A 72089-nucleotide genomic window follows, 5' to 3' on the forward strand; every position below is an offset into this window, starting at 1 on the left:
AGTTTGTTTTTTTAATTCAAAGAATATTGGATATAGATTAAAGAAAAAGTATGAATTTTATTTGATTTGTTAATTGTGAAAAAGCTAGATTTAATAGTTTTTTTTTTGAAAAGAAAAAAAAATTTATAAACGATTATTTTGTTAATATCAAATAAATGTAATTTTAAATTTTCGTAAAAAAAAAAAAAAAAAAAAGATTTAGGCATTAGACACCCCCGAAATCGAAATCCTAGCGTTATCCCAAAGCAACATCCTAATATTCTAGTTGATTGATGACGGCGTTAAACACCCTCTAAGTTGAAATCCTGACTCTATCCCAAAATAGCATCCTTATATTCTTGTTGGTTGATGATGGAAACTAATCACCTTTTCACCCGTAGTTTCTAAGCTCAAACTTTGTAAGATTAAAAAAGAAAAGAAAAGGTTTTTGGGAAGCTAATGATCATTAAACTAGTAATTAAGAGGGGCCAATAAGGGCTAAAAGGCAATGTTATCAGTCAAGTAATGAATTAACGACATATTAATTTATTGTTTGTGATTAAATGATTATACTTACAAAAGTTTAAACCACATATGTTCCGTTAGTGTTTCTCCATACCCTTTCCACCACCTATATATAAAGTCACAAAAGCCATCATTTCTTCATACAATCAAAACAAGGGCTTCTTTCTTTCCATGTGATAAATAAGTGTAATGCTTTGGGCAAGGTGGTTAGAAGATGGATTTTTTGGTGCAACCAGATCAATTGGTCATGTTAATATAGTGAAAGGGTTTGTATGGGAAGGTGACAGAAGAGAGTGAGCACACAAGTTATTTTTCTTGCATGGACTATCTATGCTTGAACTGTGTGTGCTCACCCTCTATCTGTCGCCCACCACTTTCACACTCTCCCTCTCTCTCCCTTTTTCTATTTACACACTTCAGGAACATGTATATTGATATGTAACAGTTTTAAAGTAATTTGTTGAAGGTGACAGAAGAGAGTGAGCACACAAGTTGTTTTTCTTGCATGGATTGCCCATGCTTGAATTGTGTGTGCTCACCCTCTATCTGTCGCCCACCATTCTCTCTCTCTCTCTCTCTCTCTCTCTCTCTCTATTAGTTTTTTTTTGGGTAAACTTGGAATTGATAGAGTTTCTTTCGTAAGAGCACAAAAACACCCAAACACACAACATATGCTTGCATAACAACTCATAGAGTCTAACTTTCCTTTCCATAAGATCCAAGAACACATTAAATTCATGCACTTTTGCACTTGACTGATTCCAACCATGATGCTTGTCGTTCATTGAGTGTTAATAAAAGACATTTTTTTTGGATTCATTTTTAAAAACATACTTTTATTTGGTTACTTGTGAATAACTTCTATCCAATGACTTACTGCAATATTTGCATTTAGTCATGTTTCTCATTAAGTATGTAGATAGTTGAATCCATTCTAGTGTTGCCACTACTTGGTTGGATGCTTGGGGAGGAAGTCCAAATCCAACAAATCCTTGCCAAGCTATACATGGATGGAACAGAGGAGAAGAAGAAGAAGAAGAAGAAGAAGAAGAAGAAGAAGAAGAAGGTTGAAGATGTAGGAGATCAAAATATGTCTACTAATTAGTTACCTATTAGTTCTTCAATTAGTACCATGATTCTATAAAGGTTGGTAGATATCTGAGAAAGATTAGGGTCATGTAGGAGATCGAAATATGTCTACTGATTAGTTACCTATTAGTTCTTCAATTAGTACCATGATTCTATATTAAGTTGTATTCGCTAACCTCTGTCAAAGAAAAAGGAATCACTTCTCCTCCAAATTTGCTTGGTTTAATCCTCTTGGTAGTGTAAATTGGATAACATATGCTCCATAAGGCAAAATGTTTGTCTTATTAGACTCTGGTCTACTTGATTATGTTTTTACAATAAGTTTAGTGAATATTTTTTAAAACTGTTAAAAGTAGCTTATAGTAATTGGAACATAATAAAAATTGTGTCAATAATAGGTTAATGTGAAAGTGATGTTACTTTAATCACAACTTATCACATTCATAAAATATGAAAAAAATTGTAAAAAAGAATGTATCATTTGACATCATTTTGTTTGTTAATTAACATTTTCGTGTCTTTTAATAAGCATGACCTCACAAATTACTATAATCTTGCTCTGCAATAAGAAGGATCTCAGACTTACTAGTACCACTTGTGAGATGCATTATAATTAGTTTCCTTATGTAGAATGATCATGGTTTTAAAAACTAAAACAATTAAGGAATTGAAAAAAGGAACCGGATCCCAGTGTTTACCAGACGGGTTCCATGTTTGGTTTCTAGTTCAATCAGTGGAACCGGCCAGTTCAGTCTGATTTTTAAAATAGTGAGAATGATTAATGATATTGTTATTATTGAATCCAATACATATAATACATTCTTCATCATATGACTTATGAAAAAATTATGTTACTTGCTTATAAGGTTTAATAAATATTATTAAAATAAAGATTTAATAAATGATCAAAATGCATTTTAAAAGTCTTATGAATTACTACGAAATGGATTAGAAAAAAAACTTCCAAATTGATTTAAAAGATCATTTTTTTTTTCTTTTACTGAATGAGAGTATATCATTGAACAAAATCATATAAAATATCATTGGCCAAAGAAATATAAACATTGCTAAGGGGATTTCCTAAAAGGGAAGTTCTAGAAACATTATGATCAAAATTTTTGTAACTCAATTAGTAACTCTTATTGCTTTAATGGAGACATTCATGGTTCAAATCCTCAAATCCTTAACTATCAAATAATCTCCAAAAAAAAAAAAAAAAAAAAAAAATAAAAAAAAAAAACCAAAACACTATGGCATATGGCCCTAATAAAAAAACTTGGATTGGCGACCTTTTCTTTTCACATACCAATTAAAAAAAAAACTTGCAAATACTTTGTAGCCTTTTTTTTTTCTTTTTTTTTCCTTTAAATACAAATAAATGAACAAAGAAAACACTCAAAAATAAAAGTTGAATAATAAATAATAAATATTTATGTCTATAGTTTGAAAATTAATTTTAATAGCCTGCTAGTCTAATAATTCCACATAAAACATGAAATAAAGTTAAATCATCTATAAACTAATGTGCCTTTTCGATTAGCTTTTTACTGGAACCTTATTTGCTTATTTGCTAAAATTTGAAAATAGTATAATGTGCTTTAAAAAATTGAGACCTCTAAAAAGCTAAACATAAGCAATGAGCTTAAAAGCTAAAACAAAAATGTTAATAAAAAATTAATATATACATTTTAAAAAATAAATTGTAGCATGTTAGGCAAAGAAAAATAATTAGGAATATATAAAATCTATAGTGAACTTACAAAACACTTCCCAATATTAGTAATAGATCCGACATTAAAAACATTGCATTTAAGAATTACTCGATCTTTAAGTTGACTAGTAATGTCTTTAATATTTTCATCTACAATACAAAAAAAAAATTAATATAAACTTAGTATAAACATGCACTGAAAATGAGTAAATATAGAGTTAAAAATTTATTATAAAGGCTTGATCAACAGGTCGAGTTGGATACAGGTACGCTTTCCAAAAAAAAAAATCCAAGGACAGTTACCAATTAAGCTAAAGGCCATCAGTAAAACCAATTAAGGCTGACTAATAGTGTTGTGGTCCAAAACTAATTAAGTAGAATAGGCCTTTAATAAGTCAGTACAAGCCTCACCATTGTGGCTTACGTAGGAGGAAACCAAAGCAGGTTAGCTTAATAGCTTTGCTATTGGAGTATGGGACAATACCGAAATAAGGGCAGTGTTTATTAAAGAAGACAGTTTATCTTCTAATTGATTCAAAGCTATGAGTCTACTTCTTGTTGGGATAGTCCCTAAATAGAGAGCCTAATAAAGCTGAGGGAACAATCATTTTCATAACCATGCGTGAAAGCCAGAACTTCATTGAGAGTTATCTCCATTTTGCACATAAAAATGGCCAGCGAAGAAAGCTTCACGTAGCAATATTTCCAGGGCTAGCTTATGGCCACATAATTCCATATCTTGAGCTCTCCAAGTTCTTAGCTCAAAAGGATCATAAAGTTTCCTTCATCTCCACCCCTAAAAACATTTCATCGCCTCCCAAATTTTGTTGCCACTGATAAACTTAGTAGAGCTTCCTTTACCCTACATTGATGGCTTGCCTCAAACTGCCGAGTCCACCTCCGAGTTATGGACTCACCAAGTCACAAACCTCAAAAAAGCCTATGACATGCTTGAGCCCCATCTGACTCAGTTTCTCCAGAACTCGGATGTTAACTACCAATTATTGCACACAAATAGTTTTTAGGAGGGGAGTGGGGAGATGGGTGAACCCACAATATACGAATATTGGATTGGAGAGGGCGGTAGATACCAATTGAATTACAAGTTCCTTGGTAACCGCACAAAAATTGAAATAAATAATCAATATTTGGGATGGATTTATGTTTAGAACAAGGAGGGCTATGGCCCCTCTTAGCCTCAAAATTTTTTTTTTTCTAATATATTTCTAAATGCTTTTATAGTATGTTTTTAAAAAATTATATTATAAAATGAAAATGAACAATTGAACCACAACTATGGCTCCTTCCTTAAAAAAAATAAAGAAATTCAATTTAGTTATTAATAACTAAGTAAGCTAATATTGTCAACTATCTCAAGAAATATTTTCAACTCGTGGAGAGACCACCAATACCTCAAGATTGATGGAACTTGTAATAGAAAAAACGACCTCAAATTATAAATAGATTTAAAAAATTGGTTCCAAAATTACTATATTTGGCCCCCTCAAAAATTTAAAATTGTCCAAGGACTCAAAACAAATAGGTCACCTAGCCTATTCATGTGATTGTGCACAATGAAACCTTGTGTCTATGTGGTGTGTTTATTTTTTAATTTTTGTGAACATCAAAATAGGTTAAACATTTGGGACTATGAAATTTGGGTGCTACCTAGATGTTATCTAGTTACACCAAAATGATTTCTTTGTTTATTTTTTTAATTTCATTTTTAATTTAAAAAAATTGGGAATACAACACTTTAGATTAAAGTAAACTTTTGGCCCATAAAATTTGAGATTGTTTTCATTTTGGCTATTTACATTTTCAAATTTTCATTTTGGCCACTCATATTAGAGTTCGTTACAATATTGGCCACACTGTTCATTTATGCTAGTAATATAACTGTCCAAAATACCTTTTTTTTTGCTTACAATGACAAAATTCCTATATTCCATGGTATTTTAGAACTAGTATTACATGAAATAATTAAATATGAATGACATATAACAATCGGATTACTAACAAAAATGAATGACATGACTAATATAAACATGAAATTAAACATAAAGAGATAAAATAAAATGAACATTAACTCCTTATTCCAATATGAAAACCGGAGAATAAGAGCTGACAACAAAGACTCATATGCATACTTATTAAGGGTTTTTAAAATGTAATGGTAAAAATGAAAATAGCCTCAAATGTTGTTGATGCCTACTTTGGCAAGAAGGCCCAATAACAAGAAAAAGCCCAACAATACGAGAGACACTAAGGGAGAAAAATTAGCAAAATGAGAAGAAAACCATTAACCCTGAGTGGCAGGAATAATGGTCCATGGGCCTATAAGATAGTCAAAAGGCCCCAAAGAAAGCAAGCGGGCCCAAGGGAGCCCAAAGAAAGAAGTAGTAAGCCCATGAGAATTATGAAAAATAAAAAGCAAGTAAAAATGGGCCAAAGGAGCCCAAAGGAAGAAATTAGTAAATGAGGTTGGTAAAGAGGCCAATAAACCCCAAAAGTAAAATATATGGTAATTAGGCCGAGGAAGCCCGAAAGATTTACCAAAAGCCCATGGGAATGAAGGATTAGAATGGGTCGAGGATGCCCAAAGGAATGAAGCAGGCCGACGATACCCAAAGGAATAAAACAGGCCAAGGAAGCCAAAAATAGTATAAGAACAATCCCAGTAGTAGTACTGGGCTACATGAACTAAGTAAAAGGGAAAGTACGCGGCAGGTCCAAAGGAGGCCCAGCGAGCACAAGCCAAAATGCAACATGGCAAAGGCAATGAGGTGGTGTGGCAAAAGTGTTAGCCGACCCATAAAGAAGAAAAGGGCTGGATTGAAGAAGGAAAGGCCCATGCCTAAGCAAAACCCAGCCCGGGGAGAAAGCAAGATACAAAGAACGAGGATCCAGTAACTTATCCACGCCACAGGAGGTTAAGAATGAGTGGCAGAACGGGTAGCAAAGACCAGAGAAACCCCCAGGCCATGACAAACACATGAACGACAGATAAGCCCTGGACTCACATGGAAGTGGAGCATGCACAAGACTCAAGCACCACCCGCTTGTACCCAGCCAATACAAGAACGGTGGGTCGTGGGTCAGAGGTAAGAGAGGGTATGGTTTGGCGGTGGGGAGAAGGGGGAAGTCTATTCTGGAGTTCCCACTCTAGCTCTTTTGGGGGAAATGTCTTGCTAGGATGACATAGCACCCAAAATAGGAAAAGATGAGCTGGAATCACTAGGTGCATGCCATAGGAGTTAGTAAGAGAGAATGCCCAACCCTTATTCGGATAGGAATGCCACGGAGAGCAAGAAAACAAAACAACACTCTTTTGTTTGGGAATGGAACGTGGCACAGCCAGCACAAAGAAGTGGTGATGGTTGGGCAGTTGACAAACTAGTGGCTGGTCTGGGAAGGATACCCACACCCGAACAAAAGTAGTTGAGGGGTAAAACAGTAAAACATCACAGTAGGCAGTATAAAAGGGCCTTGGCTGTGCACAAGAAGGAGTACAAACACAAGAGATAACAAAGAGAAATAAGTAAGAAAGAGTGAGAAAGAAAAGAAGCAAAAAAAAAGAAAAAAAAAGAAAAGAAAAGAAAGATAAGAAAGAAAAAAGGTAACATAGAAATCAAAAAGAAAAAATGGAGAGTGAAGGGAAAAACAGAGAGTGAGAAAACAAGAGGTGTAGTAAAGGCATGCACCAATAGACTACTCCCTTCTCTCCCTCTCAATAGCCTACTCTCTATTAAGAATTTGGAGATAAGCCATCTAGGCCCATTCTTTCAAAGTGAGCAATTTCTGTAACAAGATTTCCCCTGTGAGATTGCCCACATTGAAGGGTGGTTTCCTTCCTAGACTTAAATCTCTTAAGAAACCAAGCATGGTAGACTAACCATTCTTTCTTTTCTTTATCGAGCATTAATATTGTTTCCTTTTCTTTTAACATTGTTATTAATCTATTTCTACTGTACCCATTTCACTATGTTCTTTCTCCCTTTTACTAAGAGAATTGTTTAATTATTTTCTTTGGTTGATAGCAAACATATTCTTTTTATTTTTATCATATTATTATACCCTCCGGCTATAACATTTTTGTGACAACATCTTTTGCCGTGGGCACATGACTAAGGTCCTAGCAAAGGGGTCCTAGTTTGTGCACAAGCTGGCTTAGGGTGAGTTTCAGTCAAGCCACTCTCAACTCTCCTACCCTAAAACTACTGGGCCATAACGCGGTAGGAAGTAGTCCAGCCCAGAATTACAAAAAAGGCCCATCACAAACATTAAGTCAAAAGTGTATTTTAGTGTTATTTTTAATCAAAGAATATTGGATATAGATTACATAATAAGTATGAGTTACTTTTATTTGACTTGTTTATTATGAAAAAGTCAATTATAATATTTGATTAAAAAAAAAATTATTTTTATGAATTAGTTCCACCCGCAGGTTAAAAGCCAAGATTTATCCCAATACAACATCCTTATATTCTTGTTGATTGATGATGGCGTTAGACACTTCCAAAGTCGAAATCTTGGCTCTATCCCAAAACAACATCCTTATATTCTTTCTAATTGATGATGGTAACTGATCACTTTTTTACCTGTAGTTCTAAGCTCAAACTTAGTGGGATTAATTAATTATTTTATTTTTTATTTTTTATGGAAAGCTAATGATCATTAAACTAGTAATTAAGAGGGGAACAATAAAAGCTAAAAGGTAGTGTTATTAGTCGACTAATGAACCAACAACATATTAATTTATTGTTAGTGATTAACTGATTACACTTATAGAGGTTTAAACCATATATGTTCTGTTAGTGTTTCTCTATACCCTTTTCGCCACCTATATATAAAGTCATAGAAACCATCATTTCTATATACAATCAAATCAAGGTTTCTTTCTTTCCATGTGATAAATAATCATAATGCTTTGGGCAAGGTGGTTGGAAGATGGGTTATTTTGGTGCAACAAGATCAATTGGTCGTGTTAATAAATTGAAAGGGTTTGTATGGGAAGGTGATAGAAGAGAGTGAGCACACAAGTTGTTTTTCTTGCATGAATTGCCCACGCTTGAATTGTGTGTGCTCACCCTCTATCTATCGCCCACCTCTCTCTCTCTCCCCCCTTTTATGTTTACACACTTTAGGAAGATGTAGATTGATGTGTAATAGTTTTAAAATAATTTGTTGAAGGGAAGAGAGTGAGCACACAAGTTGTTTTTCTTGCATGGACTGCCCACGCTTGAACTATGTGTGCTCACCTCTATCTATTGCCCACCACTTTCTCTCTCTCTCTCTCTCTCCTTGCGTACACAATGCAGGAACAAGTAGATTGATAAGTGTCACGTACTATTTTAAAGTAAATTTCTTTTAAGATATATAAATACCAATAAGTAGTCAATTTTTGGTTCCTCTAGTTCCTTGTAAGGTAAATCATGCATCCAATTTTTATTAGGTTTTTTTTTTTTTTTTGGGTAAACTTGGAATTGATAGAGTTTGTTTGCTTGTTTTGTTTTTTTTTTTTTTTCTTCGTGAAAAGGTAAAAACACTCAATTCATGCATCCAATTTTTATTAGGTTTTTTTTTTTTTTTTGGGTAAACTTGGAATTGATAGAGTTTGTTTGCTTGTTTTGTTTTTTTTTTTTTTTCTTCGTGAAAAGGTAAAAACACTCAAACACAGGACATATACTTTCATAAAAGCTCATAGAGTCTAACATTCCTCTCCATAAGATCCAAGAACACATTAGATTCATGCACTTTTGCACTTGACTGAAGCATGATGCTTGTTGTTCATTGAGTGTTAATAAAAGATTTTTTTTTTTAATTCATTTTTTTTAAAAGACTTTTTATTTGATTACTTGTGGATAGCTTCTATCCAATGACTGACTATTATATTTGCAATCAGCCCTGTTTTTCATTAAGTATGTAGACAGCTGAGTCCATTCTAGTGCTGCCACTACTTGGTTGGGTGCATGGGGTGGAAGTCCAAGTCCAACAAATCCTTGCCAAGCTATATATGGATGGAACATACTTTGATATATGGATGGAATAGAGAAGAAAGAAGTAAGAAGAAAGAAGAAAGAAGATTGATATGATGAAAAAGGCTACAAAGGTTGGTAGATATTTGAGAGGAAGAAGAAGTTGGTAGATATTTGATGAAAAAGGCTACAAAAGTTGGTAGATATTTGAGAAAGGTTTGGGTCATGGTCATGAAGGAGATTAAATTATGTCTACTAATTAGTTACCTGTCAGTTCTTCTATTAGCATCATGATTCTGTATTAAGTTGTAAACGATTCTCCTAACCTTTGTCAATGAAAAAGGAATTGCTTCTCCTCCAAATTTGCTTGGTTTAATCCTCTTGGTAGTGTAAATTGGATAACATATGCTCCATAAAGCAAAATGTTTTGTCTTATTAGACTGTGGTCGACTTGATTTTTTTTTTCATAAGTTTAGTGATAATATTTTTTAAAACTATAAAAGTGGCTTATAATAATTGCAACATAATAAAGATTGTATCAATAGTAGGTTAATGTAAAACTGATGTTACTCTAATCACTACTTATCACCTTTATAAATTATGAAAAAAATTATAAAAAAAGTATTTATCATTTGACATAATTTTGTTTGTTAATATATTAACATTTTCATGTCTTTTAACAAGCATGACCTCACAATTAATCTTGCTCTACAACAAGATGGACCTTGGACTTACCAGTACCACTTGTGGGATGCATAACAATTAGTTTTCATATGTTGTTATTATTTGAATCCAATACATAAAATGTATTCTAGATCATATGACTTATGTGATAATCATGTTACTTGGTTAAATGAGTTAATAAATTAAATGATCAAAATGCATTTTAAAAGTTTTATGAATTATTATGGAATGGATTGAGAAAATTATTGCATATTGATTTTAAAGATCAAATTTTTATCTTTTACCGAATGAGAGTATATCATTGGACAAAATCATACAAAATATCATTGGCAAAGAAATATGAACATACCTTAAGGAGATTTCCTAAAAGGAAAGTTTTAGAAACATTATGACCAAGAGTCTTGTATCTCAATTAGCACAACATGTTATTTTAGCACCTCATGGGTCAAATTCTCCAACACTCCAACTATCAAATTATCTATTAAAAAAAATTATGGCATAAGGGCCCTTACCTAGTCTTTGATGAGTTGATTTAGATCAACCTAGATTGACTTGTATTTTTTTTTTTTCACATACCAAAAAAAAAAAAAACTTAACATACTTTGTATCCTAATTTTTCATATTTTTTTTTTCAAAACAAATAAATGAAAAAAAGAAGAAGAAAAAACTCAAAAATAAAAGTTAGAATAATACATAAATATTTATATTTATAGTCTGAAAATAAATTCTAATAGTCTACTAGTATAATAATTCCACAAATGAATATATAAAAAAAATAAAAATTGAGTCAACATGTTACACATAAAACATAAAATAAAGTTAAATCATCTATAAACTAAATGTGCTTTTTTGATTAGTTTTTTTATTTTATTGAAATTGTATTTGCTTATTTGCTAAAAGTTGAATAGAGTTAAAAATATAAAACAAAAATGTTAATTAATACATAATCAAATAATTAATATATAAACTTTTAAAAAAAAAAAAAAAAAACTCAATGTTAGCAGTAGATTTAATTACATTAAAAATATTGCATTTAAGAATTACTCGTTAAGACTACTTGTAATGTCATTAATATTTTCATCTACATTACAAAATATTTAATAAAAAAACTTTACAAAAAAAAAAAAAAAATCTTGTGCCCCTGGTTCTTTTAGAGTCGGCTATAAAAATCCTGTTCCAAGCCTACATAAAGGAGATGGTTGTCGCTTCTTTCCATACTACATAATTCAGAGTTTTTAGACACTCCTTTTTTAAAAGGAGTAAGGCTTGGAAGCCAATAGATTGATTATTGTGAACTTTAATAGAGTCTTGCGCATTTTTTGGTTTTAAAGATCAGCTTGAAGGGGCAGCTTCATTGTGATTGTGGGTGGTAGTGGAATGATAGTCACAGCTCACAGGGATGATTCGTGGTTCTTTCTGTTAAATGGTGGGGAGTTACGTTAGTGAATACTGACCAATAATGGTACCATTAATTTATTAGGTTAACTTGCAATGCAAGTGATGACATCAATAAATGTGTATTCATGCTGAGTTGCAAAAACAAGCTACCTGATTCCCTTCTTAGATTATGATTTTCAAGGACTTTTGAGGGACTGTCCAGATTAAATGCTATAATGTACTTATCTTATTTTGGTAATTAACTAGTTAGTATTATTATACTACAAAGGCTTCTTTAAGATAGAACATCAATAAATGTTGGTGAAAGATACTGACTAAATAGGACAGAGAAATGGCAACTTTAATTGTCTTTCTGATAGTTACAGCATAAAATACAAGAAGCTATTGTTGAATATATGCTTGATTGGCTTAATTTCTAATGGGTATGGAATAATTGATATGATTTCCTTGCAGGATGTGGCAGGGATTTCTTGGCTCCACTCTCTCCTCAGCAGACCTTGCATTGTTTGCCTTATATATGTTTGTTATAGCACCAAATGATCTGAGAATGTCCCTTATCAGACATCTTCTTTCTGATCCCACTGGAGCAACCATGATAAGAACATATCTTACAGTATAGTTTGTACTTTGTATCTTTTTTTTTTCCCCTTGTTAGGTCTGTTAAAGAAAACAATTTAGACAACACTAGGAGCCCACCCACTTTTGATAATTACTAGGTATTTGTATATACATACACCTGTGTCTATCCTATCCTACCTCCTCTAGTCTGAGCACGATGATGTGGTTATTGGTTATTTTGCACCCAAATCTCAAGTTGCACATGTTGGATTTTTGTGCTTTTTGTTCATGAAAGTAGAGTTACAATGTCTCTCTCTCTCTCTAGCTTCTGTAATGCTTACCTGCCTAGATGGAGCTTTCGGCTTTCTTATTAAAATAAAAATAAAAATGTGCTCCTATTATTTCAGGAATAGTTTTAGAGATGCCATATGCAATGCAATTAGACGAAAGTGAACTAGTAGATTGTGCGGCTCAGTGGCATTGCTAGTTTCTATCTCCATTAGATTTATTAATTTAACAATATAAATACATTATTCAATTAAACAAGATAAATACTATTGCTACTATAATTAAATTGATTAATTGTACTATTGAAAATCTAATTAATTTCTAAAAAAAAAACTCTAATTAATTAAATATGCATAAGTATAATCAAAATCTAATTGATTATATTTATGTATATTTAATTAATTAAATTCATCGAAAAAGAACATTACCCACATGGAATAATTGTATGCTCACATAACTACCATAATTAAACAATTATCACCAATACGATTTTTTCTTTTAATTAAAATTTCTTAATCTTTTTACAGACCAATTAAAATTGATCTTTGATTATCCTACACATGCCCATCTATGTTAAGATCATGGATCAACCAATCAAATTTAAACAATAACAAATATATATAAAACCTAGTGATCTAAGCATCATTTTATACATTGAAAGAGGCCAATTTTTATAGAAATTACACTTTGACCACTTATGATATGAATTTTATGTTTAAGGTCATTAATAAAAAAATAAAAAATAAAAAAATAAAAAAAAAATCAAACCTAAAACTACCGTTTTACATCTAGATCAATTTTATGTTTTACTCTAATTTTATGTTTTACATCTAGAGGCCATAAAATTTTTTTATGTTTTACTCTAATTAATTAAATATACATAAGCATAATCAAAATATAATTGATTATATTTATGTATATTTAATTAATTAAATTCATCGAAAAAGAACATTACCCACATGGAATAATTGTATGCTCACATAACTACCATAATTAAACAATTATCACCAATACGATTTTTTCTATTAATTAAAATTACTTAATCTTTTTACAGACCAATTAAAATTGATCTTTGATTATCCTACACATGCCCATCTATGTTAAGATCATGGATCAACCAATCAAATTTAAACATTAACAAATATATATAAAACCTAGTATCTGAGCATCATTTTATGCATTGAAAGATGCCAATTTTTCTAGAAATTACACTTTGACTACTTATGATATGAATTTTATGTTTAAGGTCATTAATAAAAAAAAATTTCAAACCTAAAACTAACGTTTTACATCTAGATTTGGAAAAGTGGCGAATGGTGAGATGAAATGTTGCAAAATGGAGTGTTTACAATTAACAATTACTTGTATGATCTTGGGCATAGTTAGGAATTTTGGAGCAAAGAAGTTATTTCTTGGCCCTCTAAAGCTATGCATTATTGTATCAATGGGAAAAGACACTTCAAATAATGGTATGGAAAGGAAAGGCTTATGGAAGAACTTGGAGGTGTTTCAGGCTCAAACACACCATTGCCATGGATATTGATGGTAGATTTTAATGTAAATCTGCTTGTGAAAAAGTAAGTGGGGGAAGTAGGAATTTTATCTTCCTTTGAAATAGATTTTGAGTTGTGCAAATGCAACATTGAGATAGGCCCACCCTTATGTAGGCTGCCTCTATACATGGAGCAATAAAGGGATGCAGAGAAGTTTGTTGCTAAGAAGCTTGATAGTGTCTTAGTCAATATGAACCGGTTGTCTTTTTTTTTTTTTTTTATAAGTAGCATGTGCTGAACTTTCATTAAACAGAAACTAAGTTCATATTTGATACATCACGATGAATTTGATTCTGAATTATGGTAGGAGTATCCTCCACCCATATTGTACAATCATTCACACTTTTGGCATGTCTAGCCAATATATGTGCTGCAAAATTACCACTTTTGCTAATGTGGGTTGCTTCCCACGAGTTGAACAAGTTCAGCCCCTGTTGAATTCCTTCCATCAATTTTTGAATTGACCTAAGTGTCGGGCACTTCCCCTTTATGGCATTCGCCATCGTTTGAGCATCGCTTTCAATGATAATGTCTTTCAGACTAAGGTCCCAAGCTAGAAGAATCCCTTCCTCCACTGCTCTTGCTTCAATCTCCAGGGAACGAGAACGGCAAGTCCACATTCCTGCACATTGCTCCCATTAACTGTCCCCATTCATTTCTGATTACAACCCCAACCCCATAGCTTGCATTTTCTTTGAATACCGCTCCATCCACATTGATTTTATATCATCCTTGTTGAGGGGGGGTCCATGGAGGCTTAGTGATGGGGGCTGGCCTTTCTTGAGTCTGTTTTATCTGTCTAACTTCCTTCAAGTACTCCGCAACTTCTCTGACAATCACCTCAGGCCTATTACACGGCCCTCCATGTTTAACTAAGTTCCTATTGTTCCATAGACTCCAAGTCGTAACCGCGAAGAGGTCCCAATCCACTCCTAGGCAATTCTCCTTTATTTCCCACACATTGTCAAGGATGTTCAAGTGAGGCTTGGGCAGAGAATGGAGTTTGGTTTTTGTTTCACTCCACACCACTGCAGCCACTTTATAGCCCCACAATATGTGTCCTGAGGATTCACATAGCCCACATAGATCACAATTATCTTCCTGCCTAATCCTTGTTGCTTTCAACTGAAGCTTTGTTGGTTTCAACTGAAGTTTTGTTGGCAAAATATTTTTGGCTGCCCTCTACATGAAGTGCTTAATCTTATTAGGACAGTTCAAGTTCCAGATCATTTTCCAAATAACTTTCATCCTCAACCCATCCGAGTATTCCCCTCTCTCCCCTTGTTGGTTTCTCTTTTCTCCATATTTTTGTGCCACTCGATATGCACTTCTCACATTAAATTTACCATTATGTGTCCAGGCCCAAATCAAGGAATCATCAGGGAGGCGGGAGCTGATTGAAATTCCTAAAATAACATCAACTTCATGAGGAAGGAAGATATTCTTTACCATTGCCACATTCCAACCTCTTCTCTTCGTATCTATGAGACTTGAGACCATCTCCACCTCGGTGTGTGAACCCTTTGGACTCACCAATTTAAAGGACTTTGGTGTAGGAAGCCATCTATCCTCCCAAATGTGTACTCGTTTCCCATTTCCAATGGTCCATTTGGAACTCTTCACAATGATATCCTTGGCTGCCATAATACTTCTCCATGCATAGGAGGGTCGGCTGCCCAATTGTGCTTCTTTAAATGGGATGCCCACGAAATACTTCGCTTTAAAAACTCTATGAATCAGGGAGCTTGGATTTTGTTGGATCCTCTACCCTTGCTTCACCAATAGGGCCAAATTGAAGGCTTTTAGATCCCTAAACCCCATACCCCATTTCACCTTTGGAGTACATAGTTTTTCCCATGAAACCCATGCCATTTTTCTCTCTTTTTCCTTCTGCCCCCACCAGAATTTACTCATCATCGAATTCAGCTCCTTGCACAGTGTGTCTAGGAGTTTAAAGCAACTCATCGTGTATATGGGGCGTAGCTTGAGCCACCGCTTTGATAAGAATTTCCTTACCCGCATTGGACAGAAGTTTGCCTTTCCAACCAACTATTTTCCTCCCTACCTAGTCTTTTATCCTATTGAAAGCTTTCCTTTTTCCCTTGCCAACTAGTGGTAGCAACCTGAGGAACTTTCATGGTGCCGGATAATTTGGGCCCCAAAATGTTGCTTCACATGGTTCTACACATCCCTATTGGTGTTTTTGCTGAAAAAAAAGGGAGGTTTTCTCCTTGTTGAACTTTTGGCCTGAATCCCTTTCATAATCCTTAAGAACCTTCATTACCTTGTTACTTTCCTCAACAGTAACCCTACAAAGCACTAAGATGTCATCAGTGAAGAGTAGGTGGGATATTCTTGGCGCTTCTTTACAAACTGAGATCCATTTGATGTGCCCTGTTGCTTTTTCCTTTTTCAGCATAGCTGATAGGCCCTCTGCACATATCAAGAAAAGGTATGGAGAGATTGGGTCCCCTTGTCGGAGGCCCCTAGATGGAGTGATCTTGCCCTTGGTTTTACTGTTGATCAACACTAAATATGACACCGTGGTCACGCACATCATTATAAGAGATATCCACTTGTCATGGAAACCCAAACTTCTCATCATTGCCTCTAAGTAAACCCATTCCACTCTATCGTAGGCCTTGCTCATATCGAGCTTACTGGCCATAAGAGTCTCCTTCCCCTTTTTCCTTTGATTAATGCAATGCATCGTTTCAAACGCCACAAGGACGTTATCAGTAATGAGCCTCCCTGGCACAAATGCACTTTGCGATTCATTTCAGTCTATTAGCTAACACTTTGGAAATGATTTTATATACCACATTGCATAAACTTATGGGTCTGAATTCAGTGATTTTTTGGGGTGATTTGACTTTAGGAATAAGGCAGATAAATGTTTCATTAAGATCACTAAGCATCACACCAAAATTAAGTGCATTTAGTACACATTTAATCACATCTGAGCCTACTCTATCCCAATAATTTTGATAGAATATAGGAGACATATTGTCAGGGTCTGGAGCCTTTGTGGAGTGCATTTGTTTGAGAGCTCTCCATACTTCCTCTACCTTGAAATCAGTCAATAACTCATCGTTCATCTCAGGGATAACTCAGGTATTGATTGCACTCAAACTAGCTTCAAAGTTGGTTGGATGATTTGACTTGAAAATGGCATCAAAATACTCCAAGATTATACCTTCAATCCTTCCCTGGTATTCTTGCCACACCCCCTCCAAATTCTGCATACCCACAATTTTATTTATTCGGCGCCTTTGACTGGTAGTAGCATGAAAAATCTTTGTATTTCAATCCCCCCATTTAATCTAGAGTGTTCTAGACCTCTGGTTCCACATGATTTCATTGATCTCTAGTTTCAGCTTTCAGATCTCCTCAGCATTCTCAAGATCACATTCAGTGGCTTCTAGCAATTGGAGCTTACCTTGCTTCTGTTTGAGCACATTATTTATATTGCCAAAAACCTTCCAATTCCACCTTTTCAAATGTTCCTAACAACTCTTCAATCTGTCCATAATTTTAATCTCTGGGTTACCTCGAAGTGGATCCCAAGCTGACTCCACCACTTCTCTACATCATTCCTCCCTTGTCCACATAGCCTCTAAAAAGAAACGCTTCTTCTACTGAACTCGTGGTTGGCTTCGCTTAAAGGAGAGAGCCAACAGGCAATAGTCTGATATAGACATAGAAAAATGATGAACACAAGCTTTTGGGAATTTCCTCATCCACGCCTTAATCGCTATCATCCTATCCAGCTGGAGCTTTGTCCTTTGATTGCCTAGGCGACCATTACACCATGTAAACTGTTGTCCCACAAAGCCTAAGTCGAACAACCAATACCTACTTAAACAATCTTAAAATCCCTTCATCTGCCTAATATCTCCGTCTGACCCCCCTGACTTTTCACTATTGCACACGATTTCATTGAAATCCCTAAATACAATCCATGAAAGGTCGCACTGAACTTTCAGAGCTTCCAACAGTTGCCACGAAATGTTTCTTTTTTCAATTTTGGGTTAGCCATAGAAGCTCGTCGCATGCCACAGACTTGATATTGGATATTTGCGCACAATCACATTGATATGGGAATTGGAATAGCTTTTGAAACTTACCTCAGTGCCTTTTCTCCACAATAATGCCAAGCCGCTACTCTACCCATCACTTTGCACTACAATGCCTTGTGTATATTCTAATTTGGTCTGAATCCCTTTAGTTTGGTCTGAATCCCTTTAATCCTGCTTGTACCAGCCTTAGTCTCCGCAAGAAAGACCAAGAGTGGGTCTTTTGCTCTCACCTCATCGGTGAGTGTTCGAATCACTAGGGAGGACCCTGAGACCCAGTAGTTCCATGCTATAATACTCATGGGGCTTGGCAGTGCTGCATTGCAGCCATCGCCTCACCACCATCCCTTTCCTTAACTTCCTTTGATGTTGAGTAGGTTTGTTTCATGCCCTTTCTTCTTTTCTGAACACAACCATTCGGGTCCAACTCTTTTAACGGGGTTGGGCCCTCATGTTTCTGGTTAATTGGACCTATCTCATCATGGGTTGGATCCACTTTTGGGCCCCTTGCCAATTGTTTCCAATGCGCGCTTTTAGGGCCCAGCTTTTCGCAGTCCAGCCAAACTTCGGATCAAAACTCATTGCCATTGGGCCTCGCCCACTATCTAATTTGTTTGGGCTTTCATCCTTGTCTTTTAAATTTGGATTTGGCGCCAACACAAACTTGAAATTTGGCTCTTGCACCTGACATGTTTCTTTTTCTCATTGCATGTCTTCTATAGGTTCGGCCTGGATTGTGTGTAGGACTGGTGATTTTTCATTCAAATGGGATACCTGCTATTCTGTATTTCCCCCCGACCCATTGACCTTACCACTTTCATGCAACTTCTTTGTCAGCTATTTTGGAGCACCTAACTTTGATTCCTCCCAGGTAGAGCTACTGCCACCTTGAGAAGTCAGCTTAATCACGTGATCCCTACCTACCTCTATCTTTTCCCTAGACAGGCCGGACAAAACTATTGTCTTCTCCGACCTAACTCCGGCTGCCCAGGCTCTGTCTTCTTGGCTTCCTTCCCAACCATGCTTGAGTGGGTCATTCAAGCTCCTTCTGCTTGGTTCTCCTCTCAACCAAGCCCTATATTGAAGGCAGCCTTCCACCAATTGGGCATTCTCAGATGATTCTAGGCATTTTTTTAGTGCATGGCTAAGCAGTCCACATCAATAACAAAAATTGGGAAGTCTTTCATATTTAAAGTTAACTCACCTGCACTCACCTCCTTCAATAGTGATTCATTTTCCTTGAATAAGTCTTTTTGTGATATCAATATGGACCCTCACTTGAAGGCATTTGCCCCAGTGAACTCCTAATTCGGGCACATCGACCTCCATGACTATCCCTATCGTGGATCCAATTTCCTACCTAGTTTCCCTTGTTCTACTCTTTAGAGGTAGATTGAAAATCTGAATCCAGAAGGGTGACCATTTTAGCTCAATCTCCTTTGAGGTTAACTCTCCTTCAAAGTCTTGGATTAGCATCAGCTGTTTCTCATAGCTCCATGGACACATATCAAGCACTTTCTTCTTATCTTTCCTATCTCCGAACTCGACCAGGAACAAATCCTCTTCTAACTCAAAAATATTAACTCCCTTGTTTGTTTTCCACAGCATCCTCAAATTCTTTCTTAGTGCATCTAGGCTTATGCTTCTATGGGTCACTACCTTCATAATAGCACAGTTTTTTCCTATCTCTTTTGCAACTTTGGTACTACTACTTCCAAGCTCAATTCCTTTGTCCTCCTCCTCCGTGAAGGATAATTTCCCCCATAACTCTTCGTGCTCTTCTGACATTGTATGCTTCCTCCTTTAGCCACCCTAAATGGATGTTACTACCTAAAACCCACCCTCGACCTTACCCAATGAAGGCCACACTAACTCTTGCAAGAGCTGCAAGACTAACACCTGCTTCTACATGCACGAGCACACAAGAGCACCCCCAAACCCTTGAACCAGTTGTCTTAATAGAGCAAACTTTGGCAGAGTTTCTTCCTTTTAGTATTTCTTATCATTTCTTAGCCTTATTCTATAGGAAAAGGAAAGTTTGCATGATCTTAGCCTTTAATCAAACATGTAGATGTAGTTGTGGGTTTTCTGTGAATCCGCACAAAAGTGAAGTGTTCTGTGCAAAGATTGCTCCCAGTTTGAAACATAAAATCCTAAATTTACAATTCAAAGAAGGCTCCTCGCCAATGAGATAGCTGAGGCTTCCTCTCATCTCTCATAAGGTCATTGCTGCTGCTTGCAATGCAAACCTTTAATTGACAAGATTATTGCTACAATATCATCTTGGATAGTCAATAAACTTTCTTTTGTTGGGCTTAGAAGGCTCAAGCTTTTGTGATTTACCCTGCATAGTATTCAACATTATTGCTTCGGCAATATACTCCCCAAAAAAGTTTTTAAAACCAGTGAACAAAAGTTCAATTCATTTCTTTGGAAAGTTTAGGAGGGTAGCAATGGTAACTTTAAGGTGTCATGGAAGAAACTTTGCATCCCTAAAAGGGAAGGTGATTTAGCATTAAAGAGAATAGAAGATTAGAGTAAAGTAGGCGAAGTAGCTGTGTTGAAGCATATTTGGCATCTTTGGGTGATATGGGTGCATTGAAATTTGCTAAAAGATAAAATTTTTTGGACTACCAAAGTTCCATAGACTTGTAGATGGGGATAGAGGAAGCTATTGAGATTAAGGGGTTGTTGCTAGGGAGTTCCTAAGCTTTAAAGTTGGGTACGGCTCCCATATCTTCCTTTATCATGACAGCTGGTGCTCTTTACCAAATGTAGGTTTTTAGAGTCATCTATGATCTTGCTAGTGCTTTGATGCAAAAGTTAATATAGTTAAAACTTTAAAGCAATAGGAGCTGGTCTTGGAGGCTTGCTAGGTTAGAGGATTAATCTCCATTCAAAGTAAACCATTTTTGGTTAAGTTGACAGAAAAGGGACAAGGCAGTGTGGTCAATTGCTGATTTTGGGAACAATTTTGGAAACTGCTATGGTTTCCTCTTTATATCCTTTGACATTTCTTCATAGGATGGTTAGCAATAAAAAACAAGTTAAGTACCAAAAAAAGAATGCTGAAATGGGGCTTTACTAGGGATACTCTTTGCTACTTTTGTCAAGGGGATAGTTATGATAAAAATTATTTTTTCTTTACTTGAAGGATATGGAGTGCTGTTTTGAGGTCTTGCTTAGCGAACTATGTTAAAACTGACTGGGAGGATTTGATGGTATAGGGTATTGATAATCTTTAAGGAAGAGGTTATAGCAGCTTCTTATGTAAACTAACGTGGTTAGCTGCTCTTTATCATATCATATGTGGGCTCAGAAAAATGCAAGAATTTATGGTAGCTAGTGAGATTAAAATAGCAGAAGGTATAGTAAAGGTTGTGAGTAAAGATGTTAAATTTAGATTATGGGACATTATATTGAACAAAATTCTTTGTTCAAATTGGGGAATCCCTCATTCCATTCCCCAGGACTCTGTGACTTGGAATGTTATGGTAGTTGTTAGTTCCGACATCTATTTGATGGGGTGTAGTGTTGTATAAAAAGATGTTGTAGTGTATAATTGGGGAGGGCTGAGATGCCTCCCCTCTCCTCTCAATAGTTAATTTTAGTTAAAAATACAATATACACTTGCTAACTTTGCCTAAAAATCATTTTAGTCATTTTTTTTTTTGGGGGTAAAAATGAACTATTTTTGAGAAAGTGGTAAAGAAGAACCAGATTAAAGAAAAGTAAGCCATTCAAAGTCTAATAATTGGTACAAAATACAGGGAGGGGGATTTGAATACAAAACAAACAAATCACTATTAAGGTTCCATTCCTTGGCCAAAAAATCCATGCAAACGCAATGATTCCATTCGCGGGAATATAATTGATATCAACTTCAAAATTCTGAAGAGGGATTTGCAGTAAAAAAACTAATGCACTACATAAGTGAGAATCATTAATCACGGGGCAAAGTTAGCATGTGTAATTTGCATTTTTGCCTAAATTTCAAAACATCCAAATAAGGGGAAGAAGAAACCATTCCCCTTTTCTCCTCTCCTTTCCATCCTTATCCATTTACTTTTCCCTCTCCCCAAATTTCCAAACACATTGTTAAACATTATTTAAAAAAATGAGAATATTATCTTATAACTACGTTATTTTTTTTATTTTTTTTATAGTATAATGTTATTGGAAGGATTAACTGCATTCTATTGCTTGGTATTGGATAGATCTCGAAAAGTTACAAACCTATGACAAAGCACACATTAGTAGAAAATAATTTACAGAATTTTTTTTTGTAAAGAGAATTAGGCCGCTTGTACAGCCATTGTCACAATGCAAAAGCTATTTGAAATGCCAAATTCAAGGGCGTTATATAATAACTTTAACTCCGTTCAAGAAAATCGCTAGGATGTCGCTCACCAAACACAATGGTAACCAAATGGCTTAGAACTTTACATACATGAAAGTATCTAATGCTTTGAATATATGCATCTTCTCTCTTCTAGATTGTGTCCCTCATGATAGATATGACCCCCATATTGTGATTTGTGATAAGGAGAATGTATATAATTGATACATGAAATAATTATTGGTTATTTAGACTATTATACACAACTGTGTTGCGTTCAATGTTTAAAAAAAATCAGATTGCTAAAAGAAATGGAAAAAAGAAAAATAAAAAAAGAGAGGTTCAAGGTTCAAGATCAGATTGGAGTTCAATCGGAGGTTAGACCATGATAATATCATAAATAATAAAATATAAATAATTAAGGAATATGCAAGTCCCACATTAAAGAAAAAGGAGTGAAAAATATTTAAAAAGAAGCATTGCATGTCCCATATTGAAAGAAAAGAGGAACATTATGATTGTCTCTGTCAACAAACAAAAGAGATGTTTTAAGAAGGGTTACAAGTCCCACATTAGAAAAATAAAGGAAAATATGTTGGAAGTTGGGGGGGGATGAGATGAGCGGATAATAGAGGGGTAACGGAGAGGAGTGGAGAATATAGTAGACACCCCTTTCCCTTTTTGGATTTTTTTAAAATTAAAAGGGAAGAAAAAGGATTTCTAGAGTCCCCTCCTCTTTTTTCGTTTTGTTTGTTTTCTTCAAGAAGAAAATGAATAGATCCCTCCACTTGTTTGAGTATAAGGTGGAAATAAGAGGAAACGATAATATATATTAAAAAAAATAGAAAAAATATATCAATTCATTTATAAAGTTTTATACTAAATATTCATTTCGGACAAAATTGCAAGAAGGTAAAAATTCATTAGGAATCCTTCCCCTTCCTAACAAGGTGAAACATAAATCCTCACCTCTACAAAGTGGTATCTCATAAGACCGTTTCATAAAATAATTTTTCCACCCCCATTCTCTTCTCTCTACTCCCCCTCATTTCACCCCCACCAAATACACTATCAAATATTTCAAAAAATTAAATTAATTGAATACATGAGCTAACTTTTATTGGGTCTAGAATTCTTAAATTAAATGAATGGTTTATTCTAATAATAATAATAATAATAATAATAATGTATGTGATGCATCAAAAAATTCTGAAGAGAAAAAATGGTCAAGTTTGGTCTTGGTTCTCGGGCTCGTTTTCTTTTCTTTTGTTAGGTGTATTTTTAGCTAAGATCGGACTGACCTTAAGTACTAGTTCATCATTCATGGTTAACTTAGACAAATTTGGTGGGTTCCAGTTAACTTAATTGGCAAAATTTCCGATGGTTGAATATGTGATCTAGAATTTAACCCCGCCTACATAAAAAACTGATTGATGTCTTGGTTTGATAATAAAGAGCCATCATTAAAAGCAGACGCCATAGGTTGTGAAACTTTCAAAAAAAAAAGAAAAAAAAAAGACAAATTTCATTTTAGGGAGCAAAAATTATAAGTGAACAGAACACATGAGAGCAATAATGGTGAAATTTTTTTAAACTAAAACAAACATATAACCTCAAGCTAGCCCTCAATACAATGATGTCCCATTGTTCTAATCCATAATATAAAAAATGTCAACGGAAAAAGATATTGAGAGGACTAACAGAACAATGGAGGAACTTATTGGCACCCTCCTTCCACTCCGATGGCATTGATAATTAGCTTTTAGGGCTACGAATCTCAGAGTAATTAATGCTTAAAATGCCCTTTAGACTTTCAATTACCTTAATATATTTCAATACATTTTGTGTTAAAGAAGCATCAAATCTATCAAAAAACAAACCAGACTTAAGATATATACTCAGCCAAGGCCAATTAATGTTGAATAGGCATGACGTCTTTCCACCTACATATCCTTTTTTCCAATAGTGATAAGCAATTTCAATGGTTCTTGGTACTGTTTTTTTGTTTAATAAACATAAAGCATAGATATCAATATGCTCCTTTGTGCCATGGTAATCTTAGTGGGGGCACAACGTATCATTTACAATAATATTGTTGCTCAGAACTTTGTGAAGCTCAATCACACATTGGATGATCACTACAGGAAGAGAAAAATTAATTAGTATGTTTTTTCTGTTGTAAGCTGGTTAGACTTTGTTAAGCACACTTTGCATTAATGTTTCTTTCTCCTTCTAAAAAGACAGCTACAATTGTAACTTTATTCCTAATTCCCATGGCCTTTGATTCAAAGAGGGCAAGTCCAATAATGTTAGACACGTATTGAAACTCTTATTGGCTCAATTAGATTGACCAACTTATTTAAATCTCCATTCTTGTTTATATGCATCAGCACTAGCATATGCAATCATCTATTCAGATTCTCATTGTGGGGAGTGATGAACTACCAAATTGGTGACTTTTCTTGTATTAAATTGACAAATTTTAGGAATCCAAATGGATGGACTGCTTGTCTTTATATAGGGTTACATATCTAATAAAATAAAACCATTTATTTTCCAATGTCTCATAAATGGTTTGTTTTTCTCATTAAATATATATATATATATATAAGGGTATGTTTGGGACCAATAATTTAAAGCTAGCCAACCATTTTACTCTTAAAAAGTTAATGGATTATTATTATAGTAATTATGCCTCCTAACATGCACTTTACATTACCCATGCCCTGAAGTTTTGGTTTATACATGTTTATTTTTTGAAATTTTCGTACACTTTATGATGCATGCTTTTTACTATAAGGTCAATATATATACACATATCATTTTGTAATTACTAAGTAATATACTATTTTTTTCAAAAAAAAAAAATAGTAATATACCATTAACTAGATCAACTATAACTACCAATTATTGCCACACAAGTATTTTTGAGGAGGGGAGGGGGGAGATGGGTGAACCCGCAAGACAGATTGTAGAGGGGGCCGGGGTAGATGCCAATCGTCCTACAAATAACTTGGTAGCCGCATAAAAATTGAAATAAATAATCAATATTTGGGATGGATTTATGTTTAGAACAAGGGAGCCATGACCCATCTTAGCCTCAAAATTTTTTATTTTTTATTTTTATAGTATATTGCTAAATGTTTTTGTAGGGTTATAAATTTAACCCATTTAATTAATTCAATGACTCAAATTGATTAATTAATCAAATTACATGTAATAACATGGAGGCACGAACAAATTACCAAATAATCTAGAGTACTATAGAAATTAAATTTGACACGATAATCTGTTAACAAATTTATATTATATATATAGTATAAAAATGAAAATGAACAATTGATTCACGCCTATTGCTCCTTCCTAAAACCCAATAAATAAATAAATATAGTTATTAACACCCAAGTCAGCTAAAATTAAGTGGTTCTAGATGTCAACTATCTCAAGAAATATTTTCAACTTGTGGATAGACAACCAGTACCTTAATATTCTCAATCAACAATGGAACTTACAATAGAAAAAAAGAGCCTCAAATTATAAATAGATTAAAAAATTGGTTCCAAAATTACTATATTTCGCCCCCTTGAAAGTTTAAAATTGGTCCAAGGAACTCAAAACAAATAGGTCACCTAGCCTATTCATGTGACTTTTGACCTTTTCTGAACATCAAAACATGTTGTTAAACATTTGAGACTATGAAATTTGGGTGTTACCATGTTGTTATTTGATTACACCTAAATGATTTGTTTTTGTTTTTTTTTTAAGAGTAAACTATATTTTAGAGTAAACTATATTTTTGGCCCATACAATTTGAGATTGTTTTCATTTTGGCCATTCATATTTGATTTCGTTACAATATTGGCTATGTCGTTCATTTTTTCTTGTAATATGATTGTCCATAATATGTTTTTCTGCTTACAACAATAAAATTCATGAATTCCATAATATTTAATTTAGAACCAATGTTACAGAGAATAAATAACATGAAAGGCATATAACAATCAGATTACTAATAAAAATGAACAACATGACCAAAATAAAAATGAACATTAACTCCTTATTCCAATATGAAAACCGAAGGATGGCTGTCATCAAAGACTCATTTGCAAATAATCTCAAAATTTTTAAGTGTGTCAAAAGTGTGTTTTAGTTTTTTTTTTTTTTTTTTTTTTTTTTTTTTTTTTTTTTTTTTTTTTAATTCAAAGAATATTGGATATATATTAAATAATAAGCATGAATTTTATTTGATTTGTTAAATTATGAAAAAGCTAGATTTAATAGTTTTTTTTTTCAAAAGAAAAAATATAAATTATTTATAACCAATTATTTTGTTAATATCAAATAAATGTAACTTTAAATTTTCATTTAAAAAAAAAAAAAAAGGATTTAGGCATTAGATGCCCCCCAAATCGAAATCCTAGCCCTATCCCAAAACAACATCCTAATATTCTTGTTGATTGATGATGGTGTTAAAGACCTCCTAAGTTGAAATCCTGGCTTTATCCCAAAATAACATTCTTATATTCTTGTTGATTGATGATGGAAACTAATCACCTTTTCACCTGTAGCTCCTAAGCTCAAACTTTGTAAGATTAAAAAAAGAGGATTATGGGAAGCTAATGATCATTAAACTAGTAATTAATAGAGGCCAATAAGGGCTAAAAGTTATCAGTCAAATAATGAATTAATGACATTTTAATTTATTGTTTGTGATTAACTAATTATACTCACAAAGGTTTAAACCACATATATTCCATTAATGTTTCTCCACACCCTTTCCACCACCTATATATAAAGTCACAGAAACCACCATTTCTTCATACAATCAAATAAAAGTCTTCTTTCTTTCTATGTGATAAATAATTGTAATGCTTTGGGCTAGATGGTTGGCAGATGGGTTATTTTGGTGCAACCGGATCAATTAGTCATGTTAATATATTAAAAGGGTTTGTATGGGAAGGTGACAGAAGAGAGTGAGCACACAAGTTATTTTTCTTGCATGGATTGTCCACGCTTGAACTATGCGTGCTCACCCTCTATCTGTCACCCCCCTCTCTCTCTCTCTCTCTCTCTCTCTCTCTCTCTCTCTCTCTCACACACCCCCCCCCCTTTATGGTGAGAGAAATGGCCAATGTCAAAGGATCAGTAATATAATTTGATATTTTTGTTTCTTTAAAAAAATGTTTTAAAAAAAATATAACGTCAACCATAGAAAAGGATTTTGACCAAATATACGTTTTCTTGAATTCGTGTGCATTATTTATGATATGTAATCTATACTAATATAAATAGAATATGATTTGATGGTTAAATCTTTTAATTACCAAAAAAGTTATTATTAAATAGCTCGAGTAAAATGACAACCAAATCCCCCCTCCAATTAGCACCAAAAAAAGAAGTAAAATGACAAAGTTTGGAGTACAGATTCTAGAGATTTTTATGGTAAGGGGACCCTGGTCCATAGGTTTAATGGGTCAACCCCATCCATCATGGGTAGGTGGATAGCCATCAATGGCATAAAATTGTTGCTTCAATGTTGAAAAGTGTGAGGACAAAAACAAAAACAATTATAGTGAAGAAGAGATATGTTTTTTTTTTTTTTTTTTTTTAAACTTGTTGAATTGATAGATGGTGATCACAGAAACCGCCATTTCTTCATACAATCAAATCAAAGTCTTCTTTCTTTCTATGTGATAAATAATTGTAATGCTTTGGGCTAGATGGTTGGCAGATGGGTTATTTTGGTGCAACCGGATCAATTAGTCATGTTAATATATTAAAAGGGTTTGTATGGGAAGGTGACAAAAGAGAGTGAGCACACAAGTTATTTTTCTTGCATGGATTGTCCATACTTGAACTATGTGTGCTCACCCTCTATCTGTCGCCTCTCTCTCTCTCTCTCTCTCTCTCAAATTAGTGCTTCTGTTTACACACTTCAGGAACATGTAGATTGATATGTAATAGTTTTAAAGCAATTTGACAAATAGTGTTGTGGTCCAAAACTAATTAAGTAGAATAGGCCTTTAATAAGTCAGCACAAGCTTCACCATTGTGGCGTACGTAGGGGGAAACCAAACCAGGTTAGCTTAATAGCTTTGCTATTTGAGTATGGGACAATACCGAAATAAGGGCAGTGTTTATTAAAGAAGACAGTTTATCTTCTAATTGATTCAAAGCTGTGAGTCTACTTCTTGTTGGTATAGTCCCTAAAGAGAGAGCCTAATAAAGCTGAGGGAACAATCATTTTCATAACCATGCGAGAAAGCCAGAACTTCATTGAGAGTTATCTCCATTTTACACATAAAAATGGCTAGCGAAAAAAAGCTTCACGTAGCAAATATTTCCATGGCTAGCTTATGGCCACATAATTCCATATCTTGAACTCTCCAAGTTCTTAACTCAAAGGGTCATAAAGTTTCCTTCATCTCCACCCCTAAAATCATTTCATCGCCTCCAAAATTTTGTTGCCACTGATAAACTTAGTAGAGCTTCCTTTACCCTACATTGATGGCTTGCCTCAAACCTTAAAAAAGCCTATGACATGCTCGAGCCCCATCTGACTCAGCTTCTCCAGAACTCGGATGTTAACTGCCAATTATTGCCACACAAATATTTTTTAGGAGGGGAGCGGGGAGATGGGTGAACCCACAATATGCGAATATTGGATTGGAGAGGGCGGTAGATGCCAATTGAACTACAAGTTCCTGGGTAACCGCACAAAAATTGAAATAAATAATCAATATTTGGGATGGATTTATGTTTAGAACAAGGAGAGCTATGGCCACTCTTAGCCTCAAATATTTTTTTTTTCTAATATATTTCTAAATTCTTTTATAGTATATTTTTTTTTGAAAATTTATATTATAAAAATGAAAATGAACGATTGACCCACAACAACTATGGCTCCTTCCTTAAAAAAATAAATAAAGAAATACAATTTAATTATTAATAACTAAGTAAGCTAAAGTTGTCTACTATCTCAAGAAATATTTTCAACTCGTGGACAAACCACCAATACCTCAAGATTGATGTAACTTAAAAAATGACCTCAAATTATAAGTAGATTTAAAAAATTGGTTCAAAATTACTATATTTGGCCCTCTCAAAAATTTAAAATTGTCCAAGGACTCAAAACAAATAGGTCACCTAGCCTATTCATGTGATTTTGCACGATGAAACCTTGTGTCTGTGTGGTGTGTGTATTTTTTACTTTTTGTGAACCTCAAAACAGGTTAGACATTTGGGACTCTGAAATTTGGGTGCTACCTAGATGTTATCTATTTACACCAAATGATTTCTTTGTTTATTTTTTAATTTCATTTTTAATAAAAAAAATTGGGAATACAATACTTTAGATTAAAGTATACTTTTGGCCTATAAAATTTGAGATTGTTTTCATTTTGTCTCTTTACATTTTCAAATTTTCATTTGGTCAATCATATTTGATTTCATTACAATATTGGCCCTACCGTTCATTTACGCTAGTAATATAACTGTCCATAATACGTTTTTTTTGCTTACAACGACGAAAATCCTATATTCATGTTGATTGATGATGGCGTTAGACACTCCCAAAGTCAAATCTTGGCTCTATCCCAAAATAGCATCCTTATATTCTTTCCAATTGATGATGGTAACTAATCACATTTTCACCTATAGTTCTAAGCTCAAACTTAGTGGGATTAAAAAAAAAAAAGTTTATGTAAAGCTAATGATCATTAAACTAGTAATTAAGAGGGGAACATTAAAAGCTAAAAGGTAGTGTTATTATTAGTTGACTAATGAAACAACGACATATTAATTTATTGTCAGTGATTAACTGATTATACTTATAGAGGTTTAAACCACATATATTCTGTTAGTGTTTCTCTATACCCTTTATCAAGGTTTCTTTATTTCCATGTGATTAATAATCATAATGCTTTGGGTAAGGTGGTTGGAAGATGGGTTATTTTGGTGCAACTAGATCAATTGGTCGTGTCAATATATTGAAAGGATTTGTATGAGAATGTGACAGAAGAGAGTGAGCACACAAGTTGTTTTTCTTGCATGGATTGTCCACGCTTGAACTATGTGTGCTCACCCTCTATCTGTCACTAGCCACACTTGAACTGTGTGTGCTCACCCTCTATCCATCTCCCACCACTCTCTCTCTCTCTCTCTCTCTCTCTCTGTTCACAATGCAGGAACAAGCAAATTGATAAGTGTAATGAACTGTTTTAAAATAAATTTCTTTTAAGATATAGATACCAATAAGTAGTCAACTTTTGGTTCCTCTAGTTCCTTGTAAGGTAAATCACGCATCCAATTTTTATTAGGGTTTTTTCTTTGTGTGGTAAACTTGGAATTGATAGAGGTTTTTTTTTTTCGTGAAAGGGTAAAAAAACTCAAACACACAACATATACTTGCATAAAAGCTCATAATCTAACTTTCCTCTCCATAAGATCCCAGAACACATTAAATTCATGCACTTTTGCACTTGACTGATTCCAGCATGATGCTTGTTGTTCATTGAGTGCTAATAAAAGACTTTCTTTTTTTAATTCATTTTAAAAAAATGCTTTTTATTTGGTTACTTGTGAATAGCTTCTATCCAATTACTGACTACTATATTTGCAATTAGCCCTGTTTTTCGTTAAGTATGTAGACAATTGAGTCCATTCTAGTGCTGCCACTACTTGGTTGGTTGGATGCATGGGGTGGAAGACCAAGGCCAACAAATCCTTGCCAAGCTATATATGGATGGAACATACTTTGATATATTGATGGAATAGAGAAGAAAGAAGAAGAAGAAGAAGAAACTGATATGATGAAAAAGGCTACAAAAGTTGGTAGATATTTGAGGAAGAAGAAGAAGAAGAAAAGAAGATTGATATGATGAAAAAGGCTACAAAGGTTGGTAGATATTTGAGAAAGGTTTGGGATCATGTAGGAGATTAAGTTATGTCTACTAATTAGTTACCTGTCAGTTCTTCAATTAGCATCATGATTCTGTATTAAGTTGTAATCGCTTCTCCTAACCTCTGTCAATGAAAAAGGAATCACTTCTCCTCCAAATTTGCTTGGTTTAATCCTCTTGGCAGTGTAAATTGGATAACATACGCTCCATAAGGCAAAATGTTTTGTCCTATTAGACCATGGTTGACTTGATTATGTTTTTACATGACTTTAGTGACTATTTTTTTAAGCTATTTAAGTGGCTTATAGTAATTGCAACATAATAAAAATTGTATTAATAGTAGGTTAACGAAAAACTGATGTTACTCTAATCACTAACTTACCACCTTTATAAGTTATGAAAAAAATTATAAAAAAAGTATTTATCATTTGACATAATTTTGTTTGTTAATATATTAACATTTTCATGTCTTTTAACAAGCACAACCTCACAATTAATCTTGCTCTACAATAAGATGGACCTTGGACTTACCAGTACCACTTGTGGGATGCATAACAGTTTGTCATGCCCCGAACCTAAGTATAAAGATAGGCACGTGATAACTGCCGCACGTTTATAAAGTAAGCACCTTACAAGTGTGCAAGGGCCTTTTAGCAACTAAAATTTATCCTTAAAAATTAAATCAAATAAATCCAAAATACTTCAACAATTTCTTTATGAACAAATTTCCAATAATTTAATAGGAACAAAATCCAAACCTCATGTACATAATGTCAATTGGTCAATAAATATAAAACTATTAGAAAACCATCCAATCTCAAAATCACTAAGCTTCTTTTCCTACTCACAACACAATATCAAAACTCTCAAAACTTGCTATTCTTCACAATCTAAGACTGGAGGTGAAAAAGGGGTGAGCTAACAACTCAATAAGTAACCAAAATCCTAATAAGTTCTATCAAGTAATAGATTTGTAAATGATAAGATGTAATATGTGTTTTCAAAGTTATAATATACTATGTGTTTCCAAAATAACTGAAGAAGTTTCGTAGTCTTAAAATAATAAGTTGTACATAGATCACATACTTTAATTTTACAAATATATTATAGATGGTTTAGAAAATAGTCTGTTTTTCATATATCAAAAGCTATAATTTACAATAGGTTCCAAAAATACATAAGCAGTTTTAATAATTCAAAATAGTTCAAATACTCAAAATTTCCAAATTCACATATATAGTTTTAAGGACTCAAAATAGTTCAAATATTCAAACATAATTCATATTCTTAATAATCTTATGACTATAGTCACGCTATATCCTCATGACTGGACATCAAAGTACCAATAAATAACCCCCCTTGGTTGATACCGGGTATCAGAGTACCAATGAATAACCCCCATTAGTTTAGGTATCAGAGTACCAATGAATAACCTCTATTGGCTAGGTATCAAAGCACCAATTAATAACCCTCATTGGTTTGGGTAACAGTGTACCAATAAATAACCCTCATTGGCTGGGTGTCAAAATAAATTCATAGTCAGATTGTTTATGTGGGGTCATAGGCCCTAAATCATACAATAATTGGGTTTTGGGCTTTGGCCGAGAGCGTGGGGATTTGGCCGAGTGCATGGTAGTCCAAGTCCGAGGAGGAATATCTCCTCGGACCAGCTAAAGCACAGTCATATATAAGTCCTAAATAGTTAAAGTGACCTTCCAGGAAGTTCTAAAGGATAAGAACTCAGAAATATCTAAGAGAAAGCTGCTATCATTGCATTGAATGCACTGCAGCTATTTTTCTAGCCGCATTTATGTGGAAAAGACCTCTGAACAGTGTTGCCTTAAAAACCACAACTCACAAAAAGCTAGCAGGGGTGTCTGATGGGACAAACACTCAAGTGGTGGCCCAAAAAATCAACAAGTGTAGGATTAAGATCATCCAAAAGGAACTATATAATGCAAGAGGCCCTTCATAAAAAGGAGGGAGGAAAAATAGAGAGGAGAGACGGTAGCAATCTAAATTGCACTGGTACTATGTTTAATCAATTTATATGAAAACTTACCTCCTCGGACAGTGAGTTCATCTCCTTGGACAATGAACTCATTCAGCTCTATGTTCCTTGTTCTTACTTAATCATCTTCTACATCCATATTAACCGTTGTCCAATCCACCAAAAACACAACTCTTTCACCCACTCTCTATAAATTCATTGTACTGGGCTCATTGGGCTCATATCCCATACCTTTTGGGCTTGGACTACAAATCATAACCCTACAGTTTATGGATTTGTGGATTTGTAATTTTGGATTTGTTAAGGGTTTATATATATATATATATATATTGATGGATTTGCCCGATCATATCATTGTTGCTGGAATGTAGTTTCTTTTACTTTCTCTTTGACAATTTTTTGGGTGTTTCGCTATGCAAAGGGTGTTTACTGTGATAATTGTTAATTAAAGGTTGTTTTGTCTATGTTTTGGGATCCCATTATTATGTTTGATGGAGCATTGAGAGAATAGGGGTGAATTATACTATCATATATATATATATATATATATATATATATATATATATATATGTATTTGTAGTCATCTTTGAAGTCTACTTTTATTACATATGTTGCTACATAACATCAATGTCTGGGTTCACGATGCAAGGAGTTGGTTGCAGAGCTGATGTGGTGGTCTGGGTTCATAAGGGTTAGGAAGGTAAGAGATGGGTTCGTGAGTTAGGGAGCTAAGGGCTAGGTTCGTGGTTTAGATTTAGGATTTCCTGTTGGTTGGGGAAACGATACCAAATTTTTTGTTTTCTTTAGGCAAAATAGCATGTTTTTTTTTGTACTAGCTCTTCACTTCATTTTCATTGAAACGGTGTCATTTTGGACCTTATTTCCCCCCCCCCCCACCCCCCAAAAAAAAAAAAAAACACGTTAGCAAGATGATGTGGTTAACAGCAGAAACTAACTGGGGGGTGACTTGCTAATGGAACCAAACATTATGATGTAAAATCAAAGTTCTGAAATGTTGGGGTGTAAAATCCAAACACCCTCAAACGTCAGGGGTGTACTTTATAATTTACCCTTAAAAAAATTATAAAATGTGACATCATTACCATGGTTATCAGTATCTTGTTCCGACCTACATCCCTAAAATGTCATGGATCTCACTAGAATATCTACTAAATTGAAATCAATGTGGGATCTCAATCCGGATTTTAGGATCTTGTAGGATCCCGATCCTATAGTGATACTAAATATCTTGTGCTGTAAAAGAAAATTCAAATTTTTTTACTTATTAAGAGTCTCCAATTGGAGCCTAAAGACCCCAAATTGATATAAAAAATGTAATGATTAGATCAGCCTAGTGACCCTAACCCAAATTTATTGAAAAAAAAACATATATAAAAAAATTAAATAAATTAAATAAAATCCTAATGCTCACATCAGTCGTCAATCGTCACCTTAACCTAACAAACACAATCACTGAAAAGAAGAGAAGAGACTAGATTTCTAGGGAGTAGAAGGCGAGTGAAAGAATCTGAGAAATCCGACAATGACACCACTTTTAGAGAGACCATCAACGACGAATGTAATTTTTTATTTTATTTTAGTAATTCTGCAAAAAATGACGAGAATATTTTTTATATGATCAACCGTACTTTGAGGAACCCATCCAAGATAACCAAAACTTTGGTCTTGATAATTGATTTTGTTTGTGATGTTGTTTGAAACATTGTTATTTACTTTGTGTTGTTAATGGGAGCCATTATGTATATGGTTTGAGTTATTTAACTTAAAACTTGGTATTTGTGAATTGTAACTTTTGAACTTTGGACTTTGTTTATGTTTTTATAATTTGGTACTTTGCGTTTTATTAGTAATATCACTAATTTGTATCAAAATTTACTCTCTTTTTTTTCAATGTTTCTTTAATATATATTATGAATTATAATTATATATAGGTACTTTTTAGTATTTTTTTTTTTTTTAATCCCTGAATCCTCTCACTGATCTCATGTAGGGCCAGCCCTAGGCCATGGCCTAAGGCCCCCTAACATTGAAAGGTCCCCAAATATGGAGGCAGTAAGGTGTGTGTGTGTATACACACACATATATAACATAAAATAATAATAATAATAATGAAAAGTAAGGGATATATATCTGTTTTTTAATTAAACCAAAATATGTGAGTTACAAAGTACAATTTTTTTACCACTTTTAAGAATTAAGAAGGCTTAAAATATTAGAGTCATGTTAGTATATTAAAAGTTGTATTATATAGTTCTTATAAATTGATATGTCTTCAAACACAAAAAGTAATTCAACACTCTCTTTCTTTCTTTTTTGAATTATTATTTCGTTGTCACATTAGTTTATAAGTTTTTTGCAGTAAAATTTGTTATAATTTTAGCATTTTCTCCAAAAAAATTCATGAATTAATAGAAATACAACCCAAATACTTTTAAGTGAATAAAAAATGCTAAAACTAATAAAAATTTTATGGAAAAAAAACTTACAAATTAATGTGACGGGAATATGTTTGGTGCCACTTAAACAATATACTAAATAAATGTTTGAACAACTCTTTTTTTATTGGTAACATGTCATTTTATAAAACCTAAATAGTAAGTATCACTAGCTCACTCTAAGTAACTTAGACATATTAATAAGTAATAATTAATAATAGATTTGAAATTAAAAAAAAATTATAATAAAAAATCAACTAAATATTATTTAAATGATATTTAGATATAAAAATGCCTCTTTAAAATTTTTGTCTTAGGCCTCAAACTATCTTAAGCCAGCCCTGATCTCATGTAGGATGTGATCCTAATAAGCTTGATTGTTACTATCCAATGTGAGTATATAAGGAATTTTAAAAAATAAAAAATAAAAAAAGAATGTGAAACAAGGCTATAAACAAATGTAAGTTATTATCAAATGTAACGTGGCTACAATCCAGTATGACATTGTTCTTATCCAATGTGACCATATAGGCAATATAATCCCAAATTAAAAATTAAAAAAAAAAAAAAAAAAAAAAAAAAAACACCCATGGTGAGTTGCCATACTAAATTAACTACTAGAGATACCCAAAAAAAGTGTGGATATAGAATTTTCCTATTGATAATATTTACAAGTAAATATTGTGCAAAAAACATTTATACCTTCGTTAAGCCTATATAATATATATACTCAAGGGTTCCAAGTAGCAATAATCAAAAGCAGATGTTATAAGTTAAAACTATTTCTCAAAAAAGAAGGAGCACGGTGGTTGAAATTAATAATTTCAGATTATATTTATCATGTTTTATTTATTTTTTTTAAAAAAAAGGAAAAAAAGAGTAATTTATCATAGACTCTTAAGTATATTGTTATAATCATGGATTGTAAGTGTGAGAACTTTTTTTTTTTATTATTCGAATAAGCAAGCTTTGCAACTCTGGATTATGTGAGAACTTTTCTTGAAATTTGCAATATTGGCTCTCTTAAAGAATAAGAATATTTTTTAAAAAAAATTATATGAGGCTCATTTGTGGGAGTACTGAAGTAAAGAAACTTGCATTTAAGTTATATGATGTACTGCACCAAGGCCAGTCCATTTTAGTGGGAATTTAATGAGATAAACCAGGATGAGCTAAATCATCTATAAACTAAATCTGTTTTTTTCGATTTGCATTTTACTAAAATCATCTTTGCTTATTTGCTGGAAGTTGAATAGAGTATGATGTACTTAAAAAAAGTTGAAATCTTTAAAAAAGCTAAAGATAAGCAAATAAATTCAAAATCTAAAACAAAAATGTTAATACAAAATCAAAAAATTAATATATGCATTTTTTAAAATAAAATAAAGCGGGTTAGGTAAAGAAAAATAATTAAATAATTAGGAATAAAATGTATGGTGAAATTACAAAATACTACTCAATGTTAGTAATAAATCTAATTATATTAGAGATATCGTAACCATATATGCGAGAAAGCCAGAACTTCATTGAGAGTTGTCTCCATTTTACTTGCACATAAAAATGGCTAACGAAGAAAAGCTTCACATAGCAATATTTCCATGGCTAGCTTATGGCCAAGTAATGCCATATTTTGAGCTCTCCAAGTTCTTAGCTCAAAAGGGTCATAAAGTATCCTTCATCTCCGCCCCTAAAAACATATATTCATCGCCTCCCAAATTTGTTATCACTGATAAACTTAGTAGAGCTTCCTTTACCCTACATTAATTGATGGCTTGCCTCAAGCTGCCGAGTCGACCACCTCCGAGTTATCAAATCACCAAGTCCAAGTCCCATACCTCAAAAAAAGCCTATGACATGCTCGAGCCCCATCTGACTCAATTTCTCCAGAACTCGGATGTTAACTGGATTATCCATGACTTCGTTCCTCACTGGTTATCACGAGTCGCGACTCAACTTGGAGTCAACTCAGTTTTCTTTAGCACAGTTAATGCTTCTGTGCTCGCCTTTTTTGGCCCACCTTCTGAGATGACCAATGTTTACCGCAAAAGTCTAGAGGACTTCACGGTCTCCCCCAAGTGGATAGATTTTAATTCCTTAATTTTGATGTTGCTTATAAGGTCCCTGAGTTGCTTAGTCATCGAGTCTGCATGGACATGAATATGTCCGATTTGACCCGCGCTGCCATGGTGATTCAAGGCTTCCGATTCGTGATTGTTTGAAGCTGCAACGAGTTTGAGGCTGACTCACTCAGTTTGCTCAAGAAGCTTTACCAAAAACCAGTTGTTCCACTTCCAATTGGGTTGTTACCGCCCTCAGTGCAAAGATAGAGTAGTGAATGAAGAAGATAACAAGAGCTTGAAATCGTTGAAAGAATGGGTTAAGAATAAGAAAGAAAACTCAGTGGTTTACATTGCATTCGGTACTGAGTCGACTCTGAATCAAGAAAATGAGTCACGACTTGTCAAATGGGATAGAAAAATCGGGGTTGCCTTTCATTTGGATGGTCAAGAACCACCCACTTATTGACGGGTTAACGGGTCCGGATATGATTCCCGTCGGATTTGAAACCTGAGTTGCGGACCATGGTTTGGTTTGGACTGGTTGGGCACCACAGCTTAAAGTCTTAGCCCACCCGCCAATAGGCGGTTTCTTGACTCATTGCGGTTGGAACTCTGTTATCGAGGCACTTGGGTTTGGTCGGATTTTGATTTTGTTTTTTGGGTCTAACTCGGATCAAGGTTTAATTGCGAGGTTATTAAATGGAAGGCAGATTAGAAAGTCCAAATCTTCTATCTCATCAATTGTGCTTCACTTCATGCTCTACCAATAAAATTTGAACAACTAGCCTCTTTAATTAAATGAGATAACTCTGACTTTAATGAGAGAAACTAGTTATCTCATTTAATGAGATATCTCATTTAATGAAAAAGGTTAGCTATCCAAATTTTATTGGTGGAGCATGAAGTAGAGCACAATTGATGAGACAGAGGATTTAGACTCGATTGGAAATACCTAGGATGATCAAGATGGATCGTTTATGAGTGACTCAGTGGCTAATTCCATTAGGTGAGTGATGGTGGATTAAGAAGGGAGCAACTAAGGGCTAACGCACAGATCATGAAGAAAATTTTTGGCAGCATGGAATTGAACAAGTACCTAAATGAGTTCATTCAATTCATTGAAACTGAGTGAGTTTCAATTTGGTCATCTTGACTCGTTGTTGTGTTTAATGATAATAATAATAATAATAATTTTTTATAATTCGAGGAATTTGAATCCTAAGTGTCTTTATTAAAACGCTAAAAAATGTCAATCTTGATACAAGACTCCTGGCTGGCTAGTGATAGTTATGATCCCCTCCCCTGTTAGGCGCTTTATCTAGTGCGTTTTCTTTTTTTTAAAAACCACAATAACATTTATCGTCAACTATGGAGTGATAAAATTAAATTCATAATCGACATGTTTTTGCCTAACCAAGGTAAATAAAAAAATTATATTTAAAAAATAATATCTATGTTAGCACATGACGTGACTAAGCCTACGATTAGATATGATGTATAAATAATTTTTAGTGCCCTTTACAAAATTTGAATTTTAAAAAAAATAATAATAATAAATAAATGCTAAAAAAACCATGAAGTTATTTTTGAATGTGACATGAATTACAATACGGTATGACAAAATTTTAGCCATCCATGACCTTGTTATTGCTAATCCAAATTTAGAAAATTTAAAAGGAAGTCTACTCTCATATTCGATGTACATCATCTTATGTGACACAGTCATAGTCTAACATAAACTAGAGTTACTATTAGATATGATTAATATATTATCTTATACGGTCATGTTCCAACGTGAAAATTCATAAATTAAAAAAAAAAAATTCTAAAGTGAATAATAATAATAATTGTAATGCTCAAAAGATAAAGGACCAAGCGCACTTAGATCAATGGTACCCTGTCCTTCAAATCAAACCCAAACAATAGAATTTTTGAAGAGAGTGAGAAACTAATCTAAGTGCAATTTAAAACTAAGCCCAAGTTAAGGCCAAAGAGCCTAGAGTAACAGATAGGCATGATTTTAAACAACAATTAGGGATAAAGACCTCTACGGGCAAGTTCAAGGATCAACTTCTTGTATATAAATATAGTTCAGAGTTTTACACCAAGCTGTTCATTGTTCTCTTTCCTGTTCTAATGGTACTAAAAATGTTCACCCCCTTTTTCTGGGGGGTTCCCTTCCTTTTATATCCATTTTCCTTGCATCCCAACCCTCCACATGTATATCTGAGGGCATTTCTTAGGATGCTTATCCCATCAAGACTCTGCTAAAGGTGGTAAAAAGGATTGCTAGCTGTGAAATTACTATTCAGAGATCATTTCCACATTAATGCAATTGATAAGGTTAGTGTAGGGCATCGAATGCAGAGGTGGGAGGTATATCCTTCAAGAAACTTCCACACACCATCCTTGCCCCTATTGTTATCTTTTCTCCTTTCCTTGGGTCTTCACAGGATACCAATTGGCCTAATTCTCTTACTCTCCTCTGGTGGGCGGAGTCCTTGAAACTAGTTTACCCTTTTGGGTCTGGATTAAGCAAACTAATCCTCGGTCTGGTACTCCTCGGTCCTCGAACCACACAATAATAATAATAATAATTGAAAGTGAAAAAAAAAATGTGACAAAAAGTTGCCTGCAATATTATATGTAATTACTATCATATGAGATGATGTTATTAGGAGATTCTAGCCTTTTGCCTCTACTGAGCAAAATATTTGGCAATATGTCCCTATTTCCAAACTATATAAAGGCGTGTCCCTGTTTGGATACTCAATCAATATAAAATCGAGTTAATTAAGGAACTCGACTATTACAAGACCGAGTTCTGGGCAAGTTCTTGCCACGCTGGATCGCCACCATGGCTTTTTCACAATAAAATATTCCCATGTTACTGTTCATAACTCAGCATTGCAAAAAATGAGTTATATGCAGAATAAAATAGAATTTTGAATGTAACGTCTCCAAAACAGTTTGTCTCTCTCCCTCAGTCTGATCAGTAGCCACCCTCAATCCATTTTGTCTCCCTTGGTCCGTTCAGAGTAGACCCTTTCCAAGTTCAACGCATCTTCAAGTTCTCTTATTTCTACCCTTAAGCCAAAACTCAACCCAAACCCACACCCAAAACTCTCACCATTACCTTCACCATAGCCGAAGCTCAACCCAATCCATCTTCAAAGTTAAAGGATTAAAAACGTATTAAGGGAATTTCTAAATACTGAGTTCAATTTTTTTTCCCGTTGCATTTAATCTGAGTTAAGTGTCGCTTGTGCATGTACTCTGATTTGAGTGTGGCTTCTTAAGTTTTTCTCCGTTAGAATTTTCTCTATTCATTATTTTTATTGCTGTTTTAGATTTGTTGGGTTTGGTTTTAAACTGGGTTTTAGCTTTGTCGCTTCTTAAAGAATTCAATTTTATTAAAATTGTCATCTAAAAAAATGTGAAAATGATGAATCCCTAAGTCGAGTATAGGTTAATAAACACTCCACGTGCAAACAGAATTTCGTCAGTAACTCAATTCCAAACTAATTGAGTTTCATCTAGTAACTCGATTTTCCTATTGCCGAGTTATGAACAATGCACCTGTAATATTTTATTACCCACAAGCCACGCTGGATCGCCACCATGGCAAGAACCTACCCAGAACTCGGTCTTGTAATAGTCGAGTTCCTTAAGTAACTCAATTTTACGTCGATTGAGTATCCAAACAGGGACACGCCCCTATATAGTTTGGAAATATAGACACACCCCTATATAGTTTGGAAACAGGGACATATTGCCAAATATTTTGCTCAATAGGGGCAAAAGGCTAGAATCTCCGATGTTATTATCCAATATAACTTTATAAAGAGTTAGGGGGAAAAAAAAAACTTATGTCGGAAAGTTACCAATCAATGCATAGTTACTATCATATGTCATGTTACTATCCAATAGAAATACAATTAGTGATAATAGTGTGAAAAAATGGCAATGAAATTGTTTCACCGTTGAGTGTTGTAATTAGCGAGATAAATATTAGGTAACAAAATAATCAAACAATTATTTCATTTGATTTCATCACCTTTGATTATAATTTGTTTTAATAACAAACGATTCAGTAATGAAACAATTTAGTTGCCAAAACATTTGGCGATCAAGATTTGGGATTGAAAGTTGTTTCTTCATCACATGTTAAGGCAACAAAATCAAGAGTTTTACACTTTGTTCATTTTACACATTTTACAATATTTATTTTGTAGTAAAATGGTTAATAAAAAAAACTGTAAAATATTTTTAATCAACTATAAAATTCAAGATAAAAATTTGTAAAATGTTTAACACTAAATAAAATTGTAAACATTATACTCTCTCTTTCAACTATTTTCTCCATTTTTCACTCTCGATTGCTCTCTCCCACAAAGCCACCGAGTAGTCCAGCAATTTTGTTCTCTCCCCTTCATTAGCCCACCCATCGCTAGTTTTCGGGTCCTCCAATCTCATTGGTAACAATGAAGAAGAAGAAGAGCTAGATGGTGAATGGGTTTTTCATATCTAGAATTTCCACCTTTCTGATCTCATGCAGCATTGACCAAGTCCTCCAATCTTGCCATCACATTCCCCCAAATAGATCTTCTCCCTCCTCGCCCCCCTTCTTTCCGATTTGGGTTTTTGGGTTGGGGTACCTAGCTAGGTTTGTGGGTTGTAGTGTGGAGCTGCCTAACTATTATTCTTTTTCTTTCTAATCTATGAATTTGGGCAGTTGGTGGAGTGGTGGTGGGTTGTTTTATGCCAATTCGGTGGGGGTTTCTTGGATTTGATGGGTTGTGATTTAGGATTTTTTTTTTTTTTTTTTTTACCTACAATACAAACATTTGAAAATGATTTCTCAAGTATTTTCAAAATTTCAAGTACGCAGCCAAATATGTAAAATGAAAATGTTTTTAGGGAAAAAATTTTACAACAAAACAAATGGAGCGTTAGTCACAAAAATTCCCATCACTATAGGCCTTGTTTGTTGTAGTTTCGATTTAGACACTATCATGTTACAAACTTTATAAATACAAATTTTCAAAGTAAGAAGAAAGTAACAATTTAAAAAAAAAAATGAAAATCTTGAGTTACCATAAAACATTGCAAAGCTTGCCTCATACTCACCTTCTAATGTGAAATGATCACAATCTAATGTATATAGTCCAAAACAAATATCTTGAAGTCACTACTCTCTGTGATGAGAGTTATTAACAAATGTGACAAAGTTACAATCATTAGTGTCCATATTATTCCCTAACCAAAAAAAAAAAAGTGATTTAAGGTCCCCAATAAATGTAATGTAAATAACATGATATGTGACGTCATAGTTATTAAACCCGGATCAGACGTTGACCCAGTTTATGAGTCAGTCACTAGGTCAATCAATGAGTCACTGGTCAAACCGTGAGGTCAAATAAAAAAAAAATTAAAATAAATATATATATATATATATAAAGTTTGAAAAATCATAATATGAATATGTAAATAATAAAAAATAGGGCATTGTGAGAGACCGCGCCCCCGGCCCGTTTTTTATGGAATATTGGGCCAAACCCATGTGAATGGGTGGAACCGTACTATTACCTCTCAAAAATTGAGATTCGGCTAGTAATATTTTTCCCTTTAAATTAAGGGTTTTACAATGGAATCGCCACTTATTTAATTATTGAAAAAAATAAGAAAATCATAACTAAAAAATTCCTCATTTTATTAATTTGAAATTTACATTGATTATAGGAAAATTACATGGCTTTGGTCTTAGATACAATCTAAGATAAAGTACATGGCTTTGTTCCCTAGTTACAATCTAAAAATCGAAAATTACATAGATAAGCATTTGACCTACTAACTCTTGATCTAAGTTCGGGAGCTATGTTATAAGGTGGGAAGGTGTTAGGCACCCACTTTGCCCGGTAAAACCGGTTTTCTAGACTATAGTGGTCAACATTCATATCATATCATCCAATATGTCAATCAATTTACATGTTGAATTTAAAGTGTGTACATGTGATAAACCCTAATTCAATTTATTATGCATTTAATTTTGATTGAAAAATAAAATTCTAGTAAATGTGTGTGGATGGTGATATCCTAGATTCAAGAGTTTGAAAGAACTATGAAACAAACATATTTTTCATATTTTTGATGTGAATTTAAGATTAAAACTAGTGTTATGCATGAGCATGTGATGAATAACCAAGAACGTGTGAAGAACATATAAGAACAATTAAGAATATTCAAACATATTCAAGGGAATTTAAATGATTACTATCATGCTTTAATCTTAAACTCTTATCATGGCAACACAAGAAACAATTAAGGAAATGGATTATACTTTCATGCAAGATCTATATGGTAGAGGAGGAGATTCTTAAGGGAGATCTTAAGGGTAGAGGAAAAGAAGAGTTAGGAGAAGAAGAGTGAGTCTCACTCAATACCTTGAGTCTCAGGAAGACCAAGATATAACAATATTACTCTACTTCACTAGAACTCAAGAGAGGAGAAGAGAGGGGTGTTTTGTTTTGGAATGAAAGAGAGGAATGGTTTATATAGTAGTGGTGGAGGGAATATGAATGGAATGTCATTTAATAAGAGTTGACAAAGAAGGATTCAAATCCTCTAAATTTCCTAAGGCACTCTACCAAATAGATATCCTTAAATCTTAACCATTCTTTAATGATTTAATGGTCAAGATTCTGCCATGTTAGCATTCCACTAACAATATTCTTAAAATAATAAAATAATGTTGCAAACAAAATAATTAAGATTATTGTTAATGGAATGCTGACATGGCGGAATCTTGACCATTAAATCATTAAAGAATTGTTAAGATTTAAGGAAATCTATTTGGTAAAGTATCTTAGGAAATCTAGAAGATCTGAATCCAACAAAGAATCATGAACCTAAACCTCATTTTAGCCTTGGGGAAAATATGGTGCATTAAATGGAAAAATTGATGGAAGTGAGGAGCAAGCCAAAATTTAGTTTTCCTGTAACTGCTGTAACAGCCTGTAGAGCTAATTTCGAAAAATCATATCTGACTCAATTCTGATCGAAATTGTCTCGTTCTTGTGCTCAAATTGAAGCCCTAGATGTCTAGTTTCTGGGAAAATTAACCTTATTCATAGATTCAAAATATTATGATAGATATTGATGAAATAGTGAGCAGAGGTCATTTGCTTGAAAATGGTTTCAGCACAATTAACATTAATAGGTCCCAAATTAGCTCCCAATTAACATTAAATGGCTCCAATCACTCCAATTTTAGACTTAATTGGTTCTAAATTTACTCTAATTAAAATATAATTGTACAAATTACTCATTGAATAATTAATATTTAACTATCTAATTAATTAGGTGTATGCAACCTCACCATAAAATGTAGTTCTAACCAATCAAATTATGACACGTCATTGATCTCAAATTGATTACACTTATAACCAATTGGAATCAATTGTTTATAATCACATATAGTAGGACTAAATTTGTGATAGTGCATCTCAGCTATTAAAACTTGATTTGATGATAACTTTCAATCTGGTGGTCCGATTAAGGCTTATGACCAGTCGATTTGATCGTTACAACATCAAAATCATTTTAGTGAAATGAGATTAAGAATCTAATGGCCAGAATCAAGATGCATATTTTCAATGCAAAATTACCCTTTTACCCTCTATGTGAGGTTAAATACAGGTTGCAAAATGGGGTGTCAACAGGCATATGCCTAAACTAAACTTGCCATTATAATTCAAAATCAAGGTTTCACAAGGCATTAGAAATTCGATAAAATTCACAAGCAAAATAAATGAATGCCATAAGATTCTAACAAAGTTTTTGCTAAACAAAATCTTGTTACATGTCTTAAAATTTTGTATATTAAAAAAAAATAAGGCAAAATCTCAAACTATGTAAGCAAAAGAAGAGGAAAAAAAGGTTAAAGGCTTGAACTTAAAGCAATAAACAAATAAAGCATAAAAAACGTAAACAAAAGAAGAGGAAAAAAAAAAAGTTAAAGCAATAAAATATATTGATATACTAATGCCTTCGTACTAACTAACTACGTGAAACTTGAAAGTGATCTATTTAGAGCAGAAAGTTGATGCATTTTGGAGAGCTGAAATAATGAAAAGTGATGGGTATAAAGTGAATTGGCAAAGAAGTGAAAGAACATTATTTTTTAAATTTCTTTAGGTTTTTTCTTGTTCAAATGACCATATTATCACACATCAAATAATAAAGAAGTCAATGGGGGTGGATCTATTGGTGTAATTTTACACAATTAACAAACCTAGCTGGGTTATTAAAACTCATCTAGGTCGCATGGTTTCTCTATTAACATTCAATAAAATATACATCACTGAGTTGGATTCAAAAAAAAAAAAAAAAAAAAAACTCCAATTCATTATAGAAACAAAAACTATGATTAAGCGATCAAAAAATTTATTACAACACCACATAATGAATATCAATAATATGGAATAGCTTAAAATGTTTTTATCATTATTTAAATTACAATATTCCTACGTTGTTCATTTGCCCTTTAATTGGTCTTTACTTTAAGTGATAGGTGTGATGGACATGTGTGCACAATTTTAAATTTTTGCTTTTCATGATGAATTTGTTACTTTAACTAATTTCTATTACAAAATCTTTTTTTTAATCCTTAGATTAAACAAAAGAAAAGGTTATTTATCCTCTTAATTTTGTATTACTTTAATTCCATAAAAACACATCTATGTTATCGTGACATTACTTCATGTAATTTCTTTAACATATTTTGAATATTTTATATAATCTTTTCACATGGCAATTTAAAGCATTATTCGCGTATCACGTGAACCCTTTGCTAATTCTCATAGTCTCCCACAACTACATGAACTGCAATCTCTCTCTCTCTCTCTCTCTCTCTCTCAAATTAAAAAACACACACAAAATCTATCTCAAACCTCAATCTTTTTTTTTGGTACCAATCTCTCCATTTGAAAAAAAAAAAAAAAAGATTTTCTTTAAGCTTCATTGGAGCGTCAAACCTTATCCTTCGTTGACTTTATTCCTTTCTTTGTAGCTGCAATTCAGGTTCAGCAATTTGACTCTAAAAACTTTTACTCTTATTTTGGTACTTATTTATTTATTTATTATTATTGATAAAAAGACAATAATTTTCATTAAGAAGAAGATAAATTTAATACATTTGAGCCAATGCAAACTTAATCATATTTAGATTTTACTCTATCCAAGTTACATAAATATCAATTCTATCTTGCGGCTTCATGTGTGAAACGTGCATCATTCTGATCTATTGTAGCTTCTGATGAATCTCCACAAGAACATTATCAATAACTACTAATGGATTACTATAGCATATTATTATAGCCTGATACTGCAACACCACATCTGAAACTATTTTGGAGTCGCATTCAAACACTGCATCACGTATACCCACAAATGACAGTTGGTAGTTGCTAGTGATAGGATAGAAATTGATAGGGCAAAAATGTATTGACCCATTTGCAAATTCATTAATTACCCAAGTTAATTAATTAGGTTCAATTACTTGCAATGGCGTGGTAGTACAAACAACTTACCAAATAAATAAATGTAGCAAAAAATAAATTTGACACGGGTGATTTGTTAACGAATGGAGAAAACCACCAAGGCAAAACCCCACCAAGTGATTTTAAGGTCACCACTATTATCAATCACAAGCGGTCAGAAGTAAGGTATCTTACCAAACCCTTTGGCCTATCTCAAAATATCAACCTACAGTTGAACCTTTACCCCAATATCTAATTGGACTTGTATTGTAGTTAGTGGCAATTTTTCCGTTCAATGCACGAATCCAAGTACGTGACTAACTAATGATGCAGGGATCCCAGTACGTGACTATCTCACCAACTTGAAGAAGATTGTTGGCTATAAAGTTCATCAGTTCATCAACAATAAAAATCAGGGAACTCGTTAGTCACAAAACCCTTGGCGTAAAGACGCAGTAGCTTCTATAGAGAAAATAATGAACTAGGCCACTTTTTGCATTCGATCACACAATGTATGCATGATGGACTTTAAAATAATCCTTATATATATATGTCTAGGGTTGTGAGAAAAGCAACCCTACACAAATATTTCAGCATGGGCCAAAAATCACATTTGAAATTTCTGATTTCGTATGTCTTGACAGAAACAACTTATGTCGAGCTTCAACATTAAATCTCAATAGAAAGGATTTTGTCGAGAGTTCTGTCGAGATTTAATGAACAGCTTTTCTTCACTTGTTTCTTGGTCAGATCTTCATGACTTCAACACTTAACTTAAACAATATGTTTTTTGAAGTCTTAAACCCATCATAAATCTACCAAATTACAAGTAAAATGCATTTTGTCAAAGGAACAGCTTTTTACGTAAAATATGTCCCTAACAATCTCCCCCTTTTGGCAATCCATGATAAAACCATAACAAACAAATGAATCATGAGAGAAGCCTTTAATCACTAAACTCATAACCACTTGTTGAATTACAAAATAAATCTAACCCTAACATAAACTGTTGAAAAACTTTGCCAGAAAAGAGTTAATGACATGGTAGACTTTCACAACTTGTTTTTCTGAAACACTTAAACAAAACTAATCAAGGCATCATGTGTGAAACATAAATAAAGATTGCGTACATAAAGAAACATGTGTATAAAGAGAGAAAAGAAACAACACTTGTAGAGGTAGGTGAAGAGAAACATATATCATCATATATATGAAAATAAAGTACCATGTATGTAAATAAATGGTCACAAGACTGGTGTACAAGAGGCTAATATAATAAGATGAAAAGAAAACTATTTATTTATGTTCTATGTCTATTTCTTTTTGCACTTGTGTTAGTTTTAGTAGGGGTTACTACGTGCTATTGGGATTTTAGAGTTAATTTATGTTACCTACAGTGCCTTATGGATACTTTGAACTGCTTTCATTCACTTTTGAGAGTTTTATAATGTCTTCTTGCTGTTTGATTGCTTAGAATTCCATGGATAATGTCACCTACAGTGCCTTACGGATACATTCTTTTCAAGAAAACTAGGTGGATTCTATAGCATGTCTTGCTAAGCAATGTGCAATACTCCAAATCTATCAATGTGCCATATTCTGAGAGGAAATGCATTATTAATAAGATATATTTTGATATTTAGGAAGCTAGCGATGATAGAATGTGATATCTTATTTCAATTTACATTCAAAAGGAGAGTCAGTTGCTTTGTATGCTTTGATATAGAATTGAGACTTGATTTCTCTTTCTTAGTTTCACTAGGAAAGAATTAGCAGGGACACATATGATATATGTTTAACTAGAAGCTATAGGCTGTGATCAGTTTCCATCTTCAAGGAATTTGTTACTTTATTTATTCTATTGCAACGAAGGGAGAATTTATTCACTGTATAAGAAAGCACAAGTATCTATAGAGAGAAACGAAGTGCTAGAGAGAATTCAAGTTGAAGAAAAACTGATTTTACATTAATGAATTAATCTATACAACCTCTGTATCTAAATACCAAAAATAGAGAGCATCAGAGAGCAAAGAAAATATCCCTAAATACACGGAGGTAGTTATGGCACGTGAGTGAGTTAGTTACTCCACGTGTGAACTTAATCCACCTAAAACAATATAAGCTACATGTAGTTTTATACACCAAACAATATATTACACTTATACTACTGTCGTTTAAGTTTTGTTATTTATTTCTTCGTTTTGTTCTTCTTCTGTTGTATTCCTTCTCTTCCTTTCTGATGTGAACCACATTCTTCTCTTCCTTTCTGATGTGAACCACAATCTTGATACTCCCCCTCAAGATGAAAACCTGGATTGTGAATGATCACAATGTTCATCTTGGAAAGTAAAGCTCGCAGTTGTTGACAACTAAGAGCTTTTGTGAGTAAATCAGCTAGTTGAGAGTGAGTAGGAGTGAAGAACAGTCTGAGCACCTTATCTTGTACCTTGTCTCTGACCAAGTGGCAATCAATTTCTATATGCTTGGTTCTCTCATGAAACACGGGATTCTCACAAATGTATAAGGCTGCCTGATTATCACAGAAGAGCATAGCAGGCTTGAAATGGAGAACTTCTAAATCCTTTAATAAAGCTAGAAGCCAAGTTATTTCACATGTGGTCACAGCCATGGCTCTATATTCTGCCTCAGCAGATGATCTAGAGACTATAGACTGCTTCTTGGTCTTCCATGAAATTAGAGAATTGCCTAGAAAAATACAAAATCCAGTGGTGGATCTTCTGGTGTCAACACATGATGCCCAATCTGCATCTGTGTAAGCTTTTAATTGTAAGTCTGATTTTGATGACAAAAGAACACCCTGACCAGGACTCCCTTTAAGGTATTGCAACACTTTATAAGCTGCATCCAGATGTGGTTTTCGTGGTTTGGGCATGAATTGACTCAATTTTTGAACTGATATGCAATATCTGGTCTGGTGACAGTAAGATACAACAATCTCCCTACTAATCTTCTGTAAACACTAGGGTCAGGTAGCAACTCCCCACAAAACTTACTTAGCTTCAAATTCTGTTCCATAGGAACTCTGCTAGGTTTGGAACCTGTCATCCTAGCATCTTTAAGTATTTCTAAGGCATATTTCCTTTGGCACAAGGAAATGCCTAAGTCTGATCTGGCCACTTCAAGACCAAGAAAAAATCTTAAGTCCCCAAGGTCTTTTAGCTTGAACTCTTGATTCAAAAACACCTTAAGTTCATCAACAGCATGAGCATCATTGCTGGCAATGAGTATGTCATCAACATACACCAAGAGAGCTATAAAAGACTGATTACACTTCTTTGTAAAAAGAGAGTAGTCTGACTTAGATTGCTTGAATCCACATTTCAAAATGGTAGAGGAGAACTTGGAGTACCATTGTCTTGAGGCCTGCTTCAAACCATACAAAGACTTGTTTAGTTTACACACCAATTGCTCCCCCTTGTTGTGAAATCCTTGAGGCAGATGCATGTAAACATCCTCATGGAGATCACCATGGAGGAAAGCATTGTTTACATCAAGTTGAACAAGGTGCCAGCCCTTCACAGCAGCAATGGCAAGTAAAGTCTTCACTGAAGTCATCTTAGCCACTGGAGAAAAAGTATCTGTGAAGTCCAAACCCTCTTGTTGGGTGAAGCCTTTGGCCACAAGCCTAGCTTTGTACCTCTCCACTGTCCCATCAGCCTTATACTTGATCTTGTATACCCATTTGCACCCAATTGCCTTCTTGTGAGGATGTAGGGAAGCAAGAGTCCAGGTCTGATTAGACTCCAAGGCTGTAATCTCATTATCCATGGCATTCTGCCACTTAGTATCTTTGACAGCCTTAGAATAAGACTTGGGCTCAGAAACAGCATTGATTAGGGAACAAAAATGGGAATAAGAAGATGATAAACCAGAAGAATTGAGGTAATCAGATAAAGGATATGGAGTACCTGACATGGAAGAGAGACACCCTGACTTGATGGAGGAATTGGAATGAGTAATCTGAGCATGAACAACATTACTGCATTTATAGTCTTGCAAATAAGCAGGAGCTTTACTGATTCTAGTAGATTTTCGTAAGGAAGGAATGGACACAGGAGTTGAGATAGGAATATTATTGGAAACAAGTAAAGGATCTGCAGAATTGACAGTAGGTAAAGGATCTGCAGAATTGACAGTAGAATGTATAGGTTCTGCAGAATCATCAGCAGCATGAATGGGAGAACTAGGAATGGAATTGGGAATGGAAGCATGTATAAGTTCTGCAGAATCATCAACAGCATGAATGGGAGAACTAGGAATAGAATTGTGAATAGGATCATGTATAGAACCTGCAGGAATAGTAGCAGGAAGAATTGGGGAAAAGTTTGAGAAATCTGAAGTGATGTTGGAGTCAAAATTAGGCAAAACAGATGTGGAATCAAGAATTGGAGGTGTGACAGGAGGAACATGTTGAGAATTAGAGGGTAATAGGTCATTGTAAGAATCCAGGGAAGGAAAAATATGAGGCAAGTGAATGGTAGAATAAGGTGAAGCTGAATAAGTGGAGGATATGAAGGGAAAGACAGTCTCATGGAAGAGGACATCCCTAGATAGAGAAATTTTCTTTGTAGCTAAATCAAGGACCTTGTAACCCTTAACTCCATAAGGATAACCCAGAAAAACACATGGCAGAGACCTAGGAGCAAATTTGGACATATTGTGAGACAAAGTAGAGACAAAACATAGGCATCCAAAAACTTTTAGATGATCATAGGAGGGAATTTTGTTATAAAGTTTCTCAAAAGGAGTTTTGTTGCCTAAAATGGAAGATGGCAGTCTATTGATAATATACACAGCAGCTAGAACACAATCACCCCAAAAGGTAAGAGGCATATTGGACTGAAATTTTAAGGCTCTTGCAATGCTCAATATGTGTTGATGTTTCCTCTCCACAACTGAATTCTGTTGTGGAGTGGCTACACATGAATGTTGATGTAAAATTCCATGAGAAGCATAAAATTCTTTTAGGATAAACTCTTGAGCATTATCAGTCCGAATAGCCTTGATTTTGGTGTTAAACTATGTGGATATCATGTTGAAAAAGGAAATCAACAATGGTCTAGTTTCTGATTTGTTTTTCATAAGATACAACCATGTGGACCTAGTTGCATCATCAACTATGGTAAGGAAATATCTAAAACCATCATGAGTGGATTTGGCAAAAGGACCCCATACATCACAGTGAATAAGATCAAAAGCAGATTCAGACATATGATTGAAGAAAGGAAAGGGCAAACGTTTTTGTTTTGCAATGGGACAAAGAGTACAAGTTTTAATGCTATGAATATTGCTTACATCAGGAATACAATCATGTAAAGCAAGTAATTTTGCATCTGAAGCATGTCCTAGTCTAAGATGCCAAAGGAAAGGCTTGGTTATGACAGGAATTTTAGAAACATTATTGACAAAAGTATTGAAGACAGAATCCAGAATAGAAGATGCTGCAAACTCAGTTTTGCAAGGAGTTGTAGATAGCAAGTAGAGGTTGTTATGTAGTTTACCCACTCCAATCGTTTTCCAACAAGAAAGTGCCTGTATGAAGCATAAATTGGACAAGAAAACACAGCAACATGATAGGCTTTTTGTCAATTTACTCACTGATGTCAAATTGAAAGTGAAAGCAGGAACACGTAGCACATTTTCAAGAATAAGGCTAGCTGTAACTTGAATGGTGCCAATGTGTGTGACAACTACTCTTTCACCATTAGGTAATTGAACAAAAGATGAAATGGAACTTGTGATTTTGGTGAAAAGGTTAACAGAATGGACAATGTGATCTATTGCCCCAGTGTCCAAGACCCAAGTTTGTTTTCCAAGAATTGTTTTATTGGCTGGATTTGATGCAAAAATGGAATGCTGCATATTCAAGCACACAGAGTCTTGTAGAGAAGCACAAAGATTACCTGAAATGGCAAAATTTGCTGTAGCTGCAACATCATTGGAAGTACCAGATGTGGATGTATGAGTATTCAGTAAAGAAAGCAGCTGTTGATATTGTTCTGAAGTAAAAGGAAAATGATTATTCTGAGGCACGAATTCAGGTTGACCTTGATCATCATCAATCATAACTTGATTAGCCTTGGCAAACCTTCCTTTTTGCTTATAACCTGGAGGAAATCCAACAATCTTGTAACATTTGTCCATAATGTGACCAAGCTTCCCACAGTGGCTGCACACAGGTCTTGCTTTGGCATTATTTCCTTTGAAATTACTCCCATTTCTGTTGTTTGGAGAAGAACCTTGATTGAGAGCTTGGTTCTTAACTGCAAGTACAGCTGATTCAACAGAGGGAGCACCATTAAAGGTTGAAAACCTTTGCCTTTCTTCCTGGATTACCAATGAGAAAACCTTATCTATCGATGGAACAGGCTCCATCATAAGGATTTGAGTCTTGACTTGTGAATAGCATTCATTCAGTCCATTGAGAAACTGCATAATTGAATCTTGATGATAAAGATGTGCAATCTTATCATTTATTCCACAATTGCATTTGCCACATGAACAACTTGGTAAAGGCCCGAGATTCAACAATTGATCCCAAGCAGCTTGAATATCAGTGAAGAAGGTTGTTACAGTGGAATCACCTTGCAATATAGTGGAAATTTGATTCTGGAGCTGAGAAATTCTAGGTCCATTTGCTTGCAAGAAACGAATCTTAAGTGCATTCCACACTGCAAAAGCTGTGTCTCTGTAAATGACACTAGCTTTGATGTGAGGTGATACAGAGTTCAAGATCCAAGATGAGATCATCGAATTGCATTTTGACCATGCCTGTTTCTCGAGCGGTGTGATTGCCATGGAAGCAGTGATGGAGCCATCAACAAAGCCAAGTTTACTTTTGGCATCCAAAGCCATTACCATCGCTCTAGACCAGGTTGGATAGTTATCCTCAGTCAAATGTTGAGCAACGAGGATCGCACCAGGAGATTCTCCATGATGCATAAAGAATGGACTGCGAGGATCCTCCATTGGAGTAAGCTCGCGATGTGAAGAACTGGATGAAGTGGTTTCAGTGTTTGACGCCATTGATAAAAGCTCAGGCTCTGATACCATATAAGAAAGCACAAGTATCTATAGAGAGAAACGAAGTGCTAGAGAGAATTCAAGTTGAAGAAAAACTGATTTTACATTAATGAATTAATCTATACAACCTCTGTATCTAAATACCAAAAACAGAGAGCATCATCTGTAAATGACACTAGCTTTGATGTGAGGTGATACAGAGTTCAAGATCCAAGATGAGATCATCGAATTGCATTTTGACCATGCCTGTTTCTCGAGCGGTGTGATTGCCATGGAAGCAGTGATGGAGCCATCAACAAAGCCAAGTTTACTTTTGGCATCCAAAGCCATTACCATCGCTCTAGACCAGGTTGGATAGTTATCCTCAGTCAAATGTTGAGCAACGAGGATCGCACCAGGAGATTCTCCATGATGCATAAAGAATGGACTGCGAGGATCCTCCATTGGAGTAAGCTCGCGATGTGAAGAACTGGATGAAGTGGTTTCAGTGTTTGACGCCATTGATAAAAGCTCAGGCTCTGATACCATATAAGAAAGCACAAGTATCTATAGAGAGAAACGAAGTGCTAGAGAGAATTCAAGTTGAAGAAAAACTGATTTTACATTAATGAATTAATCTATACAACCTCTGTATCTAAATACCAAAAACAGAGAGCATCAGAGAGCAAAGAAAATATCCCTAAATACACGGAGGTAGTTATGGCACGTGAGTGAGTTAGTTACTCCACGTGTGAACTTAATCCACCTAAAACAATATAAGCTACATGTAGTTTTATACACCAAACAATATATTACACTTATACTACTGTCGTTTAAGTCTTGTTATTTATTTCTTCGTTTTGTTCTTCTTCTGTTGTATTCCTTCTCTTCCTTTCTGATGTGAACCACATTCTTCTCTTCCTTTCTGATGTGAACCACAATCTTGATACACTGTTTGTAATGTCGAAAAGGGCAATGCTTTTGTTTTCTTTTTTCTTTTTGATAAGAAATGGGCAATGCTTTTCTCTCTTGAAGTTCTGTCAATTCACTCTTGTTCTCGCCTTTATATTGGGGCTTTTAAATGATTGTAGTTTAAACTTCGAGATTTTCTAATGAGTCACATTCATTGCAGCTATTAGGGATTTTTAATTTGTTTTTAATCTTGCCTTGCATACCGTTGTCTTTGGGTTAGAACCTAAGTTACCTCTCTCAGGATTCTTCTTATTTGTTTTCTTGTTCATCCATGCTATGTTGCTTTGTTTGGGAAGGAAAGAAGGATTCAAAAAGCCTACTATGTCATTTTTCTTTCTGTCATATTTGTGGCAAGTTTTGTTTTTGGAGATTTGGTCTGCCCCTCCCCATGAATTCTCTGTTAGAAGTTTATTTTGATTTCAAGGTCAATTGGCAATGTGCTTTATATTGTTACCTTGAAAAATTGCAGAGTGTTTGCATTTTCTTCTCCTTTTATACGTTCTATTTTCTCATTCTCAAATGGATTCATTTTTTTGGTTCAGGCTATATATTACAAATTTAAAGGTTTATTTAGTGTCAGGTTATTTAAAATTTTAAATTGATGTGGCACTTAGTACATTGGCAGAACCAGTAAATAAAGTCTTAAAATGTAGAGGATCTTGTTTATTTCATTAGGCTCACTCGTTTTCATTATATGATTCTGTCCCCACGTCTTGTATCTTCAGTCTTGTTGGTCTTTGCAAAATGTGGTTATGGAGGGAGCTGGTCCTTAGCAACTTGTGAATGGGGTAAATAAAAGGGTTTTTTTTTTTTTGCCAAAGAAATAAAAGTAATATTAGTTGTGGATCTATATAAATGTGAGTGTCACAATCTGTCACTTGAGCACGTTGGGAAAAGTTGGAAATCTTTCCCATATGTGAATTGTGTGCATTGATTGGAGATTGAATTATCAATCTTTTTAGGTCCATTTGGTTGAGGAGAGGGAAAAGTGAGAGGATAAAAGATAGGAAGGTGATAAAAAAGTGGGAGGATAGAAAAGATTTTAGTTGGCCTCAATTGTATTTGATTAAGGGTGGAAAAGTGAAAGAGATTATTTGGTTAAGGATGGAAAAGTGAAAGGATGAAAAAAATGTGTTTGTATAAATTTACTCATATGTCCATACTAAAAAATGATGCCCATTTAAATAAAAAAAAGTGGCAAACAACCAACAAAAAGAAAGAAGTAATCACTCAAACTTATTAAAAAAGAAAAAATCATATCTAGAAAAAAAAATTATATCCAATTAAACCTTAAAAAAAAAAAAGGAGAAAAAAAGAAGAAGAGCAAAATGGAAGAAGCACCCACTTATTTGTATCACACGTCCATAAAAAATAAAAAAATAAATAAAAAAATGAATTTTCTTTAATCCCTCTTTGCAATCAGCAATAAGAACGTCATTTCCATGGGTTTGATCTTCACCTTTCAGTAACAGGTCCACCACAATCTTCACATCCAATTCAATCAGCACGTTAGTCAAGTTCAAGTTCAACGTTGGCAGAGACTTGAGCAAGCCAAGTTCAACGTTGATGGAAAACCGTTTTGGTGTAAAGAGGTTTGATCTGAAAAGGAGCGTGGTGATGAGCAAAAGTAATTTCAGATTATATCATAGACTCGAGTATTTACTTAATTACTCATGGATTATGTGAGACTCTTGAGCAAGCCAAGTTCATCTAGCAAGCGGTTTGACCTAACTAAGAAGAAGCATGGTGGTTGAAATAAATAATTTCAGATTATATTTATCATGTTTTATTATAAAAAATAAAATTAAAAAATTAAAAAGAGTAAGTTATCATAGACTCTTGAGTATTTACTTAATCACGGATTATGTGAGAACTTTCTTTTTTTTCTTTTTTTTTTTTTGTGGGTATTCGAATTAGCAAGCTTAGAAGGTAAGTTTTTTCTTGGCTAAAATCTAAAACTTACCTTCTAAGTTTCACATTTTTGTCATTTCAGTCCTCTAAGTTTAACTTTTGTCATTTCAATCCTCTAAATTTCAATTATACTCAATTCAATTATCTGTTTGCCATCTGTTAAATTACATTGTTAACTTACATAAAACAAAGCCATTTTACGGTTTAATTAATATTTAATTTTTTTAATTTCTGAATTTTAGAAAAAACGTTAATAAAAAAAAAACCATAAATTAAACCCAAAACCAAAGTCTGAGAAACCCCGAAAACATAAACTAAACCCAAAACGTTAATAAAAAAAAACATAAACTAATCATAAATTGGAAATTACTGGGGATTAAGAGGTCTAGTCAAAGCTTACATTTTCCATATTGTTTTTCAATTGTTGATTTGTCTCAGTCGCACACGGTTTGGAATTTTGCTAAATATTTTTGGTTTGCCTTTGGCATCAATTAAACATAGTGCTACATTTCAATAATGGTTATGTCCAGCACACAGAAATTTACTATGATATCATTCCAATCTCTACCTCTTGTGACAAAACGGAAACTCATACGGGTTTTATGAAGAGCGATATCAAAGAACCTAATTTCATGAATTAGGGGTGGGCAATAGAACTCGATTGTGGCGCCAATCAAAGGCGGTGGGATAAAAGACCCAGATTTAATTTAACGGAAATTAAATGGAAGACTGAATTGAGTATAATTGAAACTTAGAGGACTAAAATAACAAAAGTCAAACTCAGATGATTAAAATAACAAAATGTGAAACTTAAAATGTAAGTTTTGCGTTTTAATATATATATATATATATATATTTATTTATATATTTTTAGATAGAGATAGAAATTGTATCCTAGATTTAAATGTGAAGTGTATGGGATAGATTAGGATGAGTGTTTAAATGTTGTCATTGTGATGTTTATTAATTGCTTGTATTGTGTTGGCCAGATATGGTACGCATGAGTTGGAACAATTTCTTTGGATTGGCCATTTAAATCCAATAACCATTAAATACTTATCAAATTAATTGATAAGGACTCTCTCCTTGAATTTGGTTTAATTACTAAAAAATCAACTTCTTAATTAATATTTTTTTTATAATGAAATTCTCAGTTAAGACTTAGCAACAACATGAATCATTGAATCTCTCACTTCTTCTCATTTAGTTTGTCAACTCATTATTTAATTAATTCATTTAATCATTTTCAATTTTTAATATTAAAATGAACCACCATATGAGGGAGACCACAAATCCACAACACAAGGCGACTACTACAATGACTTCTAGGCCAAACACATAGCTAATGCAAATAACATCCAAGTGCAATGCATGAATCGTGCCCCCGCGTGCATGTATATATATATATATATATATATAGAAGGCAAAACTTAGGTATGGACCTTAAGTACAGTACTTTAGGTTCTCTATTTAAAATTTTGACACCTGTCCAATTTAACAGACCAAATAAACAGCGTTAAAACTTTTTTTTTTTTTCCTTCTTCCTTTTTTTTCTTCTTCCAAACCAAAAACCTCTCTACCAAACCACCGTAACCCTTCTCTTCCAATCCCAAAACCCATATTTCCTTCTTCCTTCTTTTTTTTGTATCTGCAAATGGCTTCTCTTCCAAACCCAAAACCAAAAAAAAAAAAACTCCATTTTTTTCCTTATCCATGATTTTTTCTTCTTTCTGATCTATGATTTTGTGGAAGTGTATGCTATTTGCGGCTGACCGATCCTAGGCTTCACAACCACTGAGTCTAAAAACTGATACTCTTCTCTTCGTTCATTGAATACTTGGATAATTTGATTCAAGGGGCAAGCTTCTTGGTTCATTCGTAATTGGTTGCGACGATTCCACATAGCCCAACCCATAAAAGCCAACAAATCTGGATCCTTACTATTGGAGATGGCAAACTGAAAAATCTCTAGAAAGCTTCGGCCCTGCATATTGTGTAGCCACTGCGACTGAGGGTCCGAACTCCATGCAGCCTGCTCATCTGAGCAGAAATAAATAGCATGGGAGCCATCTTCTATATATTTCAGTTGCTCTGTTTTAATTCGCACCACATATGCCAGCTGTTTTTTGGTTTGAAACCCAGTGGATCTGGCTTTTATTTCTTGATCTTTCATGTTTGGTTACTGAGAAAATGAGAAAAAAAGGTTCCTTTTTTTTTGTTTGAGACCCAGTAAAAAATGAGGCAACTGGAGATTTGAAGCCTGGGTTCTTGCAGTACAGGGAAAAAAAAGAAAGAAGGAAAAAAGAAAAAATTTTAAGCCGTAGGTTAACGCCGTTTGTTTGGGATGTCAAATTAGACAGGTGTCAAAATTTTAAATAAAAAATCTAAGGTATTGTATCTTAAATATTGTACCTAAATTTTGTCTATATATATATTAAAAGTCAAATCTGAAAAAAACCAAATTAAATATCAAATTTGAAGCCTAATTTTGCCAGGTCCTATCTAAAATTTTCAATCTCTATGCAAAAGTAAATAATACATTAACTCTTAATATGCAAGCCAAGAAGACCACAATAATAACTTAAGCAAGAGCATCACACCAGCACACTGATATGGGTAAACTCTTAAGCTCCTCTCTCTCTCTCTCTCTCTCTCTCTCTCTAACGTTTCCTTCATCCTTCATATTTTCAGACAATCTGTATTCTATTTTATTTCATATGTTTAATGTGCAAAGATTCTATATTTTATTTCATATTTTCTTTACCAAGGTTTGGCTTCATCAAAATATGATATTCGGAAAAGATATTCATGTCTGCCAAGGTCAGTAGTTTTTAATTTATATTTATAACGATGTTTAAATTCAAAGATATCCCGCTTTATCTCCATTTACTTTTTATGATTGGATTATAATAATAAAAAATGATGTTATTAGAATTTTTTGGGAATTTCAGTTTTATGTTATTTTTGGTTATTGAGAATCATGGTTTTTTTTTTTTAAGATAAATAAAAAATAAAAAATAAAAAGACTATATAGTATTAAGAAAGGAAATTTGTAATATCTTTGAGTAAATTGTTGTGGTTTTTTTTTTTTTTTTTTACTCCAACATCCAAATGTTCCATTAGTGGTGCTTGGGTAGTAATTTACATAGCCAGACTTTCATGTGTTTAAAGAATTTGTAAAGTTAAATATGAAAGATTCATATAGTTCTTTGTATGTTTCATGTTGTGATTCAATAGGCCTTACAGTTTTTTTTTTTTTAGAATAATAGGCCTTACATTAGAAGTAATATCCCTGCCCAAATAATATTGCCTATTGATTTAGTGTGATATATGTATTGGAGTAGTGTTGGCATTTATGTGGTATGATTCCAGTATCTATAACCTCAATCTAAAATTCTCAATTAAGGGCAATCATTTTTATATGTTTCTAGTGTCATCAATGGGCCAAGTCGGGCCAACCCAGCCCATTCTTACTTGGCCTGTGAGCACAATGGGCTGGGTATAGTAGGATATTAACTAAATAACAGGCCGAGTCATGGGTTGGGGTTGGGCTGGGCCGAAAGAGAAAACCCCAGCCCATGACCCTGCCCATAGGCAATGCCCATTTCGTCTTTAGTGTACTGGGCTACTCATGCACTTGTGTTAACATCTTATTTTATTATTTTTATAAGGAAAGAATTAATTTTTATAAGGGAATAATCAATCTATTATTTTTTAATAGAAAGAATCAAAGAATTTAATACTTAATTAAAAAAAATTATGGTAAAATCTATTTAATTTTTTGTTTTGTTGATGGAAACCTTTTTTTTTTTTTTTATTAAGGCTTTAAATAGTTTTTAATTTTTATCTTTAATTTAAAAAAATGTCATATGGTTAATTCAAAGTTGTTAAACTACTAGGAAAATATATATTTAGTAAACTAAGTTAACATAATCACTTTAAGTATCTTAGTGGTGTAAAGAGTTCTTTTAAGAAATTCCTTTATAACATCTCAAAATCAATCCTTCATACTGATTCTATATATTTTTGTTATGAATTCTAAGTTATTAAGCTGAGCAATTGGTTAGGCCAATGGGCTAGGCTACTGGGCTAGCCCATCGGGTACCCATGGGCATAAAAACTAGCTCACGACTTGACTCATTGGGCTAGTAGGCTACCAATGGGCATCAACAACAACGGACCAGGCCGCTCATTAGCCTAGTGAGCCATCAGTCTTTTGGATCGGGCCTTGGGCCATGGGCTATTTGGTGACCTCCCTTAATATTTTCCTTTTAGTTTTGTTTTGTCTCTAGGGGAAATTGTTGGCACGACTTTTTTCAAAAAAGTTCTCTAAAAATATATATTATTTATTAAAACTTATTGAATTTCCTTAATTTTGATGTCAAATAACTTATTTATTCTACTTAGCACAAAAGTCAAGACAACTACCTCACTCAATTAAGTAAAAGCCTCTCATCATTATCATTATTGAATGTTTTTGTGCATTAACACGGATCATAAACTAGTAAACATGGCAGTTATTATAGCAATGAAGAAAAAAGGGCAACCAAAGTGAACATATTGCCCATTAATTATATCATAATTTGGAGTCTTCTGTGAGAACCACAATCCAAGACGACCCTTTTTTTTTTCAAAAAAGTTCTCTAAAAATATATATTATTTATTAAAACTTATTGAATTTCCTTAATTTTGATGTCAAATAACTTATTTATTCTACTTAGCACAAAAGTCAAGACAACTACCTCACTCAATTAAGTAAAAGCCTCTCATCATTATCATTATTGAATGTTTTTGTGCATTAACACGGATCATAAACTAGTAAACATGGCAGTTATTATAGCAATGAAGAAAAAAGGGCAACCAAAGTGAACATATTGCCCATTAATTATATCATAATTTGGAGTCTTCTGTGAGAACCACAATCCAAGACGACCCTTTTTAAATTCTCCTCTTTAATGGATTAATAGAATGAATGTCCTCATTACTCAATATGGAGATTTAACAAAAATCCCTATGATTGTTGTATATATAATATTTAAGAAGATCTCAAAATGGAAGCGGAAAATTTATATATATATATATTTTTTTTTAGAATCAATACTTTGAACTTTATTAAATAGTAAGCAAAACAACCAGATAAATAGCAATGGTGTGCGATGGGACATCTTCCCTCCACAATTGAAAACTAGTGACATGTTGTGCATGTCGAATTAGGTTGTGAGCTACACTATTCCCTTCTTTGCGAACATGTGGAAACCTAAAACAATGAGATAAATTTGCAAAACATTTAACCGTATGACTAAATAAACTAAAAGAAATCAAAGAGAACGAGTCAGAATCTCCTTCTGGGATGGCAACAATTAAACTCAGATCAGCAACTAATTGTAGAGCACTCGATATAGCCAAAGTTTCAAAATCCATGACAGTTAAGGGGAGAGGGATGATTTCAACCCTGTGCCAAGCCCTACCTTGGCAATCTCGAATAATCAATCCAATCCCAACCCTATCATCTCCTTGAAACAATGCATCGATGTAATTTGTGCCGAAAACCTCCACAGTTACATTAATAGTCAATCCCCAGAAAAACATTGATTCACCTCCTCGCAGAGTTATTGGGTAAACAAACACACTTTCACATTGAATTTTCCTCGTCACCTCTTTTAGCCTAGCTTCATCTGCCCATGTTTCGGCTAAGAACACGACATAGGGATCTTTTGCCCGCACCATCTCAGCAAGCCCGTTCACTGTACATGGGTTCCCAAGCCCACGACAATTTCAGACTAAGCAACTCATTATGATTGGCGAAGCTGAGTATCAACCTCCACCATTGAAAAAAGTTTGGCACTCTCATCTTCTGAAACTCGACTATGCTTGCAAGGTAACTCCAGATGACCATCACCACTCCTCTTCCCACAAGTTTTCCTCCCCTCTTCTGTATAGCCCACGGATTCTGAGTAGTTCCCACTAGGGCTTAATTTTTGGGTTCTCAAGGTGCTGTTGGAAGCAAACTTCAAATTAGATGGGAGAATTTTTTTTTCATGTTGCCCTAATTCCAGCTGGCCGTGTTGCTTGCTTCTCAGTTGAGGTGGCATGCTGAAAATGGTAAGGAATCTCCTCATTAATTGCTACCTCCTTCTTTTGACTTAAATCAGAATTAATGTAATTAATTCCCGTTACACCCTCATTAAGCCCCTTTATTGGAATTTCAAACAATTCTGACGTTGGCATCTGATTTGTAATAGACTTCATGGCACCATAACCCTCCTCCATAATGTTAGAAGCATTAATAGGATTAGTAATGATTGAGATAGACTCCATATTCGGCTCAACCACTGAAACATCTTGTAATGTATCAGCCACATTAATATCCTCCTGTGTCATGCCATCAATGACCTCATCACTGCCTTTACCCGTTGCCATGTATGACTAATTCACCTCCACCGAACCACCACTACCTGCCTGCCTCTCCACTACTCCTAGTTGTGAGTTGAAGACCTGAGCCGTGGCATTAACTCTGGTCTTATTTTGCTCACAATATCCGGGGACATAAATTACGTCCCTACCTGTTGACGTATATGGGGCTGCCTTCAACGAAGAATCAAATTGTTGTTGCTCCGATTTAAGCGTACCCTTGCTATCAATCCATAAATCACAGCTCTTATCATTGTGATTCAGACGTCCGCACCAAAAACAGATGTTAGGCAGTCTTTCATACTTGAACTTCACCCACACTTTTTCTCCATTCGCCATTGTGATTAGCCTTCCACGGCATAGGGGAAGAGAAACATCTATGAGTACTCAAACTCGTATGAAAAGACCACCATCATCATCCACAGCCCCTGCTGATTTTTGCACCTCACCAACTACTTCACAAATATCTTCAGCCACACGACTATTCGTATAACAAACTAGAATATCGTGAACTTGTACCCAGAAAATGGTCATTTTGAAAATCAAGTCACGAACAGGAACATTAGAATTGTATCTTTGCAACATGACTAAGTGTGACTAAGTGTTTGTCGAAACTCCATGGTTGATTTTACAAAATCCTATCCACATCACCCAGATTGTCAAAAACAAATAAGACTCTCTACTCCTTGTGATTTCGAATTTTGAAACCATTAGTAGACCTCCAAAGTTGTTTGAAGGTCCTTGCCATTGTTTCCATATTCAAAAATCGAGGGTTTAAAAAATGTGCTGCTAAAAGAAATTCCCTCGATCTTTGGTCACGCTGGAGAACAAAACCTGTTGTCTACTTCTCTGACAAGAAGAAAGTACTCCACTTGGTAGCCAGATCCTCCATAATACAATTTAGAGAGAAGATAGCCTAATTAGTGTTTCCCTAAACCCCAAAAAGAAAAAAAACCCACAAGCTCTAATGACAAACTTGTTGCCTTAGAGAACAAAACTCTACTTCTTAGAAGGGACAAAACACTTCTACTGCTGTTGGGAAAGGGAGAGAGCTCACTCACCTATCAACAGAGAGACCTTTTTCCATATTCTTAAATCTATTAGATTATAACTAAAAACAGCAAAGAATGGTTTTATTTGTCATGAACATAATTTTAAAAAGCTAATTATTTAAATGACAAATTTTAGCTTCAAAATTGGTTGTAGTATAACGTTATTCAATAAAATAAATATTACTACATATTCTAAAAATCTAACCGTTGAATTACATATTCTTTACGCTCTAAATACATATGTTAAATTTTTTGTCAACCGAATATTATTTAATATATGATCTATAGGCTTATGTTTTATGCATAACTTTAAATTACAAAAACTTACAATTTAAACAATTTATTGATGACATAGATATTGATCTTTAATTTTTTTAAAAAAATTTACAAGCATGGAGGATATAAGAAAAAGATGTAATCTAATGGTGGATTTATCAAAATTCATCTCCAATAAAAAGATATTATGTAAGATTGTAGCCATAGGTTACAACCAATTTTGAAGTTAAACTTTGTCTTTGTTAGAGATATATTAGCTCATTAGCATAAGCCCAAGCCTAATTCTAATTTGTGTGCAAGCCAAGGGGCTGTTTGGATTTTAGTATTTCCATCACTCATCACTCAAAAATGGTGGGACCCATCCAGAGAAAAGCTGTTTGGACCTGTTTTCAAGTTTTGTTTCCATCACTTATTCTCTGGTTTTTTAGTAATAAGTTAGCAAAACTAAAACAAGTTTTGGGTGTTTTTGAGTTATGGAAACTGAGTTATGATAGCATTTTTGTAAATACACACACATTAAGGGACCCACGGTCAGAGCACTTCTCAAGTCCAACCACAACTTTTGACAAACCCACCAACAGCTCATTCAGTGAATACAACGCCTGATCACTTCACACCACAACTCCAAACCACACAAAGCACAAAACACCATCCAACCTCATACCTCCTCATGCACACCTTCAGCCCAACCACGCCCACCGAGCCAACCTCAGCCAACCCGTGCCACCCCGAGCTCAGACCGTTCTTCACGACGCCACCCCGAGCTCAAGCCATTTTTTAATGTTTCAAGTCCTAGAAAACCTAGATTAAGCACCAAACAAAAACTAACAAAATCCAGTAAAATTAAACTTAGAAATATAAACGTTGGAAGAGATCAGCTCCACTAGGTCATGATGGATGAGATCAACGCCGCTGCTGCACGTCGAAGGAGATCTTACAGCACTGGGTGACAATGGGCACGAGGTAGGCGGCGCTGGGTGACGGTGGATTTCCTTTGCTGGGTTCGTCGAGGGTTTTAGGAGAAACAGGGCTGAAGGGAAAAATAAATGAAATGACTTCGATGCTAGTGTGTTACACGGGTATGCTAACCGAGAGCCAGACATGGTGCTCAGGCAGTGAGTCCCACAAAAAGTAAAATTTTTTGAGTTATCAGAAGTTGGAAACAAGTGCTAAACATATCAGCTTAGGAAGTTAGGGTATTTTTAGTGGTAAGTGATGAGTTATTGAGTGATAAGTAATGATATTTCAGTGATAAGTGATGAGTAAACTTTTTTTTATCCAAACAGCCCCCCCAAGTCTTCTACTTGCACTAAAAATCTATTAGTTTAGGGTTTAGTCTACTATATATAATTATGTTATGGTTCATTGTAACATAGATTTTATACTACACCCTTATATAATAAAGATATAACCCTTGAGGGTTTCCTCCGTGGATGTAGGCCAATGTTCTTGTGTTCCTATTTTATGCTTCCCTCTTACGCATCTATTCAAGCATATTCAACATGGAATATATCATAGCTTGGACCTGGGCTAATATATCTCTAACAGTCCTTATTTAAATTGAATTTTCATAAAACTACTTTTACCCTAATATAAAAGAGTAAAACTTTCATTCAGTCCAATACACTAAAAAAACACATGAATAGCATATTACCGTTTTTAAAATGACATGATATAATTTTTAATCACTTATCAAGTTTGTGTTGCCACTTGCCACTCGAGCATTGGAGGAACCAAACTCTCTAGGTAAAAAATGAATTTGTGATACAGAATACTCCACAATATTTTCTATTTTTTATTAAAAAAATGTAAACTTGTAAACTACACCCATTATTTTTGGTCAATTGTTATTTTAGTTCTTTAAAAGTTTTACTTTTATCGTTCTAGTAATGTAAGTTTACATTGCAATTTACAATCACCATCAGTCATTCTATCCAATTTTCCATTAGTTATTAAATTTTTGTTTTAGTAAAAATCATTAAATTTTGTTTGAAATAATTAAAAATTTTAAAACAAAAAACATGAACCCATATTTGGGAATTCGGCACACACAGATCTTCACCATGAAGACTTTCCAAATTTTCAGCAATACTAGGGCTCAAATGAAGCTTTATAAATTCAAATCACATTCAGCAAACTCAAAATTACTTTTTTAAAAAATCATTTTTATCTATTTAAAAATAATAAATTGATTATAAAAATATTTGAAATTTTGGGTAACACAATTTTCCTAGATTTTCAAACGTGCCAAACACTCAAAAAAAAAAAATTATACCAACTATAAATCCAACCTGGCCAACGGGGGCTTGGTTGAGTGGGTAAGGTTCGGACACTTCGTGCACCACACCTAGGTTCGAATCTCGCTGCCCGCAGGAGTCCGTTGGTGGGCAAACTTAGTGGGGTTCATCCCCCACACAGTTTGGTAGGCGCGTACCTTCAACTGGGAGGCTTGTCAGCTGGCTCCCTACCCGGGGGTGTAATATAGCCATAAAGGTCCCCATTTTTGTTTCTCAAAAAAAAAAAAAAAAAACTATAAATCCAACCCAAAAAAATCAAACCAAGTAACCCAAAAATGAAAAACACAAATAGCTTACCACAAATAAACCATGTAAGAGCATTAGTGGCACCCTAAATTTACACCATATTTTTGGTTTTAAACATATTTTTCCTCTTTTAGTTAACTACTTTTTCTTTTCTCTTACTATTCCTTATTCTAAACCATATTCGATTTGAATATTATTTTTTTATTCATTTTTTATTATTCCTATCATTTTTCAAAACACTTTTAGCTAACTATTTTTTTCTTTTCACTCGCATATTCCTTATTCTAAATCATATTCGATTAGAATATTATTTTTTCATTAGTTTTTTTTATCATTTCTATCACTTTTCAAAACACCCACTTTGTGTAAGGTCATAAATAGTATTATTACCAAAATTACCAATCCAAAGAACACAAATATTAACGAAAAATAAATAAATAAACTCTTTCTCCTTGAAGAGAAAAACCACTGGATAAACTTCAAATAATTTCATTATTATCAAAACAATTACAATAATTCTCAAGTTTATCCTTAACTTGAGATTTATCAAATAAAATAGTAAATCATTTTGTGTATGTCTCACGGCTAAAAAAAATCTCCTTGTTTTCTTTACTCTCACACATACTAATTATTTAGCTCAAAGGCGACAACACTTTGCTCTCTGAGTCTCATCTATGTTTTCTTCTCCACGCACAACTCTCACAGCTAAAAAAAATCTCCTTGTTTTCTTTACTTTCACACATACTAATTATTTAGCTTAAAGGCGACAACACTTTGCTCTCTGAGTCTCATCTATGTTTTCTTCTCCACGCACAACTCTCTCTCTCTCTCTCTCTCTCTCTCTCTCTCTCTCTCTCTTCTTTTTCTAGCACACACACACTAATTCTCCTTACTTTTATAAGCAAGCTAGCTACCTCACTTCTTTTTCCCAAGCAGCATATGGATCTTTTTTTTCTTTTTCTTTTTTTTTTTACAAAATAAAATTTCTACTCTACCTAATCTAAGTGTATGTGTGTGTGAACTCCCTCCTAGAGACTTGAACCCCGGCTCTAGCCCCTCCACACCCCACAAGCATTCATACTTGAGGAGTGACCACCGCACTAAGGGTGTGCGGTGCATATGGATTCCTAATAAAACTTGAGTTAGAACTCTTCTTAAGCTTGGACAACACACTCATTAAATGAGCTTACATGTGAGCTGGACTTTTGGTGTCATGCACCCAACACTATACTTCATCATAGTTACCAAGAAACAAAACAATAAACAAATGTTTAGGGATGAAGAGTGCTCCTTAAAGATATAGGGAGCAACTGTAACTGAAATCCATATTGGGCAGGAATAAGATGTAAGTTGATACCAATGACACAGTGACACCATGCCTGATTATAGGCAGTGGCTAAGGTTGAGGTTGGTCTTACTGTCAAGAACATGGTCTAGCCCTTGGCCTTGTGGTACTCTTCATCCACTTGCTCATATCTTATAAGGTGTGAAGAGGAAGTCTTTCTTTCCCATGTGGGACAACAAAATTGCCTTGGTTACAACATGGTCTAGCCCTTGGCCCTTGTGGTATTCTTCATCCACTTGCTTATCCCTTATAAGGTGTGAAGAAATTGTCTTTGTTACAACATGTCTAGCCCTTGGCCTTGAAGCAAAAATTGTCCCCACAAAAACAATAAAAGCTAAACCTAAAAATAACTAAAAATGACATTTGACTAAATTTGATAAGTATAATTTATATTTTTTACCAAATAAATAAATAAACCATGTGACAAATGGATTTTTTTTTTTTTTTGAAAGAGTTGCAACCTATTATTCTTTATACAACCATCATAAAATTTACTAGTTAATTAATTAAAACCCACGACTTTTATAGAACGTGTATAATATATTTACCATTTTTCATGTTTTACCTCAACATGTAAACTAAGAATTATCCTTTATTTAATTCTTGTTGGGATATGTATGGACAAAATTATAATCCTCAACTTTTGAAAAAAAAAAAAAAAAAAAAGGAAGTACGAACTACCTATCTGTCTGTCTATATATCTTCATGCGTTGACCAAAAACTCTGGAGAGAAGACTCTAATTTTCTGTTTCGTGCTCACTCAGCCTCGGCCTCAGCGTCAGCCTCAGGCTCAGGCTCTGGCTCAGCTCAACCTACAGCTACAGGAGAGTCAAACAACAACGCTCTTCAAAGTTCAAAACTGCCCCAATTGACACTGCCACCTCCTCACCTGAGCCTCGCCCAGTTGCGATTATGAGTTCAGTGGCGGTGGCCGTCAAAGGCGCTGCCGGCGGAGCTGGTGGTAAGGCAAGCCGACGCGCCGTTCGTTGGGCGGTCGAGAATCTCATGCCCGAATCCAGTCGGTTCATATTGGTCCACGTCATGCCCAAAATCACTTACATCCCGACTCCATGTATGTTTGTTTCTTCATTTCTCTCTGCTTTGTTGTTTGGTTCCCGAGAAAAATAGTTTAGTAAAAATTAAAACTTTTGAGAAAATACCCCCAAGAGAAAAGGACATGATTTTTTTTTTTTAATGGTTTTGTGTTCTTGTCTATTNTGGTACTCTTCATCCACTTGCTCATTTCTTATAAGGTGTGAAGAGGAAGTCTTTCTTTCCCATGTGGGACAACAAAATTGCCTTGGTTACAACATGGTCTAGCCCTTGGCCCTTGTGGTATTCTTCATCCACTTGCTTATCCCTTATAAGGTGTGAAGAAATTGTCTTTGTTACAACATTGTCTAGCCCTTGGCCTTGAAGCAAAAATTGTCCCCACAAAAACAATAAAAGCTAAACCTAAAAATAACTAAAAATGACATTTGACTAAATTTGATAAGTATAATTTATATTTTTTACCAAATAAATAAATAAACCATGTGACAAATGGATTTTTTTTTTTTTTTGAAAGAGTTGCAACCTATTAGTTCTTTATACAACCATCATAAAATTTACTAGTTAATTAATTGAAACCCACGGACTTTTATAGAACGTGTATAATATATTTACCATTTTTCATGTTTTACCTCAACATGTAAACTAAGAATTATCCTTTATTTAATTCTTGTTGGGATATGTATGGACAAAATTATAATCCTCAACTTTTGAAAAAAAAAAAAAAAAAAAAGGAAGTACGAACTACCTATCTTCTGTCTATATATCTTCATGCGTTGACCAAAAACTCTGGAGAGAAGACTCTAATTTTCTGTTTCGTGCTCACTCAGCCTCGGCCTCAGCGTCAGCCTCAGGCTCAGGCTCTGGCTCAGCTCAACCTACAGCTACAGGAGAGTCAAACAACAACGCTCTTCAAAGTTCAAAACTGCCCCAATTGACACTGCCACCTCCTCACCTGAGCCTCGCCCAGTTGCGATTATGAGTTCAGTGGCGGTGGCCGTCAAAGGCGCTGCCGGCGGAGCTGGTGGTAAGGCAAGCCGACGCGCCGTTCGTTGGGCGGTCGAGAATCTCATGCCCGAATCCAGTCGGTTCATATTGGTCCACGTCATGCCCAAAATCACTTACATCCCGACTCCATGTATGTTTGTTTCTTCATTTCTCTCTGCTTTGTTGTTTGGTTCCCGAGAAAAATAGTTTAGTAAAAATTAAAACTTTTGAGAAAATACCCCCAAGAGAAAAGGACATGATTTTTTTTTTTTAATGGTTTTGTGTTCTTGTCTTTTTTTCTACAGCGAAAAAAAAAAAATTGTTTCAAAAACATAATTTTGATGTTCTATGAAAAAACGACAACGATGTTTCCAAGAGTAATTCCCTGAAAACAGTTTTTAGAAACACGTTTTTGCTGTACTTTCTGTTTTTGTGAACTTCAAAAATGTTTTTAAATACATGAACTAAACAGGTCTTAGATTCATGTTTTAAAAAAAAAAAAAAAAAAAAAAAACTAGATTTTTAATAAAAGGCGTGAGAAAATTAAATTGTGTTCTCGATTGTGCCAAATATCATTAGTTGCTATATTAAAAAATACATTAGTAGAAGTAGTAAAAAAAAGGACATGTCAATTAAAGAGGTAAGTTAGGTAACGATGAGTATGATTTTGGATAATATGATATAATGGCGGAAAGAATACATGTAGTCGACCTTGATTATTCAATTGAGAACCCATAGTCGACCTTAAAGTTCTGGGACTAAGTCCGTCCTAAGAAGCACAGTCACTTCATTTAGGGTGTTGTACTCCTGTCTAACCGGTATTGTACTGCCCATTTCATGTTATAATTTTTCAAAAATTGCTCATGTCACAGTGTTGTACAATGTCCGTGTTCGTGTCTGTGCTTCCTAGACTAATTATTGGTTCATATTATTGCTATACATCTACTTGAGGTGAATTTTCCAATATTCTACAGTATATATCAACTATATTTGCAATTAACCAATAAAATAATATAGAAAATAAGTAATTATGGGCCAAATGTGTTTGAAATTGGACATAAATTTTTAAAACTGGCTGTGCTGTGGTGACCTACTTATATACTACAGCAGGAGAGCCTATGCCTATTGAAGAACTGGATGAGAATGTGGTGGCGATGTACATGGACGATATGAGAGTAAAGTTTGAAGAAGTCTTTGTACCATTCAAGAAACTATGCAAGACAAGAAAGGTGAGATTGTCTTCTAGATCAAGCTAGATTCTGTACATGTTGATCTTGTAAAGAAATATGAATGCTTATTATGGAACTTCTGTAGATGGAAACCCTGGTGCTGGAAGATGATGATCCTGCAGCTGCACTTCTCAGATATATATCTG

General features: G+C 34.1%; 1 protein-coding gene and 1 pseudogene across 1 annotated transcript in view; both read left to right on the forward strand.

Moving 5' to 3' along the window:
* Positions 1–3922: 3922 nt before the first annotated feature.
* On the forward strand, positions 3923–38737 carry LOC112002176 (UDP-glycosyltransferase 91C1-like; annotated as a pseudogene).
* A 31767-nt stretch (positions 38738–70504) lies between these two features.
* LOC112002210 (U-box domain-containing protein 34) overlaps positions 70505–72089 on the forward strand; it is a 5705-nt gene continuing 4120 nt past the window's right edge. The window contains exons 1-3 of the mRNA XM_024034364.2: positions 70505–70865; positions 71822–71943; positions 72029–72089. The exon at positions 72029–72089 is cut by the window's right edge and continues 55 nt beyond it. Of these exons, the coding sequence (XP_023890132.1) occupies positions 70706–70865; positions 71822–71943; positions 72029–72089 (343 nt within the window). The 5' untranslated portion in view covers positions 70505–70705. The remainder of the gene's footprint in view (positions 70866–71821; positions 71944–72028) is intronic.

Source organism: Quercus suber, unplaced genomic scaffold (genome assembly GCF_002906115.3).
Source record: "Quercus suber isolate HL8 unplaced genomic scaffold, Cork oak 2.0 scaffold_274, whole genome shotgun sequence".
NCBI classification, from domain to species: domain Eukaryota; kingdom Viridiplantae; phylum Streptophyta; class Magnoliopsida; order Fagales; family Fagaceae; genus Quercus; species Quercus suber.